This window comes from Eucalyptus grandis, chromosome 6 (genome assembly GCF_016545825.1).
Source record: "Eucalyptus grandis isolate ANBG69807.140 chromosome 6, ASM1654582v1, whole genome shotgun sequence".
NCBI lineage: Eukaryota > Viridiplantae > Streptophyta > Magnoliopsida > Myrtales > Myrtaceae > Eucalyptus > Eucalyptus grandis.
In genome coordinates, this window is record NC_052617.1 from 24,864,893 (window position 1) to 24,936,981 (window position 72,089).

The 72,089-nt window shown below is 39.6% G+C and overlaps 3 protein-coding genes across 3 annotated transcripts; 2 read left to right on the forward strand and 1 right to left on the reverse strand.

Annotated features, from left to right (window-relative positions):
• The first annotated feature begins 32,605 nt into the window (after nt 1-32,605).
• LOC104451756 (wall-associated receptor kinase 2-like) lies at nt 32,606-37,522 on the forward strand. The gene is made up of 3 exons (XM_010066349.3): nt 32,606-33,449; nt 33,645-33,794; nt 36,345-37,522. Exons 1-3 carry the CDS (start codon nt 32,606-32,608, stop codon nt 37,520-37,522), a joined length of 2,172 nt encoding a protein of 723 aa, XP_010064651.3.
• Nucleotides 37,523-39,119: 1,597 nt separating this feature from the next.
• LOC104449040 lies at nt 39,120-40,895 on the reverse strand. The gene is made up of 2 exons (XM_010063037.3): nt 40,449-40,895; nt 39,120-39,836 (listed from the first exon to the last, which is right to left on the reverse strand). The coding sequence occupies exons 1-2, from the start codon at nt 40,828-40,830 to the stop codon at nt 39,346-39,348; spliced, it is 873 nt and encodes a 290-aa protein (XP_010061339.2). The 5' UTR covers nt 40,831-40,895; the 3' UTR covers nt 39,120-39,345.
• Nucleotides 40,896-52,705: 11,810 nt separating this feature from the next.
• LOC104449041 (hypothetical protein) lies at nt 52,706-54,791 on the forward strand. The gene is made up of 4 exons (XM_010063038.3): nt 52,706-53,003; nt 53,134-53,334; nt 53,447-53,662; nt 54,087-54,791. Exons 1-4 carry the CDS (start codon nt 53,001-53,003, stop codon nt 54,396-54,398), a joined length of 732 nt encoding a protein of 243 aa, XP_010061340.1. The 5' UTR covers nt 52,706-53,000; the 3' UTR covers nt 54,399-54,791.
• Nucleotides 54,792-72,089: the final 17,298 nt, after the last annotated feature.

The window sequence follows — 72,089 nt, forward strand, 5'->3', positions numbered from 1 at the left end:
GCGACTCCCCGATAAAATCAATTTGCATGTTCAGAAATTCAAACCTAAATCGCGAATTGGTAAAGGCTTGGGAGAGTCCGAGCTAGGCTTAAAGACTTAGTAATCCATTAACCTAGTTTTAGGTGGTGAACCCGCGAAAAAATTAGGTCGCGACACTCTCCAATTTCTTCGACAAATTTCCAGATTGACATCCAATTTGAATGAAGACAAAGCCCATAGAATTTCTACAAGTGCTCATCGTCAAATAGCTTGGCTTGCAAGTTCAAAATTTCCTTCAAACGAGCTAAATCGAATTTCCGCTATTTTTCCGCGATGTCCGAATCCATTTTCCGTAAAATCTCGGAGTCTCGAAAAATCTTCGAGACCGAGTCGACGTTCCTAGAATTTATTGTGACATGACAGAATCTTCAATTTCTGAAATCGGGCTTGAATTCACGGTTAATTTTTATTGACGCATTTTTAGTGTAACCTAGACTATCGGGTAACTTTCAGAAAATTTTAGTGCAAATGACCCATGGTCGATTTTCTTCGAGCCACTATGAACCCACTCGACTGATTGGTGACTCTCGGTTGTCGTGAAAATCTCGAGAATTCAAATACAAACACGGGATACCAAAACAATAAGAAAATCAGTCTAGTGCTAGTCGATGAGAATTTTTCAATTTAGTGGTGTCACCCACGATTAGTCACACATCTCTATTGAACCAGCCTATATTTGATTTCAAATCGATTTTATACTGTGCCGCAATGGTCTCTGAAGATAGACACAGTCGAGAAACCGATTCCTAGTCGAATTCTCAAGTCTATCTGCCTTAAAATCCTTATTGGTTTCCCCAGATAATCTAGTTATCTCGAGAGTAATCAACTCTGAGAATAGCCCTATAGGCACGTCAATGAAATGCCCAATTTATTCAGTAGAAAACATAGTTGAAAATTTAGGATATCACAATTTGGAATATGTATAAAGTAAATAAATTTTTGGGGAGACTAATCCATTCATTACTCAAATTTGTGTGGCGGTCATTGTAGCGGCAACCTTATGCATAGTTGTTAGTGGCCTAGTCTTGTTCATAAGCAGGAGTAGAGCTAAAGAGAGATATTTTAGGCAAAATGGGGGAGAGATCTTGAAGCACCAGAGAGTGAAAATCTTCACTATCAATTGGCTAAAGCCACCAACAATTATGATGCTAGCAAAAGGTCGGTGAGGGTGGTTTTGCTTCAGTTTACAGAGGCAAAATTGATGGCCGCATTCTAGTCGTGGTCAAGAAGCCTAGAGATGTCCCTTTCAAGAAGCCTAAAAAAATGAACAATGATGTATCTCCAAGTACTCATGATGTATTGTTGCACGAAATCAGCATTGTATCACAAGTGAATCACAAGAATTTGGTCAAGTTGCTAGGCATATGTTTGGAGACAAAAGTCCAATTGTTGATCTATGAATTTATCCCAAATGGAAAACTCTATCACCACCTTCATGACAAGAGATCGACTATCTTGCGATCATGCAAGAATCACCATAGGATCGCCTTGGAAGTTGCCTTGGCTCTAGAGTACTTGCATTCCGACACCGACCTACCAAGTCTCTGAATATACTTTTGGACAAGAAGTACACTGCAAAAGTATTTGATTTTGGAGTTTCGGTTTTGATTTCACATGGAGAGACTCATGTAGCCAAAAGAATACAAGGCACAATACGTTACCTCGACCTTGAGTATCTCTACACCGGTGAATTAACCACAAAGAGTAACGTTTGTAGCTTCAGGGTTGTCCTTGTGGAGCTCCTCGCCAGAGAGACATCGACTTAGCATGCAAAATCTGGGGAAAATATCAACATCATCCAATCTTTCATTTCAGCCATAGAGAACCGGACACTCCTCCAGATGATAAATTTCGAAGCATCCAATGAAGTTGAACTGCAGGAAATAGAGGTGGGCGGTTCGCTTGCTAGAAGGTGCTTGAATTATAATGGCATGAATAGGCCAATGACGAGGGAAGTGGCCGAGCAACTAGCTAGGATCAACAATAACTTGTGGGGTGATCATCGGAACGGCAAAGAGACTAGATTTTTCTTGGATGAGACGAGATGTGATCCTCTCTGGACTTCAATCAGTGAGATTAACAAACCGGAGTCGACTGATCTTATGGTATTTGACATCGAAGCAAGCAGCTACTCCCAGCATCTAATTCGAGGTGTCTAGCGTGCGGCTATGCACAAAAAACAAGTCCAATTGTCGTATCTTTATCCTGATCTTTTGATTAAGGTTCTCTTTTTTTCTTACAGCCGATTAATTTGCGATTTTGAAGTTATAATAAGGGATGATTCTGCGGAAAGACACCTTAGAATATGTATTCGAACAATTCCATGGGAAATTACACTTTTATAATTTAACAATGAAGTTTCACATAGAACTTCTTTCCCAAAATAAAGCACGAATTCTTTGTCATTATATTGGCATTTTTTTTTTTTTATCTTCATGGAAAGGAAGAGCTGCAGGAGTGCGAGAATGACAGACTCTACTCACAAAATAAAATATCCGCTTTTGAGAATTTCCGGCCCGACCAATTGCACGATAACGTTACAACTTTTCGAGGTCGTTTGAGACCATGACAAGAAATACACAGAGAGATTCTCACCATATATGTAATACAATCTCATTCCTTGGGAAGATATCTTTAATTATATGGATTGCAAAAAGTTTTGGTCATAAAATAAAGAATACTTCTCACCTGTGGCAGTGGAGACGGATGTCTGGTGGCGACTGGTGGCAACCGGTGATAGTGACCGAGGGCGGCAACGGGCAGTGAGCAGTGGTGGCGGCAATAGTCATTGAGTTGAGTGTTCGATAGTTTTGTGGGGTTAAGAATGTGAAACAGGAATCTAAACACTAGCAATCGCTAGGTAAATCCAATTCCACACTTTCCGAGAAACCTATTCCATATAAAATCTAAGGCCATATTTGATAGCCATCATATTTCTCTATTTTTTTGTTCTTTTATTTTTCGGAAAAAAAGAAAGAAGAGACTTCTATTTTGTAACATTAGTTAATTTTTTTATTCTCTAGAACAGATTAATAGTCATGGAATAAATTTGGAACAATAACAAGAAGTAGAAAAAATTACTTTTTTGTTCCTAAGAATAAAAAGAGAAATAAGGTCATCTTAGAAAAACAAGCTCAACGTAATCTAATACTCATCTTTACACAATCAACACAAGGTCTGGTCTTATGACTCGATTCAACTTTGCTTTTGGAATAAAATAAATAGAAATTGAGGAAAAAAAATAGAAATTAGTAGTTTTACTAGATTTTAATGTTAATTCTAGTTTAGAATTAGTTGAGCATAAAAAGGTGAAAATCTTTTGATAAAATTAGATTCAAAATTGAATAACCCTTTACTATATGGATTTTTTAATACTATTTTCTCTTAGAGATAATGTTAGGTCACAAAAACTTCACAACTCATGTCATATTCCCTTAAGATTCTATTGGAGACATCTTTTAAGATCATTCACAAATCCATTTTAATAGAAAATTAGATGGCTTTGAAATGGTTTTGCATTACCATTTGTCTTGTGTTCATAGCAGTCGAATAAGATTGTGCTCCATGAATTCCCAATGTCATTTGCTTGAAGGTTTGATGAGTTTGTGCAAATAAGCACACCAAAGATTGCCTCCATGCTCAATTGTTCCATCATTGCCCATTCTACCAAGCAACATTTGCTCTTCTTCTTGCAGCTAAAAAAGCTCAAAAGGCCTATGCACTGTTTATTATCACATACGTTCTATTGGAATGTTCATTTTAAGTTATGACTATTGTCACTATGAGTAAGTCCATCGCCGCCTCCTATCACGTTACTGGTGGGAGTAAACCTTACCCTATTAGGCCAACTACTGGGGTGATGAGCCCAATTCCACATTCATTTCTCTCCAAACATGATCCAAACATGAAAATTGTTGGAATTGGGATTCCACTCTAGGAGGAATCCAGTTCCGCATTGAACCGAACAAAACAAGTTTAGCCAGATTTTTGATAAACTCATCCCAATTATAGATTTGAGTTATCCAAACACTCAAATCTGCAAGCCTCTTGTGGAACCTACTAGATCTACTGTAGTGGCTCAAATCTCTTGATCGATAAAAGACTAAACCTTTAAATAAAGATGTTCACGAAGTTAATTCGACTCCGTTGTTTCCTAGCATCACTTAGATTAGATGTACTCCATGGTCATCCTGCTTAACTTCTGTGTGAATCACCATAGCTCGATTGATGACCCTCAACATGATTGTGAGATATTATAGGATCACTGCCATTTGTTCTAAAAACTTAAGCTTTTAAAATCGTCGTCAATTCTTCTATATCGGCATCATGTCAACTGTATATAATTGTGGTCATTGACAAACTTTTTTCCCATTTACAACTTGTTGATAGCATAATTGCTTAACACCGAGCTCCGTATTTGCGCCATGTCGATTGAAAAGACTTAGTCACTTTTAGGTGTCAACAAGGTGAGAAAAATATTGTAGCGCTGAATGGATCTTTGAAGTTGTGGAGGTCGTCGTAGAGTTCGTCAGCCCGCAGATCTGTGGGCCTCGGGCGATGCTAGCAACCGCGTGGGGTCGCAGTGGAATCCGACCGTGTCTTCAAGCGTGCAAAGGTGAGGAGCGATCAACAGGTTGAAGATGACGAATAGTGGGACGATCCAAAGGTTGAAGACATCCGCAGAAAAGAAGCAAAGAAGAGAAAGAGTAAAAAAAAAAAAAAAAAAATAAAAAGGAAAAGGAAGAATCAGAAAAATCATTAGAAAATAAAGTCATTTCATCCACATCACGCTGTCACCATTACACATAAGATGGCCAGCAATAACTAGACCGGTATCTCAAACAAATACACGAGGCTTGGCTAAAGGAACTTCATTGCATTTTTCCTCCAAAGTTTAGGACTACATTAGTTCAATTGAATTGTTTATAACTAAAATTAAATTCATACAATAAGTATAGAACTAATCATACAATTCTACCTCTTAAAATATATTTAAAAATGAGTGAGTATGGAATATTGAATTAATAATTTTTCATAATTATGTTACGCAGATCATCCGATAGACTTCTTTTCAATTATAAAATTTACATTCCTATTACTAGGAGAACAGTGGGAATCCCTCCTCCCTGCGATAGTGTGCAATATTTATACATTCAAATTTCCTGAAGGTCAAAAGAGGAAAAAGAGAAGTATATATATATAGAAAGACATTACAATCAAGACGGTAGAGCGGAAGAGGTATTGGGTAAACTTTGTACAAGAACACTCATGTGTACGTGTCGTTGACTGGCTCTAGTGTGAAGAGTCACTTGGCTGCAGCTCAAGCATCGGCATCGACGAAACTAGATTTGCCAAAAACCGGTAAGAGGAGAGCAAGAGGAAGCCCAGATTGGAGAACAAGCTGCGATGAATGCTGACTAACTTGGCTGTTGCTGAGGCATTGCATCAACGAAATTATGTATACGAAAACCGGCAAGAAGAGAGCCAGTAGAAGAGCAGATTGAGAAAAAGGATAAGATGAAGGCCGCTGCGTTGCGTTTTCTTCCAATGGCCTTGGCCACTACTGCCAGGAAGGACAGCTGCAACCGAATGTGCGGCAACATGAGCGCGCCTTTCCCATCCTGGCTGGAGGAGATTTGCGCGTGGAGCTCCAGCCTGGTCCTCAATTTGCAACCACACTCTGGATTACCCGAAGCTGACCCTTTTCAGCGACATTCCTATGTCCGACATATCCTTGGAAAAGGGGACGATGACCGTTGGCAAGTACAGAGCTTTTGAATGTTATGACAAGAGTGGCCGTCTGCTTGATGACTCTTACTCGTATGGGTCGATCACAGTGGGCAAAGACAGGCACTATACATTCTCGGACACCTGGAACAAGCTTGTGGCGTTCGGTTGGGACACCTTAGCTCTTATCTCGGACACGATCAGGACTTCTGGGGATGGATGCTTTTCCCATTGCAGCGGACAACGACTTCATGCCTGAGAGCACTTGCTCCAGCTTAGGGTGCTGTCAGGCATCGATCCTAATGGCCTCAGGAGCCTTATTATAGGCATAGACAGCTTAACGAATTACACGCCAGTTTACAACTTCAGCTCTTTTGGATCAGCGTTCCTCAGGGACAGGAGTCATTTAATGTCTCGCATTGCGCATAGACAATGACTTGAAGGTTGTGCTGGATTGGGTAGTTCAACGGGATTTGACCTGCAAGGAAGTGAAATCGAACCAATCGAGCTATGCCTAGGGCACAACAAATCTGCTCCAACTTCAAGAACGGGCAGGGTTATCGTTGCTTCTGTGAGGCTGCATACATGGGAATCCATATGCCTCCCCCCTGTCTCCAGGATGTCTAGGTATTTTTTTTTTTTTTTGATGCCGAGGATCTAGCCTAGCTCACCTTATGGGAGCATAGCACCGACTATATCTTGGGGGAGACTGGCTCAACAATCCACCATCGAGACCCCCGCTTAAATCACGGAACTACTCTGAGAGTTGTGAACGACTCAGGAAGTTGAACCCATGACCTGATGGCCAAATCAGGGGGTATGCCTCAACCAGTGCAACCATGTGTGGGTGGGTATGTCTAGTTATTGTTTTGTTCTCTTTCCGAGTAAAAAAACGTATACATTTGGATCGGGCCGGAATTTCCACGATCCAACTTCCTCAAACCATGTTTTCATTGAGTTTGAGTTAGATGCCTCAATCCGACCAGTATGCAATCTTAGGAAGCAAAAAGGACGTGAACGTACATTTATAGTTCACCATCGATTCTGCTTGATATAGACATTGATAAGTGCAAGGATCCAAGATGATATCCATGTCAAGGAAAATGCAAGACTAAGCCTGGGAACTACACATGCAGCTGCCCATTCGGCATGACTGGTGATGGCAAAGTCGATTGCCAACTTTCTCGTCTTACCATAATAGCTGCAGGTACTTTTATTCCCTTGTAATGCCGTTCAATAATCTAAAACTCTGTTTGTTTTATGGAAAATAACTTCTAGGAAAACATTTTTCGGATTTTCTAACATTCGTATCACGGAAAATAAATTACTTAAGGAAAATATTTTCCATGAAGGGAAAAAAAGTCTTCTATATCAGGAAAAGTTGAAAACATTTTCCTCACTTAGTTTCTCTTATTTCACATTTCTACAGGCCATCACTTCCTCCTCATCCTCCTCCTCCTTCCTTTTTTTTTTTATTATTTTAAAAAGAATATTATCTGTTTATTTATTTTAATTTGAATTATTTTTATTTGTCTTCTTCTTCTTCTTCTTTTCTTTTTCTTTCCTTTGTTTCCCCACTTCTTCTTTATTGGCTGGTCGCTGTCCGACAATCGGGGATAGGCTAGCCTCGAGCTCACCCATCTCTAACGAGCTCAAGCTCGCTGCTCTCCGAATTGGCGAGCATGAGCATCGAGCTCGAGGCTCGAGGCCGGCGAGCTCGAGGCTCGCTAGATCGACAAGCGCGAGCTCGATGGCTATTGATCTGGCTTATGTTGAGATGTTCAGAAATTGTTATCTGATTCTACTTTGCAACCGAGTGATTATTGGTCACCACTCAGTGACCATCGCATTAAAAAAAGAGGGAGTAAGTCTCGCCCGTTGTGCCTTATGATTTTATAGGAATTATGAAAACTTGTGAGGAGTTACGATCAGTTACGGTTCGAGAATCCATTCCAGGCACCGCAGAACTGCCCCCCATCTGAGGTTTTTTCTTTTTTTCTTTTTTTTTTTCTTAGTAGTATTCACCGAGAGACGCACAACTGCCCCACTCTGTTTTTCTTTGTTTTGGTGGTATATTCACTGTTCACGCCACACTTCTGTTTTCTTTTACTTCAAAAGGGTCCAACCTCTATCTAAAAACTGCAAGTTTAGCCACATGATCAAAAGTACAAAAACGAACTCGATCGATTTTAAAGAAGAAGATACAAACAGGCCTCCGATCTAAGAGTTGAAGAACAATGAGATCCAAGGTCGTCGACCCTTGAAACGTGACCACTGGAGAGGAAGCATGTCGTTATATGGTCATGCGGAAAATATGAGTCGGGCATTCTCTGGATCCTCCATTTGGTAGCGTTTCTTGCTTGCACTGACTGCTCATCTGTTCGCCAACCTTAAGTTCAATCAATCGGATAAAACTCTCCAATTTGCAACATTGGCAGGCACACGTAAGGATCTCGATCAAATAAAGGGCCTCACAGAACACAGTTACCAGTTGAAAGAATTAATTGAGTTCTCGATCAAATAAAGGAATGGTGGACTACACTCCGTTTCTTTCTCAGAAAATTTATTACTTCTAGAAAAAATATTTCAGATTGTCATTTTTTTGACAATATTTTTCAATATTTGATTGAAACTTGAAGATGAACTAAAAAATATTTTCCACTATTTGGTATAGAAAATCTAATTTTGGGGAGAATTATAAAAAATATTCAAAATTTTAATTATATTTTTTATTCTTCTTTTCTTTTTCTTTTTCTTTTTCATTTTCTTTTTGCTTCTTACTTGGCCAGTGCTAGCCACAAGGGAGCTCAAACTCACCAAACTTTGGCAAGCTAAGAGTTGTTAGATTAGCAAGAGTTGTTGGCTTTGAGCTCACCATAGGCTGACAAGGCACAAGGCCTTGCCAGATCGATGAGCTCAAGCCACGCCACAGGCATCTAGTGACGCTCGAGCTCACTTGTGGCTAGTCATCAATTGTCATGATAGCGGATGACCAACTGAGCAAGAAGCCAAATGAAAAAAGAGAAAAGAAAGAAAAATGAAAAGAAAATTTATTAAAAAAATTGTTCTTGATAAAAGAAAATAAAAATTATTAAAATGAATGTGGAGGAGGAGAGTATGCTTGGTCTAGGTGAAAGAAAGAGGAGGGAAAATGATTTCCTCCTTCAAAAAAAAAAAAGAAAAATAAAATCATTTTCTATACTTTTGAAGGTGTTTTTTCATTAACAAAAATATTTTCCTTGACTAGTTTATTTTCAATAAACCAAACATCGGAAAATCTAGCAATTTTTTTTAAGCTGTTTTTTGTGAAATAAATGGAACCTTAATTTTCCAATAATTTCACCATTTTTTTTTTATTAGCTAGAATCAGGTGTCACATGCGTTGCATGTGGTTTGGGGATATTAACATTTTCATACAAAAATCATTATGGATGGCAACCATGTTCTTCATTTTTGGATGATCGTTGAGTTTTTGGGTAATCCCGTACTGAATGTTTAATCTTCACAATAACTGTCCGCACCAAAACATTAACAAGTCGTCAACATGAGTAAACACGTGGCTAGAGTTTATCCATATTAGAAATGTGGATCATTATCGGCCACCATGGAAATTATTATCGATATTAATATACATCAATAATCATTATTTGAGCTATCGACACAAAATAGTGAATCAAGCTCATGGTTGACAATTATCATAAGGATATAGATTAAAAGGGAATTGAAAGATCACCGATTGAGACACCAAGTGAAGAGCAAAAACCTGGAGAGCGCTAAGACTGAGTCACGATATTTAAAATCACTGGTAAGTAAAACGATGAAGTCCAGTGACTCGTGGGAGAAGGAATAAGGTTAACTTAGCAGCAAAGTGCAAGAGATCAAGGCACGAGTTTTAGGGAACAACCACCTAGAGATGAGATCATGGCGATGTATAAGCATGGCAACAAGATTCTCAAAGACATGGAAGCATGGCTAAAACTTATTAAAAAAAAAAAACTGCTCATTGGCGGTTACATGAGAGAACCATAAATACTTGGGTTCGTCCACTAGAGCTCCCTCCGATGAGCACAAACAAACAAATATGTTATATTTCAATCCCACACTATAATTATAATTTCCATATTTGCATCATCGATTAAATTCAGGACAAAACATTATGAGCCGTCAAGTGGTGGTAAAACAAGATCAAGGTGGAGATGTTGATATCTTAAGGAAAATTACTGATAAGCAGAGAAGGGAGCTAGAGCCAAGCCTTGTATTCCTAGCCACGATGATAAGGATCTTTGAGGAACAACAAACCGACTTGACTAATCACATAATGAATTATCTTATTGATAATGTTAGGCCCATGGTTACCAACGTCCTCCATGATGTTTTTATAAATCTGGATGCCAAGCTAGTCAATCTAGATACAAAGTAGATCCTACACCTATCGCCCAATTTCCTTCATCGACACCTGGTCAAGTTACTTTCAGCATAATAGGTCAGGTAATTCCACCTCCACCCCCGGTCAATCTGGAACAAAGCTACGTTGGGCATCGTTGAAGAAGAGATGAACCTTTAATGACGAAGATGTTGAGCGTCGATGAAGAAGAGCTAAACAAGGGAAGAGGAGCAAAAGGAAGAGCTCACCTCAACAATGGATGAAAAACAACATAGACTCGTGAAGAATAGTGAAAGGTGAAGAAGTAAGGGTTGCTCCAAGGAGTGTTTTCTCCAGTTTAGATTAGAAAATTCACTTTCCTATTGGTATATATTAATTGTTTTGTTGACCGTGAACAATTTTTGGGTCACTCTCCTTAGTCGAAGCAGCAAAACTGACGCCTCTCCTAGGCGGCTCTGAGCATCAAAGTCCTTTGCCCTACTTCGGAAGCAAAAGACAAGACGGGAGAAATATCAGTCGAACGTAGATCAAGCGAGAACTCTTTATTTTCTCCGCGTTTGCATGGATACGAAGACAAGCTGTGAGGAATTGGAGGAACTTCATCATGGCTTCAACAATGGCGTAGGTGATTCTCGGCGCAGGGGCTCAAGCTTGAACCCTCGCATCCAGAGCCGGATAAAGAGTTCCTCTTGCTCCCTCAAAATCAAAGGCCTAGGGAGCTCGATTCTATCGCAGCAGATTTGCTTAGGGGGGAGAGACGAGGGAGTACTGAGATGAGAGTGGAGCGCGTGAGCTCTAATTTGTTTTGGGCCGAATAAAGGTTTCTTGTGGGGTTTTAGGACGGGCCGAACCGAAGAGGAATGTGTACTTCTGGATTGGATTTGAAATCCGGACAAAAATATTGTGACCACCATGGAGGCCGTGGCGACGACGTGTTTTTGAGGACGGGTTTCAGTAACCGTCCTATATGCCGGGATAGCTTTTTGGAAGTCCAAAGCTTGTTTATTAGAGCAAACGAATTTCCACGAGTTCTTCCCCTTCCAAAAGCGTATTTATAAAGCCCGTGAAACGATTAAATTCAAACTTTGAAATTGAATATGTATCAATGACTCAAAGCAATTTGCACTACGATATAAAATCCTTAAGTGGAAATCTCCTGACCCCCTAATTAGTTACGCTAACATGAGAGTTTATTAGTTGTTACTTCTTTTATAGAACATGAGTTAACCTTTTTTCTGTCCTTTCCTGATTCCCCTAGCCCTTTCATAGAAAAGCTTAATATGAACTACTATATTTAACCCAGATAACAACACAGGAAAGATATTCATCGATATAGTTGATCTTCAAAGTACATATAGACGAAGGCAAATAATGACTCCCCTCTCTCTCCAAGAACATGTCTAAGAGTTTTTTTTTTTTTTCATTTTTTTAAGTGCAGTGGTCTTTCTCTCCAATGTAGGGCCAGCAAAATGGGTTCCTGACTCAAATTTAATGAGTCTAGTTCGATATGGATTTTTTTTTCTTCACGAGTGGCCCATATTTTAACCCATTTTTCCATAGCTCAAAAAAAGGTCACAAGCGGACTTTTTTTTTACCTCATAAACGGACTTCAGTGACCCATATTTTTACCCATTTTTCCGAAGCCCACCGCACACCCTACACCAACTATGTTTACCCAATTAAGAGCGTGAAGTAATTCGACGGAGCTCAGTAGGGGTGAGCATGATCCGGGTTGGTCTGGGCCACCCCCTAACCCTAGGACCAACCCGTACAGTGTCGGTCCTCAATTTTTAGGACCGAGGACCGACCCTATTGAGCACGGGACCAAGGACCGGACCGACCCAATGGGTTCGGTCCGGTTCCTGTCAACCCGGGACCAATCGATAATTTTTTTCGTCTTATTTTTATACTCTCTAAAAAAGCAAACCTACAAATTCAAATTACACATCCATCGACAATACAACATTGTGCAACTAAACTATAAATACCAATACATATTTAGCAAATTTAAGATGACACAATAATAGAAATTTCGTACCTGCTAACCGCTCATCGAAATATGGGACAAAATGGAATGTTCTTGTAATCATCTATCTTTAATATTCATAACACCATATGCAAAAGCGTTTTCCTGCATTTGATCAAGTAGAGTCCATTCAACCAAAAAATGAGCTTCACTCCACTTGACTAGCAAATTACCGTAGTAACTGCAGTACTACTTTACTCTTCAAAAACTTTTATCATTTGACACAAATTGAAAAGCAAAATGCAGCTGAAATTCATTAGTAAAATACAATTAAACCATAAAAAGTTCAAAATACTTAATATAAACCATGAATATATAACTTCACATCTTGTTAATTCACTTGAACTTCTAAACACCTTAAAACAAAACAAACGACACTTAATTAATACTCAACAAAAGTTTTAAATTGAAATTACTATTAGTGCTATTGATAGAACATCTCAATATAATATAATATAACATACATTTTACTTAGGTTTGAATATATAAAATAATTATAAATAATATAATATAATATAATATACGGGGTTGGTCCAGGGTTTGACCGACCCAAAACTCTTAGGATCGAGGACCAACCCGCACAGTGTTGGTCCTGGAATTTCAGGACCAAGGACCGACCCAGTCCCCTTAGGAACCGGACCAAGACCAGCAGGGTTGGGCCGGTCCAGGGTCGGTCCAGGGTCAACCCTAGACCGCTGCTCACCCCTAGAGCTCGCACCCGGACTTTCACCGCTTCCCATGGCCAGCAGCTAATCAACACATTCGAGCTCCCAATCAACGTCGTCCTCTCTCCTTTCATTCTCAGCCTTCAACATCGCTGGCCCTGCTCTGCGCGGCTTCGGCATTCTCAAGTTCAACACCAAGCTCTCTCCATCTTCATGAATTTCTCCCTTCCTAATCAAACTATTTACGCTATTTTGTTCTAGTTCTCTCTATAGTTGAATTATTGTGTTGAGAAGCCATCTTTTAGGTTCTTCCAAGGTCTAGAGCATTAGTTATGTCGTAGGTGATGAAATGAGAGTATAGGCAAGGTAATTTTCAGTGTAAGCTTATTTAAATAACAAACCACACATTTATTTAACAACTTAAATTTTTAAAACAGTTGGCCCGACCAAAATCTTAGATGATATTAGAGCTAGATATACTAAGTTCGAATTTTTTTAGGCTCCTATTTACCTCCCCAATCGAATATTTTTATGCTTACACATGAAAGGAAGTGTTAGAATATTTAACATACACCATTTGAACCTTACATGTCATTGCGGTAGTTTCTCTTGATCCGCACGAGTGTCTCGCTACTTGTGCAAGTTTTTGCTTTCATGTTGCCCATGGGCGTTGGGTTCGTGTAAAAGTCTGCCCGGAATTTCAATAGCCCCAATGTGTTTGACAAAATGCTTCTTAGAGCACGCTTCATGGGGTTATATTATCGTGGGACCGAGCGAGCTTTGAGGCAAGAAACTTGTTGGAATCTTTTAAGCTCTACAGCTTTTGCATCATGAGGTGATCTTGGAGATGATTGCGGGGTGATTATTTAATGTGTACAAGGGAATGTGTCCAACGGCGACATGGGTGCCGGCCTCCTTTTTTTTCTTTCGTTCATTGGGTGCCGGCCCATTTGAATTGTGTGGAATTTGACGAATTCTGTGAAATAGCTAGTACGAGTACTTAGAGGGGGGTGAATAGGTATACAAAAAATTTCTCGAAGCTTGCACGATATTTAAATAATTAGAGAATTTGCAACAGTTAAAAATTCAATCGCAAGACTGAGTAAGGGAAAGAGAGAATTGAACACTCGGTTTATAGTGGTTCGGCTTGATTCAAGCCTACGTCCACTCTTTCGCGACCGACAGCCGATTGGCTGGATTCCACTATGATCAAAGAGTTGTTACGGTGTTGATCTTCCTTGATTTCTAGGTGTAGATGATCTACCACACTCACTCAAGGCGTCACCAAGTATAAACACTCTCTGTATACAATTTCGCTCGGTCTCAACTAACAATCAAGGATCTTCAGACTCTGGAATTTTTCTCTCGATCACACACTTAAGACAACTAGAACGTCTTCCTTTTATACTCCTTCATGCCATCATAGCCGTTGGCACTTACCAAAGGAATTCCTCCAATCTACCCGTTGGACGGAATCAATCAAGAAGATCATCCGAGCTATTTAAGGAATTCGATGATAGCCCATCAATCCTATTCGCCCATACAATCGGGATCTCGGTTTCCAAGAATAGAATAATCCAAGATTATTTCGTCGACCATCGGATCTTCAATCGATCTTAGATAAGAATTAAAGAATCCGAAATGATTATCCAACCAAAGAATCTATTCCGGAGGATAGGATCGAATCCTCAACCATAAACCTCGGCTTTGGATTTCCTTCAACACCGGATTAGAAAGACTGTCGAGTGAGAATAATTTTGAGTCTTGAGTCTTGAGTCTTGAGATTACAAAGTCTTGAGACTATAAAGTCTTGAGACTTTAACTATCGATATACTGAGACTTAGGGATCGATAGAAATGTTTTGTCGACTTCAAAATATTCGGAAAGATTTCTCCAACAATCTCCCCCTTTTGATGGTGACAAAACTTTCTTGAAGATTTGAACAACTTTGACCTGCAAAAACATTTCTCAAGCAATATGGCTAACTCATAAAGATTAATAAACAACCAGACTCTGCATCCACAAAGAAATTGGTTAGTCTTTCATGAGTAATACCATGTAACAATACTTGATATAAATGCAACCAGTCAAGCATCAAAATCCACAGCCAATTCAGTCTAACACTCAAGTTCAAGTTCTCAAGTCATACTAAAAATAAACATAAACACAAAAGTCAAATAAAGTTTTAAAATAATGTTTGTTCAAATTGGTTCTCCCCTTTTTGTCATCATTAAAAAGAGGGTGAGAAAGGAGTCATGTCGCTTGGGAATGCGCACGATCTGGAAATCCCCAATGGACTGGACTACTCCTTCGAGCTTCTTCGGATCTTCTCGCGATGAGCTACCTCTTCTCTCTTGGCATTGGCTTGAAGTTGCAGAGCGAGGTCTTTGAATTTATCTTCCAGAGAGATCGAAGATGCTTGTCCAAAGATGCTTCAAAGCTTGGATTTCACAAATCCGAATATATATCTGGTTACGCATTTCTAGAAGAATATTCATGATACTACGAAGATCCGCGAATCATCCGTCCGTACCGGCATTGGCTTTCTCGGATGGTGTGTATGCGGACGATGGCGCTTCGAACGGTCCGGCAGATTTGGAATCGACGTATCACCTTCTTCGAGCAATTGAGAGACCTAAACTTCTTCCGGGTCTTCTGGAGATTGTCTTGGATCTTCAGAAGCATGAGGTGGAGACCTCTCTTGCTCGCTAACTCCCCCTGTCTCTAGGACATCGAAAGAGGAAGAGTGATGATCATGCTCTTGATTTCCCTTCTCTCAGTTATCAGCGGTGTTCTTTTTCTTCTTCTCCTTCTTCCTCAACTTCTTTCTCCTTCTCTCTCTGTTCTTCTTCTTCTCTCCCGCTCTTCTGAAGTTCTCGGATAAGACACGAACGTCTTGTTCTTGTCGATCTGGAATAGTGGGATCTTCATCATCTTCATCCTCATCCTCATCCTCCGGGATAAAAGTTCTTTTCCTCTTTTTCGATGAAGCACCAATGGCCTTCTTTCCTTTCCTTTTGAAGCGGATTGGACTAGAGATTTCACTTTGAATTTCTCCATTGCCTTAGAGAGTTCTTGCAGACGCATCTTCATTAACATTTTCAACCCTACCACCATCTTATCACACGTTCGAACACAAAAAGTATGTGGCGCTCAATATTCAGATGTCGAAGATCTTGGTCACTGACCGGGATAAGGCAATTGTCCTTTGTCTTTTGACACCGCTCTGTACATATGGAAAAGAATAGTGTGCGGGAGAGAAAACTTCCATCCTGAGTTGATCGCATACATCAATTTTGCTTCAAAAAGAGACACAGAAGTCTTTGAAGTAGACTTAGGTCTGAGACAATTGATCACAATCTTGTGAAGCACAATGTTGATGGCATTCATCCTGGAATAGATAATTTTCTTATCTACATCCCTATCTTTGACAAGATCCCGAGTAGTTCGAGCAGTGAGACTTTGATTGGGAGATAGCGTCCCCGTTCAACTCCAACTATGTCCGCCAACATATTCACATCTACCACATAGACTTTGTCTCGAACACCGAATGAAATTCTATTCGCATCCAAAAGCTAAGATTTGAATAGAAATAAGCGGTCGATGATCATACCCGTCTGTAGAGTCGAGCGAGGAAAGTCTCAAGTTGAAGCAAATTCAACTTCTCTCTTAGGTTCAAGTTGATGGAATCCAGGAAGTCAAAATCGACACTTCTAGGGTTGATTACCCCTCTTTTCAACAGACTGAAATACACTTTTTCCTGATCCTTGGATTTAAACAAATCCATCCGATTTCCTTTCACCTTTGCTGCCACACCCATTTTAGGTTTAAATTCAAGGAACATTTTGTCATCATCGTTCCCGTCAATCGATTTTGTCCTGGCATACGAGGATCTCTTGGAATGTTCGCAAGTGCTTCCTCTGCTTTTCCTTTCGGGGCAATTCCCCATTCCTCCATTTTCTTCGAAAAAGATACTCATTCCCATAATTTTTGTCCTTAAGGAAGTCATCTATATAGTTCAATGGAGTACCAGTGCTTTTCAATGCACGATAAAGTTTATACAAAAAGGAGGGCTTTTGAACTTTTACTTGGGTCGGCATCCTCGATTATCTCTTCTTCCAGTTATGACTTGCACTTTGTGGGGCGGGAGATGCTGAATGACGTGGAGGAGAGCGGGTGGACTTTGTCGCCGACTTGGTAAGTCTTCTTCCTCGGTGAGATCGAAATGAGTTGGTCCCTTCTTCATTCTTTGTGGTCCCCTCGTTTGCGATTCTTGATGATTTCCTCGAAGACGACATCTTTCTTTGTCTATTGGAGGATTCCTTCACTTGCTTTCCCAAGAAAAATGACCACTTTCTCGACGATGAACAAAGAGTAGAAACAGTATCGAGAGGAGAGTGCCTTTTAGGGTTTTGAAGATTGGGGAAAGGAAAAAAAACTGTATATATATAACTCAGTTTTGAAAAAGGAAGTTCAATCGGTGCAAGGAAAGTGAACGATCACTTCTTTTCAAAATCAATAACTGCCAAAATTATTAAACAAAAGATCGTACCTTTTCGAGTTAATATAACTAAATGACAATTAGTACCTTTTAGATGAAATACAACTTACGGTCTATAGCCATGATTGAGTCTCGGGATTTAGAGTCTAAGAGATCGAGTCTTAGAGTTGGTGAGTCTCTAGACTTTAACTTCTTCAAGCTTCAAAATGTTGAGTCTCGAGCGGATAAAGTCGAACGATTCTTCTCCAAAGGCTTTGTGAATATGTCCGCTAGTTGACTTTTTGAATCAACAAATTGAATCGAGATTTCTCCATTTTGAATAAGATCTCTAATAAAGTGATGTCGAATCTCAATATGCTTTGCTCTTGAATGAAGGATTGGATTTTTGGTGAGATTGATAGCGCCGGGTGTTGTCACATCTGATTTACGTGCATGAGTCTTCAATGCCAAAGTCTTGTAGCTGTTGTTTTATCCATAGAATTTGCGAACGGCGGCTCCAAGAGCTACATACTCGCTTCGTCATTGAAAGAGCTACGGTGCTTTGCTTCCTTGAAAACCAAGACACCGTTCGTTTCCAAGTAGTTGACAAGTTCCGAGGTGCTTTTTCTATCGATTCCGCAACCGGCCATATCTGCATCTCGAGTATCCTAGAAGATTAAAGTCTCCCCTCTTTGGATACCAAAGACCGATGCTTGAAGATGAAGCAACGTATTTGATAATTCGTTTCACGGCAATGAGATGTGATTCTCTAGGATCCGATTGAAACCTAGCACGATACAAACACTAAACAAAATATCGGGTCTAGAAGCAAAGATAAAGAAGTGAACCGATCATGCTCTGTACATGCTTTTGATCTACTTTCTTCCCTTCTTCATCCTTGTCTATCTTCCGAGAACATGACATTGGTATGTCGATCTTTTTGCACTTTTCCAATCCAAACCTTTTGACAAGATCATTCGCATATTTTTCTTGATGGATGAAAGTTCCTTCCTTCATTTGTTTCACTTGGAGTCCAAGAAAGAATGTTAACTCTCCCATCATACTCATTTCAAATTCATCCCGCATAGACTTAGAAAATTTCTTGCAAAGACTTTCATTAGAGGATCCAAAAATAATGTCATCAACATATATTTGAACAAGTAAAAAGTTTTTGTTTTCCTTTTTGATAAACAAAGTAGTATCTACTTTACCTTTGACAAAACCATTTTGTAATAAAAACTTACTTAGTCTCGTCGTACCAAGCTCGAGGTGCTTGCTTTAGACCATACAGCCTTTTCAGTCCAAGACCGAGTCCGGCTTCTTTGGGTCTTCAAATCCGGCGGTTGTTCCACATAAACTTCCTCATGGATAAATCCATTTAGGAAAGCACTTTTGACGTCCATTTGGAATAACCTGAAATTTTTGTAACAAGCAAACGCAAGTAATAGACGAATAGCTTCTAACCTTGCAACGGGTGCGTAAGTCTCGTCATAGTCTATTCCTTCTTCTTGCGTATACCCTTTGGCCACGAGTCTTGCTTTGTTTCGTACGACTTTTCCTTTTTCGTTCATTTTGTTCCTGAATACTCATTTGGTTCCAATAACAGTTTTACCTTTTGGTTTAGATGTCAATTCCCAGACATCATTGATGTTGAACTGTCGAGCTCTTCTTGCATAGCTTCGATCCAGCTTTAGCTTTCATCGATAAAGCTTCTTCTATGCTTTTTGGTTCAATTTCGGAGATGAGAGCCACAAAGACTAGATTCTTCATGCCTTTTTGATCTGGTGCGGATTCCTTCATTAAGTTCGCCAATAATAAGATCTTTGGGATGACTGGATTTGTGCTTCCAGGTTACCGGGTTGATGATCTTTTTCTTTATTTGATTCTCCATGAGCGTCTTGATGATGGACTTCCAGAATCGAGATGCTTCTTGAGATGTAGACATTTGAAGATCTAGAGCGGATTCGGTCTCTTCGTCGAGTCTGGCTGGATTCATCTTGCACTGAGTCTTGGAATTTGACATTCATTGATTCTTCCACAGACCGGCTTTTTTTGTTGTAGACTCTGTAGGCTTTGCTTGATGTAGAATATCCAAGGAAGATGCCTTCATCGATCTTTCTTCAAACTTACCAACTCGATCATTTGCATTTTTCAAAATAAAGCATTTGCAACCGAACACATGAAAGTATGAAACAATAGGCTTCTTACCTTTGAACAATTCATAGGGGTTTTATCAAGAATAGGTCTTAGAAAACTCTATTTATAATATAGCAAGCGGTTGAAACGACTTCAGCCCAAAATCGTGAAGAAATTTTACTTTCAATTAAAAGTGTTCTAGCCATTTCTTGAAGAGATCTATTCTTTCTTTCCACAACTCCATTTTGCTCGGAGTATACGGAGAGGAAAACATGTGATTAACACCAGATTTATCACGAGAATCTCGTAAAATCTTGATTTTCAAATTCACTTCCATGATCTGTTCTTATACTAGAAATAGCACATCCTTTTTCATTTTGAACCTTTTTAGCAAACTTTTCAAAGTACGAAAAGGTTTCGATTTATTTGCAAGAAAATATACCCAGGTAAAACGAGAGTAATCATCTACAATTACTAGACAATATTTCTTACCTCCAATGCTCTGGGTTCTTGTTGGTCCGAAGAGATCCATATGAAGCAACTGCAGTACATGATTAGTAGATACATGATTTATTTGCTTAAATGAATTTCTTACCCTTTCCCGAATGCATGGAGTGCATAAGTCGACTTTTGGTATGGCAATTTAGGTAGACCTCGAACAAGCTGCTTTGAAGAGATTTTGGCTAATTGCTTCTTGTTGATATGGCCAAGTTTTCTGTGCCATAGAATTTCTTCATCTTGAATTGAGATTAAGCATTGTTCTTCATTTGGCTTTACATCAAGGAGGTAGATGTTTCCATGCCTTCGACCCATGAAAGACTGAGTCGAATCTTTGCTAATTCCAGAACATATGCCTTCTTGAAAGAAGATCTTGTAACCGTATCACACAATTGGCTAATCTTTGAGTAGATTGTAGTTGAGTCCTTCCACTAGAGAGACATTGCTTATTGTGAGATTTCCAATTTTCACAGTTCCGAATCCCACAATACTTCCTTTGCTATTTCCTCCGAATGAAACTTTTCCACCATTTACTTTAATAAGCTTTATGAAACATTTTGAGTCTCCTGTCATGTGTCTTGAGCATCCGCTGTCAAGATACCACTTTACCTTCTTTTGACAGAGACTGCATTCAAAAGAGAGTCTCAAGCTTTCTTTGGTACCCAAATTTTCTTGGGTCCTTTGGTGTTAGTAGGATGAGCATTATTAGGCCATGCTCTCTTAACAGGCTTCCAAACCATAGGACACTCTTTTTCAAAATGATCCCGATGTTACACTTAGAACACCTTAAAGCATTTCGACCTACGGGCTTTACAAAAACTCTTTTGAAATGATTTTTATAAGCCTCTCTCGATGGTCTTTTCTTAATTCTTTCTTTTACTTTCGGAAAATCAATCAAAGGGATTGTTTCAGCTGTCATACCTAGACCCGACTTATTGAAGTAAGGTCTTTGGATTGAAAGGACTTTTTCAAGTTTTTCGGACCCTATTGAAAATTTCTTTGAAATATTTGATAAATCAGTTTTTAAGAAAGCATTTTCTTTTGAAAGATTGTCTTCACTCTCTTTAAGAGTAGAGACATTCAAGTCTAAATTTTTTACCTTTTCTTCTAAAATGTTTTCCTTTTGTTTTAAAATTGAGTTTTCCTTTTTGAGTTCGGAAATCTTTTTAAGAGAAGTCTTAAGACTAAAACATAACTCATCAATATATTTAGAGACTTTGACAGGGATTTTATAATCACTTACCTCAAATTCACCGTATGAGTCGATCCAGTCCGAGTCCGATTGCGCCATTAGACACGGGTTGGCATATTCCTCATCACTCTCTTCACACTCTGTATCGCTCCTCCAGTTTCGGCTTTAAGAGCTTTTCGAGATTTCTCAGCTTTTCCTCTTTTCTTTTTCGAAGAGGACAGGTTGGGTCCGATGTGTCCCTTCTTTTTACATTCGAAGCAAACTACATCTTTGTTTGGTTCCTCATCATCAACGACTTGGTCTGCTGTCTCTGAAAACTTTGTTTCTTTGGGATGAACCTTCTGCCTTTTCTATTTAGTTTTCTGAATCTTCTTATCATGAGGGCGAGCTCCTCATCATCCATATCATCTTCGAAATCTGCATCATCGAATCATCATTTGATTTTAGTGCAATAGATTTCTTACCTCTTGGATCTTCGTCTTCATTAATTCGTTCCACTTCGTAAGATCGAAGAGTTCCAATCGGTTCGTCTACGAGATAATGGCATGATTCTTTGCGTCTCTCTTATTGAAGTCTTTATATGATTCCAATCCTTGGAGAGTCCACGTAGAAGCTTGTTCACCTTCATGGGATCAGAAATTTTTTGTCCTTGGTTCTCAAGACCATTGACAATATCTAAAAAACGACTAAACATGTCGGTTATAGATTCTCTGGTTTCATTTTGAAGGATTCATATTGACCAAGAAGAATGTTAATTCGGTCTCCTTCACTCGATCTGTCCCTTCATAAGTGATATGTAACTGTCCCAGACTTCTTTTGCTGTAACACAAGAAGATATTCTGTTATATTCAGTTGGTGACAAAGCACAATATAAAGAATAAATTGCTTTAGCATCGAGTGCTTGTCTCTTGTTTATTTCTTCTTGAGACATTCCGCTGGTTTCAACGGTTTCTTTCCCTCTTTCGGAGATTGATGCAGCAGCGGAGTGATTCCTTTTTCCACAACGTCCCATTCCGGAGGATCCTTTGATCGTAGGAAAGCTTTCATCTTGTTCTTCCGGATGTTGTAATCCTTTCCATCAAGTAGGGAGGTCTGGTATTGCTTTGCCCCTCCATCAGCCCCGGTGCTAGCATACTAGCCATGGATCTTTTACTCTAAAGTAAAACACTTCAAACAAAGTAAGAACACGAGCTCTGATACCAATTGAAATAGCTAGTACGAGTACCTAGAGGGGGGGTGAATAGGTATACAAAAAATTTCTCGAAGCTTGCACGATATTTAAATAATTAGAGAATTTGCAACAGTTAAAAATTCAATCGCAAGACTGAGTAAGGGAAAGAGAGAATTGAACACTCGGTTTATAGTGGTTCGGCTTGATTCAAGCCTACGTCCACTCTTCGCACCGACAATAGATTGGCTGGATTCCACTATGATCAAAGAGTTGTTACGGTGTTGATCTTCCTTGATTTCTAGGTGTAGATGATCTACCACACTCACTCAAGGCGTCACCAAGTATAAACACTCTCGTATACAATTTCGCTCGCCTCAACTAACAATCAAGGATCTTCGACTCTGGAATTTTTCTCTCGATCACACACTTAAGACAACTAGAACGTCTTCCTTTTATACTCCTTCATGCCATCATAGCCGTTGGCACTTACCAAAGGAATTCCTCCAATCTACCCGTTGGACGGAATCAATCAAGAAGATCATCCGAGCTATTTAAGGAATCTGATGATAGCCCATCAATCCTATTCGCCCATACAATCAGGATCTCGGTTTCCAAGAATAGAATAATCCAAGATTATTTCGTCGACCATCGGATCTTCAATCGATCTTAGATAAGAATTAAAGAATCCGAAATGATTATCCAACCAAAGAATCTATTCCGAGAGGATAGGATCGAATCCTCAACCATAAACCTCGGCTTTGGATTTCCTTCAACACTGGATTAGAAAGACTGTCAGTGAGAATAATTTTGAGTCTTGAGTCTTGAGTCTTGAGATTACAAAGTCTTGAGACTATAAAGTCTTGAGACTTTAACTATCGATATCCAGACTTAGACTAATAGAAATGTTTTGTCAGCTTCAAAATATTCTGGAAAGATTTCTCCAACATTCTGCTAATATATGATAACTACATAGCTGCATGCGTTGCAAACGTCACTGAAGGTGAGTAAATTGACATTTTGTATGATGCTCAGAAGATGCGTTTGTTGGGGTTTTCTAAGCTCTACAGCCTTTTGCATCGTGAGTTGACCTTGGAGTATGATTCTTGGAGTATGATTGGGGGTTGATTATCCAATTAAAAGTGGCAAAATGGGTCCTAGACCCATATATGACCCATTTAGATTATAAATGGGTCATATATAAATCACTTATTTTTTGACAAAAAGTAGTTAAATGGGTTTAACAATCAAAGACTTAGGTGGGTCTTAAATGAGTTAGATTTAGAATCCACTTTTAACCAAAACCTCACAATCTCTCTCTTTCCTCTTTAACTTTACAAAAATATTTTTTTTATAAAAATCGAAATTATAATTATTTTTTTTTTTTTTTTCTTTTTTTCTTTTTTTCTTTTTTTCTTTCATTTTTTTTTTTTCTTCCTCTCCCTTCCGATGGCCAGCACGGTGATGGCCGACGACCGGCTAGGCGAGCCTCGAGCTTGCCGGCGTCGGGTGAGCTTGAGCTTGCCGGATCTGGCGAGGCGAAGCTCGCCAATGTCCAACGAGGCTCAAGCCTCACCGATTTGGCGAGACTCGAACTCATCGGGCTCGGGCGAGCTTGAGGCTCACCGGGGTCGGGCGAGCTCAAGGCTCACCGGAGCCTCGCTAGGCATCGGCCATCAAGTGAGCTCCAACTCGCCGGCGTTGGGTGAAGCTCATTGGGCGAGGCTTGAGCCTTGAGCTCGCCGATGCTTTGGGCGAGCTTGAGCCTCGCTTGTGGCCAGTCGCCGGCTGTCGTCATGGCCAGCAACCGGCCAAAGAAGAAAAAGAACAAAAAGAAAAAGAAAAGAGAAAAAGAAAATTAAAAATTATATTCTTAAAAAAAAAAATAATTAAAATTCGATTTTTTAGAATAATTATTTTAAAAATTATAAAAATTGTCAATTGAATTTGTGTTGTATAAAACTATTTTAGCAATATCATTTTTAAAAATATAATATATATATGTGCTTTTTTAAGTTTAATTAAGTGGGTCGAGTATTGATCAAGTATAGGTCAAGTTGAGCATGGGTTAAAAATTTTACATTGCAATAAATAAGTTATAAACGAGTTAAACGAGTCGATTTGGGTAGATCATTTATGATTCAACCCACCTGTTTAACGAGTCTATATCTAATGTCTAATAGAGAACGTGCCCAATGGTGACGTGGGTGTATGCCCGTTTGAATTGTGTGGAATTTGACGAATTCTACTGGTACATGATAATTAATAGCTGCATGCGTTGCAAACGTCACTGAGGGTAGTAAATTGACAGCTCGTACTTGTCCGAAAAAAAAAAAAAAAAAAAAAATTGATTGCTCGTACGATGCACAGAAGATGTGCGTGTATATACTAGTTTCTCTAACTAATGATTCTCCGAATTTCTTATTTAATAGCTCAGATCAACGACGGGCCTTCTATCATGACAGCAAAGGGTCCTACTTCGACTAAAGAAGCATAGAGCAAGAAGTGCCTACTGAGATATGAAAAGGACACAAGAAGATCAATCAGATTTACGGCAACTGTCTCGATGATTTGCCCCTGGTGCAAAATTTGCCGAACAAAGTCGAGAGTTGATACTACTTCACCAGGATCTCAGTGCCGTCAAAATCTCTCTGCAAACACTTGTGTCAGCTAGTGTGTAGAAATGAAGGATGCGATCTGTATATCACATATTCTGTTTAGGAATTTAATCTGGTGAATGGTCTGTAGTTTTTCCATTTCAAACTGTCTTCCGTCTGTCGGTGACCATTGTATGATGTGATATAGTTCTTGCAATACAGACGATATCTTCTTTCGTTGTGTTGATTGGTTGTCAGCTTATTTACTGGACTTCTAAATGGTAAAGCTCAGATTTCATATTTTATCTTTTCTTGTGCGAGAGGGTTAAACAGGCTCTACCTGCTCTTGTCCTGTTTCGGACTTGAGTTTTCTACTGGTAATGCAAGCACATAGCGGATGACCTCTTCCTAATTTATTGATATGCATATAATTGAGCAAAGCAATGTTGGAATTTCGAACTTTATCCATTAATTTGGTAAATTCGTAGAATCTTATGATTCTCAAGTTGATCATTGAAGACGTATGAACTATTCGCAGGATCAAACCCACATAACTTGCATGAGTGGGTGTGGCTTTTCGAAAATAGGCTAAAATATGGTTCACTTTATGATCTATTTTTTTATATTTATTTTTTCTCAAATCGTTTATAATACCTTTAGGAAAAAAAAAAAAGGAAAATGATACAAATAGTCCCTAAATTTTGACTTAATGTACAATTTGATATATGAACTTTTAATTTATTCAATGCGATACCTAAACTTTAGCATAATGTGTAATGTGGTCCTAAACTTTTAATTTGTTTAATGTAATTCATGAATTTTTTATAGTGCGTGAACTATATGAAAATGTTAAATGTAATACGTTCATATAGTTCGGGCACTATATTGAACATTACTAAAAGTCTAAATATTATGGGTGATTGGGTCCAGGGTAAGTAGGGTCTAGACCTGGATCTTATATCCAACACTATTATAAACGGTTCCATCTTTTTGGACCTTATACCCAACCTTGTTTGTATTGGATTCTGTACCTAACCCACCCTGTTTTTTCAGTCTAGTTCTAGAGTCAACCCTGTTTCCATTGGAACATGTTTTGCAATCTCTCAACATTCTATACGACTTCGAATTTTATATTAATACACGAGAAAATAACGTAATCCTCCTAATTTGTATCGAAATATTAAGCACTTGAAATAAATAAAAACATGAATTTTTTTACTAAACAAAAAATTAATGATCCACAAGACTAATTATAATAAATAAAATCATAAGGCAAAGAATTAGTAACAAACATGGGTCTGATATTAATCTTATTCCAGAACTACTACATGAAGCTACTCATTTATGCGAGCATAAATCCTCCTACAAAAGAGAAATTAAGCGAGTCAATCCACGTGGTAGACAAGAATTTGGCAGTGACGAACACCGTCCCTTTGTCGAACGGTGTGAGAGAGAGAGCCAATGAGGGAGGGAAGCAAGTGAGGAAGAGGAACGAAGAAGGAGGAGTGCCATGCGTGTTTGAGAGAAGCAAGAAGAAAAACGTTGTGTGATTGTGGGAGTAAAAATATAAATAAAGGGAAAAAATAGGGTTTTTGACCAATACTTACAAAACCGGTTCCTGGGTGGGTAATTAATCGGACCCGGTTCCCGAACCTGTTTAAACCGATTTTGAATTTTGGGAACCAGTTTCAATGAGAACCGGTTCCCAACCCTATTTTCCGGGTGGGCCAATCTGGTTTCCAGGTATACCCGGTCTAGTTGCACACCCCTACTAAAGATTACATTGAATAAATTAAAAATTCATAAACCACATTAAGCTAAAGTTCATGGATCATATTGAATAAATTAAATATTCATGGACCAAATTATACATTTGGGTAAAGTTTAGGAGCTGTTTGTGTTATTATCTCCCAAAAAAAAAAAAAAAAACTAGTTATCCATACAAAAATAGGCTCATTCAATTTGAGTCACACCCATTTTGCCAACCCTAAACTCTCTTTAAGTATATCAATTTCTAGTTTTTTTTTTTAATTTTTTTATTTACCTTATTGATTAATTTGGTTTTTAAATTTTATATGAAGTTTTTATCCAAATAACATATAAATGTAAAGAATTAAATGGGGTTAAATGGTTAAATTGATCAATATGCATCGAATTATTTTTGACCCAACCCGAGCCACCCATTTGACAACCCCATCCCACACAAGTCATTGTCGTGCTATGCAAATACATCCGGTAGACTAATTTTTTTTTTTTTTTAATTAGAAAGTTTATATTGACTTCTTCTTTTTCAATTATAAAATTTAGAAGTCTTTCTATCAAGAGTCGAGGGCTTTTGAGAAAGAACAAAGAAAAGCCGTTACTTTAAAGTGGAAACGCCTCCCCCCTGTATAAAAGTCTGTTTTCATGTATTAAAGATTCCTGAAGGTCAAAAAAGGAAAAAAAAAATAGAAATACATGTACTGGAAGACTTCTAAATTTTATAAGATGGTGAAGGGGAAGAGGTATTAAATAAACTTTGTACAGGAACACCAGTGCGCACGCATTTATAGTGGCTCTCGCCACTTATACTGTAGAAAGAATGGCTCTAGCATAAGAGCACCGTTAGCTAGTATTTCTAGCGGTGCTGTTGTGATCACAAACTTTAGTTTCTGGTTTATTCAAAGAAACATATCCAAAGTTCTAATAATCCGGTAATAAAAAATTCATAAGAAATTGAAGTGCAACTTTCAAACGATGGCCATTGCTCAGTCAAATAGCAACAACATCTAGTTTGGATTATTTTAGCAGTTGAAATCCATTGAAAATACAAAGACGAGCAAAATTTTTGGTTTATGAATGAAAATACAAGTCAGTCTCTATTTTTTAAACAAGAATGATTTATCGATTAGTGTTGGTGATTCTCATTGTGAGAAAAAAAGGTATTTAACATCAATTTCTGTTTAGATATACAAATCTTAATCCTTTTAAAAAAAATCCCTTTTAGATAGATGAAGCTCATATTAAAAGTAAAGTGATTGATGAAATAACATCAATGCGACAAAAATGAGACCAATAATATGATAATGAAGAAGGAATCATGACATAAAAATAAAAATAAAAAAGTTAAGCTAGTGTTACATTGAATAAGTATGAAATATCTCTTTCTCTTCTTCTTCTTTTTTACTAATACCAAGCAAACAGGAGAAACAAAACACCCAACACGGGCATGGGTATGGCGTTTTAACTCTGATGAGGAGGTTTATGAATTACTAAACAAATATGCCACAGAAGTAGGATTTTGCATTAGAGTCTCAAAATCTTAGAAAAGGAAAAGTAGAGAGGAATAGGGAGGAGTAGATTTTTGTAGGCACAAGATCAAAAAGAGGTCAGTAAAGTCAATTCCATTGTTTTACATGAATAGGTATTTAAAAGGCTGAAGGAAAAAAAAAGTAGGCGAGAAATACGCTTTAGGATGAGAAATCCCATGTTACTCTTGCATTCCCCCTCAATTAGAAAGATAAAAATAAACTGGGAATTAGAGGGTCTTCGGTGATGAAGATTGATACCACAATAAAGTTTTTCAATTCTAATTATCATCAAGTAAGCATGGGGATAAGAGTCTCGCCGGAAGTGTAGGTGAAAACCCCACTATGATATAGGCTATCTTATAGCAAGTCACTCAACCAACTCCCTGTACTCATACCTCCAGTATTAACTCCACAGTTACCATCCATAATAGTCTCCCCCTATCAATACTTCTTACCAAAAAGAAAAATGTCTACCAATACATTTTTTGCATAGAGAGGGTTTTGTTGACGACTCTATCGAACCAAATCATCATATCCGGAGGTTGCATTTGCAGGTGGGGAGAAGTGAACGGGCCTTTTCCATTCTGCTCGAGGAAAAGTGCACATGGAACAAGCTCATCCGACTGTGGGTGCAAATACAAATTTTTCCAGCTCCATAAATGCAAACAAGTGAAAACAATCTCTACACCTGCAGGTGTAAAAATCTATGTTTACATCATGGATTTTTAAGTGGCCCCTGAGAGATTATTGGGATATTATGGTGGCGGTCAATCAAACGAGATCTCCCGTTATGGAAGTGAAGGACTTTCAGATTTCTATTGAGAATGTCCTTGTCGTCGATTTTATTTTGTGTTAGAGATTGAAGCAGATAAATTTCAGAAAGTTAAGGTGCTCCTCAGCAATATTGGTTACTATCTTTACCCAAAAACAAACAATATTGGTTACTCAATTATGAAATTTGTAGATTCAAAGGACTGATTATTCTTGTGCTAAATGCAAGTAGTTCTTTGAGAATTGAAAATTTTCATATCTTGTGAAACAATCAAATTTTTAGAATGTTTAAATTTTGAGTGAAAATAAAAGCGAATATACACCACTCAGGACTTGCCCTAGTGGTCACTATTCCTACTGGAAAATGGGCAACCTCCTCTAAACAGGGGATTTATGGATTTATGGGATTTCCTCGAGTAGACCTGTTAAGAGTCCGCCCCCAAAAAAAAAAAAAACGAACATGAAGGTCACTCACGTTTACATTTAGATTAGTTTCCTTATAGCCATTGACAATAACTTGCGTGCGAAACGAAAACACGGTCTCCTGAAAAGGCGGCAATCGCTCACCACAGGTCAGTATCGATGCCCAAGTCTTCAAATGTGATGAGAGACTTGGCTGCCGCCGAAGCATCGGCATCAAAACTAGACTTATAAAAACAGGTAAAGAGGAGCCAGAGGCAGCACAGATTGGGAAAAGATAAAGATGAGAGCGGCTGTGTCGTGGTTTCTGCCAATGGCCTTGGCCACTTTTACCGAGAAGGACAACTGCGATCTAACTGAAAATTACCACCAAATGGATTTGGATCATAGAGTCCTTTCGAACAGTCATTTTTTACTTTATTTTTTTAATATTAGCTGCAAAACACACTAGGCCTCTCTCTTGACCAAACTAAAGTAACTATGTGTTACACGACATAAATTAAATATAGAAAAGCAACTTGGATTAAAGTGTGTCAGACCTTCACCGTTTTGCGCTGGCTTCGGACCCAGTTGGCCCGGCTCTGGACCCAATGAAAAAAAAATCCAACAACGTGCTTCGTAAGTAAATGAGCCTAACTAGCCAAAAAAAAAAAAAAAAAAAAAAAAAGTAAATGAGCCTAGTCAATCTCCGGCGTTAATTTATACGGGCCTCATATAAGACCGACCTCATCTAATGATTGCAATTCATCAGGATCTTGTGCATCCGGTTCATGCAAGTGCACCGTGGATCCACACGATCCAGGCGGGCCCCCTAAAGCCCACGAAGGGGCTGTGGCCAGGGTGACCCATGGGGCCAGAATCTTTTTCGAGGTCCGGATCCCAACCTCTATCCAGACTTTCCTGGTGGTCAGAGCAGTTTAAGGACTTGCTCAGGTCTAAGTGTGGTGTAGAAAATAATGTCGCATTTCCTTGCCTTTTCAAATTCACATGCAACGAGCACGAGAAATGCTTCAGGGGAACCGCTACCTTACTCCTGTTGCTCGTCCACGGCTAATAGTCAATGGACTGAGCAACGATCAGCTCAGGTGACACACGGTTCGGGGCTGGGAATCTCCAGTCGGACGTCCTCGATTCGCGTAAGACGCATTTCGCCAATGAGAAAGATCACAGTGAACCCAACGGCGTCTCAATCTCTTTTAAATGCATTTTTCTCTAGCGTGTTGTCTTGTTCTTCGAAAGATTTCGAGACGACTTGAAGTCTTCATGCACTGAGTCTACCCTGACCCGTTTCGAGGCTGGGAATCTCCGGTCGGACGTCCTCGATTCGCGTAAGACGCATTTCGCCAATGAGAAAGATCACAGTGAACCCAACGGCGTCTCAGTCTCTTTTAAATGCATTTTTCTCTAGCGTGTTGTCTTGTTCTTCGAAAGATTTCGAGACAACTTGAAGTCTTCATGCACTGAGTCTACCCTGACCCATTTCGGGGCTGAGAATCTCCGTCGGACGTCCTCGATTCGCATAAGACGCATTTCGCCAATGAGAAAGATCACAGTGAACCCAACGGCGTTTCGGTCTCTTTTAAATGCATTTTTCTCTGGCGTGTTGTCTTGTTCTTCGAAAGATTTCGAGACGACTTGAAGTCTTCATGCACCGAGTGAGACTTCAAGTCGTCTCGAAATCTTTTGAAGAACAAGACAACACGCCAGAGAAAAATGCATTTAAAAGAGACCGAGACGCCGTGGGGTTCACTGTGATCTTTCTCATTGGCGAAATGCGTCTTACGCGAATCGAGGACGTCCGACTGGAGATTCCCAGCCCCGAAACGTGTGTCACCTGAGCTGGTCGTCGCTCAGTCCATTGACTATTAGCCGTGGACGAGCAGCAGGAGTAAGGTAGCGGTTCCCCCGAAGCAGGATGACAGCGGTTCCCCCGAAGCATTTCTCGTGCTCGTTGCATGTGAATTTGAAAAGGCAAGGAAATGCCACATTATTTTCTACGCCACACTAAATGGAAAAATGACAACACACGTGTTTAGAGCAAATTTGTCTTCTCCACCTATCTTATAGCAAGTCACTCAACCAACTCCCTGTACTCATACCTCCAGTATTAACTCCACAGTTACCATCCATAATAATCTACCACTATCAATACTTCTTACCAAAAAGAAAAATGTCTACCAATACATTTTTTGCGTAGAGAGAGTTTTGTTGACGACTCTATCGAACCAAATCATCATATCCGGAGGTTGCATTTGCAGGTGGGGAGAAGTGAACGGGCCTTTTCCATTCTGCTCGAGGAAAAGTGCACATGGAACAAGCTCATCCGACTGTGGGTGCAAATACAAATTTTTCCAGCTCCATAAATGCAAACAAGTGAAAACAATCTCTACACCTGCAGGTGTAAAAATCTATGTTTACATCACGGATTTTTAAGTGGCCCACGAGAGATTATTGGGATATTATGGTGACGGTCAATCAAACGAGATCTCTCGTTATGGAAGCGAAGGACTTTCGGATTTCTATTGAGAATGTCCTTGTCATCGATTTTATTTTGTGTTAGAGATTGAAGCAGACAAATTTCAGAAAGTTTGTTAAGGTGCTCCTCAACAATACTGGTTACTATCTTTACCCAAAAACAAACAATATTGGTTACTCAATTATGAAATTTGTAGATTCAAAGGACTGATTATTCTTGTGCTAAATGCAAGTAGTTCTTTGAGAATTGAAAACTTTCATATCTTGTGAAACAATCAAATTTTTAGAATGCTTAAATTTTGAGTGAAAATTAAAGCGAATATACACCACTCCGGACTTGCCCTAGTGGTCACTATTCCTGCAGGAAAATGGGCAACCTCCTCTAAACAGGGGATTTATGGATTTATGGGATTTCTTCGAATAACCCCATTAAGAGCCCGCAAAAAAAAAAAAAAAAAACGATCAAGAAAGTCACTCACGTTTACATTTAGATTAGTTTCCTTATAGCCAATGGCAATAACTTACGTGCGAATCGAAAACACGGTCTCCTGAAAAGGCGGCAATTGCTCTCCACAAGTCAGTATCGATGACTAAGTCTTCAAATGTGATGACAGACTTGGCTGCCGCCGAAGCATCGGCATCAAAACTAGACTTATAAAAACAGGTAAAGAGGAGCCAGAGGCAGCACAGATTGGGAAAAGATAAAGATGAGAGCGGCTGTGTTGTGGTTTCTGCCAATGGCCTTGGCCACTTTTACCGAGAAGGACAACTGCGACCGAACGTGCGGGAACATGAGCGTGCCTTTCCCATTCGGTCTCGACGAAAATTGCGCGTGGAACTCCGGCCTTGTCCTCAACTGCAGCCACACTTTGGCATCCCCGAAGCTGTTCCTTGGCAGCAGCATTCCGGTGTTGAACATATCTGTGGAGAATGGGACGATGACCATTGGCGAGTACATAGCATTCGACTGTTATGACCAGAGTCGCCGTCGGCTTAACGGCTCTGACCATCAACCATCGATCACAGTGGGCCAAGACGGGCCCTATACATTCTCGGACACCCGGAACAAGCTCACGGTCTTCGGTTGCGACACCTTGGCTCTCATCTCAGACGCTGCTGGGACTTTTGGCACCGGATGCTTCTCCTCTTGCCTCAAGGACATTGACTTCAAGGCCGAGAGCACTTGCTCCGGCCTCGGGTGCTGTCAGTTGTCGATCCCGAAGAGCCTCAGGAGCCTCAATATATCATTGACCAGCGTAACGAATTACAGCTCAGTTTGGAACTTCAGCTCTTGTGGATCAGCGTTCGTAGTGGACCAGGAGTCATTTAATGTCTCCGATTACAAGCTTCCTGTCCCGGATGATATGCGCAACGACGTTTTCTCAAGGGTTGTCCTGGACTGGGTAGTTCAACCTAATTTGACCTGCAAGCAAGCGCAAGCGAACCGGTCAAACTATGCCTGCAGCGCCAACAGTGACTGCTCTGACTTCGCTAACGGAAACGGTTATCGTTGCTCCTGTAAGCCTGGGTACAGAGGGAATCCCTATGCCTCCCCACTTTTCGCACTCCCAGGTTGTCAAGGTATTCTTCTGTTCTCTTTGCGAGCCAAAAGTTACATGTTTGGATTGGGCCATATTTTCCACGATCCAACCTCCTCAAACAAGTTCTTCATTTAGTTGAGTTAGATTCTTCAATACAACCAATACATAATTTTAAGAATAAAAGAAAAAACACAAACGTACAATTACAGTTCTTGACTGATTCTGTTTAATATAGACATCGATGAGTGCAAGGATCCACAACAATATCCATGTTACGGGAATTGCAAGAATACGCCTGGGAACTACACGTGCAACTGCTCATTTGGCTTGACTGGTGATGGCAAAGTTGGTTGCCAAACTTCTCATCTTGTCATAATCGCTGCAGGTAATTCTACATCCCTTCTTATCGTTGCTCAGTAATCTAAGCTGTCCTTACGTTAGACTACACTCCCATTTGCCACTCATTCGGCTTATGTTGATGTGGAAATTGTTAGTCACACCCCAACTCTAAAAAATAATAATAATAATAATAATAATAATAATAATAATAATAATAATAATAATAATAATAATAATAATAATAATAATAATAATAATAATAATAATAATAATAATAATAATAATAATAATAATAATAATAATAATAATAATAATAATAATAATAATAATAATAATAATAATAATAATAATAATAATAATAATAATAATAATAATAATAATAATAATAATAATAATAATAATAATAATAATAATAATAATAATAATAATAATAAGAGAAATGACAGCCATTCTCCTATTCAAAAGACAAAGTCTCAAATAACATTAACATGTTACCAAAATATATACATCCATCAATATATCGTAAAACAAGTTATTTATAGGATTGGAGTTCTAAATTCCACACCAAAAAGAATACATATACATCATAAAAGACCATCAAACTAATCTTATCAAACACCATTTCCAATGCATACAACTATCTCAAATTATACCAACATTCAACTCCCCAAAATTCCCCTACTGATCTTGCTCTCATCCTACAAGCTGGTAACTATAGAATCTAAAAAAGAATTGAGATGAACGGTAGGTATAAACCATCCCCTAGTGAGTAGTATAAATCTCTTCTAAGCGAATCGAGCCTTCACTATACATATATATAAATGGTACCAAACACATTTATGCTAATCCAATATTAATATACCTACAGGATCAAAGACAAGTTATATCACTTTAACAACAAAATTTTATACATATCAAAAGTAGTCATTTGATCACTAATAACAAAGCAAATAGTAATAGTCCACTCCATTAATCAATCTTGTGTTTCATATCAAATAATGACCAGGCTTAACGTCCCATGACAAGACCTATCAAGATTCCCTTATGGCATAGTCTTCCCCTCTATTAGCCGATGGCTTGGCCCGAATAGGACATCATGAGACAATATGCATACACAACCACTCAATAGGTTCCAGAAGGTAGCAACATTGAGCATAAAACTACTAACTCATCTTCTAACAACCCATAAAAAGAATCTAGAATCCATTTCATAAGTCAAGTTCACAAACCAAAAAATATAGCTTTTCTTAATTCTAACCATCAAGAAGAATTCATTTTAAATAGCATTTTTCAATCGATAGGCCAGCTGAGGGGGAGCCTCACGAGCCTAGCACAAGGCCATCCTTTTGGTCTCTAGCCAAAGGTTAGGTGAGGAACAACCTCACCGGATCTAGCGAGGTCAAGCATCACTCAACCATGGCAAGACTAGCTGGTTGCTAAGGTCCGGCAACCGACTACAGAAAGAGAAATGTAAAAAAAAAAAGGGGGGGAGAGAGGAGAGAGAGAAAGAAGAGAGAAATAAAATCAAAAATTTGAAAAAATATTAAAATTTGTCTATGTCACCACCAGCCTTTAACATCAACTATGCCACGTAGACCAATCCGCGTCTACATCAATAATATCGGCTCAAAATTAGCAAAAATGAGTAAATTAACATTATGTCAAAAGGTTTAATACTAAATTGATACCGGTAAAAAGATTTATGACTTAATTTGCACAAATGCGATAGGTCTAGGACTTTTTTGACACTTTTCCTAACAAAACGTGAAGAGGTTTAGTACTGAATCACAACAATTAAAAGATTTAAGATTGAATTGACATAAATATAATATATTAATGACTTTTTTAGTAATTTTCTCATTATTTTCTATGGGAGTTATGGAAAATTACGACGACTTACGATATGTTACGATTCAACAATCCGTCCTTCTCTGAGTTTATTGTGACACATACCCACACTCACACTCTGTCTCTTTCATTTGGTCGTTTATCCACCGCACACTCCCCACTTCCGTTCTCTTTCACTTTAAAAACACCCAATCCCCTTTCGGCCCTTCGGCTAAAAGACTAAATTGTCCAACCTTAACGATGAATTACAAGTTTTCCCACGTGACCAAAAGTACTTGAATGACTCAACTGAATTTAAGAACAAAAAACTAATAAACCTCTGTTCTAAGTGTCAAAGGTTGAAGACCATTGTGAAGAGAGAGAGAGAGAGAGAGAACAAGGGGTTTGTGGGGATTCGATGATCGCGGTGGCCTGCATGGCCGCTTCGAGAGGCATTTGACAGCCGATGCCTCAGGTGATGGTGGACTACGGCTGTCCAATGCGCAGAGAGGGAGAGGAAAAGTAGTGATTGGGAATTCGATTGGTGTGGCCGCATGTCCAAGCGAATGTGATTTTTCGGAAAATGTGAGTATATTTTGATAAAGTTGGGGCATTTTTTGTGGTGTAAATTAATCCGGATAATCGATTTAGTGGCTGGTATTTGAGGGGATAAATTTAAGAAGAAGGTCCAAATTCATTGTTTGTCAAGGTAAACCGATCACTCGTTCGGGAGAGAAACTAATCCATGCATTCCGCAATTGTGTTGCAGTGCTTGTATCGGTGACATTATGCATAATTACTAGTGGCCTAGTCTTGTTCATATGCAAGAGGAGGGCCAGAGAGAGATACTTCAGGCAAAATGGAGGCGAGATGTTGAAGCACCAGAGAGTGAAAATTTTCACTGAGGCAGAGTTGGCTAAAGCCACCAACAACTACGATGCTAGCAACAAGCTTGGTGAGGGTGGTTTTGCTTCAGTTTACAAGGGAAGAATTGACGGCAATGCTTTGATTGCAGTCAAAAAGCCTAAAGATATCTCTGCCAAGAACCTGAAAGACATGACCAAGGACGGGTCTTTGAACACTCAAAATGAAATTAGAATCATTTCACAGGTGAATCACAAGAACTTGGTCAAGCTCCTAGGTATTTGTTTGGAGACAAAAGTGTCATTGTTGGTCTATGAATTCATCCCGAATGGGACCCTCTATCATCACATTCATAACAAGCAATCAACCATCATGAGATCTTGGAAGAATCGCCTCAAGATTGCTTCCGAATCCGCATTGGCCCTTGAGTACATGCATTCCTTCGCCAACCCACCAGTCATTCACGGTGATATCAAGTCCATGAATATACTTTTGGATGAGAAGTACTCTGCAAAAGTATCTGATTTCGGAGCCTCAGTTTTGATTTCGTCCGGAAAGGCTCATATAGCCGAAAGAGTACAAGGCACGATGGGTTACCTTGATCCACAATATTTAAGCACCGGTGAATTAACCCCAAAGAGTGATGTTTATAGCTTTGGGGTTGTCCTCTTCGAGCTCCTGACCGGAGAGACACCAACTCGGCAGACAAAATCTGGGGAGAGAGTCAGCCTTGTCATATCTTTCATGTCTGCTGTAAAGAATCGAACACTCCTCCATATGATAGATTTTGAGGCGTCCAGTGAAGGTGAAATGCGGGAGATCGAGGAGGTAGGTTTGCTTGCTAGAAAGTGCTTAAACTTTAACAGTGTGAATAGGCCAACAATGAGAGAAGTGGCCGAGCAACTTGCCAAGATCAACAAGAACTTGTGGGCCAATCCGCAAAACGATGAAGAGACTCAAAGTTTACTTCGCGAGCTGAGATCTGATTCTCTCTTGAGTTCAATCACTGGAATGAACGAATCCGACTCTGCTTTCCTTTCGGCATTTGACATCGAAGCAGCCACTACTAGTTCCAGCGTCTGAATCATAGTTTCTAGTGCGCGGCCATAGACAAGAAATAAATCCAATGGTCGTATGTTCATCCTGATCTTTTGATTGAGGGTCTGTTTATTTTACAGCTGATTAATTGTGGATTTCGAAGTTTTATAAGGGATGATTTTATTTTCAGTAAGTAGGGGGCACTGTACATGATTATTCTCACTTCTGTTCTAGCTATAGTTTTCAAAGCTACACGAAAAAGTCAACGGGCAACTACTTTATTGTAGTGCAGATTCACATAGACCACCTTTCGCAAATAAGGCACGAAGAAATTTCCTTCTCTTTGGTATTGCATCGAAGTTTTTTCTTTCTTTCTTTTTTATTTTTTTTAAAGACTTTTTTGCCACTATAGCAAAAAGTGCCGCCTCAAAGAAAAGCCAGAGGTGCAAGAGTGCAAGAGGGACAAACTCTATTCACTAAATAAATTATCCGCTTTCGAGAATTTCCATCCTGACCAATTGCAAAATAATGCTAAAATTTGTAGAAGTTTGATTCCATGACATGGAATTCACAAATAGATTCTCATTCTATGATCTAATTCATTCTTTAATTATTTGGATTCCTAAAAGTTTTGGCATTATAAAAAAGAATACTTCTCACCTAAGGCAGCAGAGATCAGCGTTAGCGACAATGGTTGGCAACCGGCAGCAGCTTTCTCTTCGTATGGCTTGAGAGAAATGATGGAACAGCAAGCTTAGAACCAAGCTGCTGCCTTTATCGCCGCCGTTGTAGCGGTTAGCGACCAACGGCGCTAAAAAAAATTTATTAACTAGTATCCAAGTCACTTGCGTTTGTCATAGGCCTAGGCCAAAACTTTCCTAGCTGAGCTTCTAAATTTTCAAGGATGTTGGAATCATTTATTTGGATGTTAGTAAACCCTTATAATGTTCTTAATTTACTCACCAAACATGTAAAATGTGAATCTAGTAATTTACTTGGATGTTTAGTGAATTTCAAAGGAGTTTGAAACTTACTAACTTATTGGCCCATTGGTAAATTTCTTGTAGGGTGAATATTTTATTAACTACACTTGTGACAATTCAAAGAAGTTGATTAGTTACAAATTCGGAATGTATATATATAACACTGATAACATTTCAGAGGAGTAGGTAATATAGTTTTTCATTTGAACGTTGGTAAATCCTTGATGGTGTTGGTTATTTCTAAATGTGTTATCCGATATTGGAATTACCAATCATGTATCTTTTGACCACCTATATTAAAAATTCACGGATGAAAAAGAAAAACTCTCCAGCTCTTTGATCGCTGGAGCTTAGAATGGTCTCTGGATTTGACATGGAAGCAACTAGTATTTCCAGCATCTAATTTACTTGGTTTTAGTACATTAATTGGCCATATATGTTTAGGCCAAGTTCGTGGTTATGTTTGGATTATGTTTTCTTTTTCTTACCTTTTATTTCTAATCTAAATTGGAAATACCCGAATTGTGCTTGTTAATTCCACCTCCTGGGGGACTGTGGTGGCGTGTCCTGCATCTAAACCCTAGCCATCAAATGCTCCACAAGTCATAAAAAGAAAAATTAATAATAACAAGCATAACCATTCAGAAAATGGACACATGTTATAGAAAGCTCCAAAATATGCACTTCAAACATATACCACACTATCCAATATAGCATTTATTGTTCACTGGCTGAGTTTTGGCAATTCATTCACTTCACAACATGCCGTACCTCTGCCCTTAGGAAATTTCAAGCAACAACCATATTTTACATTGACAAACACCGAGATCCAAATAACAAATAATATAAATGATGGACATTATCATGTTGCAACCATAGCTTGCTTCATTTACCAGCGATTCCTCTGCTAACGAAAGCATTCCCGGCCCCACCTAAGACAGTCTGAAATATATCTTCCCCGACGGTCTGTCCAATCCCTTCGATCAAACCCCCAAAGAATCCGGTGACCACCTGCGTTGCAATCCGGGTCGCCGCCTCAAGCACAGGGCCCGACTTGCTTGTCGGTTCCGTGATGCCGCTGTCCTTGAGGCCATTGAATATGATCTTGGCGCATATTGCATGGAGATGGTAGTCACAGACCGCGCAACGGTATATCCGCCCCGTCCGCTTCCTCTTGCACTCGCCGCATTGAAAGCTGGTCTCACCGCCGTTCGGGGACGCCATTAGAAATTTGAGGGTATGTGGGTGCGGTGCGAAGACGATTTCGAGGGGCAACATGGCACAGCAAGGGTGGATCTGAAAGTTGCACGGGTTGCACCGGAATGAAAAGCCCTTGATGGATTTCCCGCAGACGTCGCACTTCGACTTCGCTTTTCCTAATTTCACAATTAATGATAGATTTAGCAACAGTCAAGAAGTTACTAGTTGTACAGTGAGGACTGATGAATTGGGATACAATTTCGCCTGGCTTTGCTCGAGGGTTTATGACTCTGGATTTCTAAATTATTTCTTGAAACAAAAAAGCAAACAATGCTATGTCGGAAAAGGCGGAGTGGGGGCGATAATGGTGTACCTTGAATTCTTTCTCCACATAAAGAGCGTGAGCGAAAAAGTGTTAGATAAGATAATTTTACAAATAAGAGCGATTAGCAAATAGTTCACCTTAGATTCTTTCCCGATATTGGGAGTCAAGGACATGGTAAGGTATTAAATTGGTTTGTAGTTTCAAGTCAATCCCAGCCCACGAGATATGTTAAACTCTTGTCTCTCTGTTCTTCTAGCATGTATCATACTATTAACCGACGTGAGATCGTTTCGATGTAACAGGACAAGTCTATCCAACTTCTAGCTGACAGACATGTATTTCGCCCTCGAGAAGAGATGGTAAAAAACGCAGTTCACCATTCAAGAAAGGCCATGAATTTCTTGATTAAAAAGAAAGGCGGATGCAGAAATGATACACTGAACTTCGATGAACATCTCGTTACCTGGTTTAGAATAAAAGACGAGCTCGTGTTGGTAGTGCAGTGGATGGCTCCTGAGAGCCTGAGGGGCCAGAGCGCAGAACTCATGGAGCTGATAGTTGCAGTGCTGGCACGCGTATCGCTTGCCCGCGCCAAGTTCTTGGCAGCCCGAGCAAGTGAAGAGCTCAGGGAGATTCATGTGGAACAGATGGTGATGGGGGTGGCTAAAGTGAAGAATTTCCGCTCCCACTATTCTCTCGGGAGAGGTTGGGAATTCGATCACGGGGAGGGGCTTGTTAGGGACGAATTGTGTTGTAGGAGGGAGTGATAATGGAAGTTGCATGGAGTGCTGCTTCTTTAGGGTTGGAGATTTTCTGATGGGCAGGGCTGTATTGTCCCTCATCATCTTTTCTTTCTTCTTTTCGGCTTGATGTGGTTACGCGCTCGAATTGGTTCTCTCTTTAGGCCGGAATGGACTTGGTGGGGAGTGGTGACTTGGGGTGGAGAACATTTATGCTGGACAGAAAAGGTGTTTACTGTTTGCATGTGGAAAAATTGGAGAAAAAAAAAAGTGATGCTGGCTGCTTAGAAATTCTCTGCAATTCATTGCTTGTGTTAGTACCATATCAATCCCTTTATCCTGGTCAAATTCTTGGGGACAACTTTTTTTCTTAGACACACGTTATATAACGTAGACCATGCGTTATAAATGCGTCCAGTATTACATTTTCAATATTCAAATTTGTCGTTTCCAGCTTTACCTAATTAAATTTCTTTTTGTAGTTAAAGGTGGGGACAGAGAAGCACGGAGGTTTTGTATAATTAAGTTGGTGTTTCATTCAGAGCATGTTGGTCTGAATTTGGCATCAAATATATATCGTTTTTGGGACATTTCATCATCAAAGTAATTTACTTGGTAATTACAATGTTTCGCGCATTACAAGAAGAGGGATTTTTATTATTCTAAATGAATATCAAAGCCAAAAAAGGTAATTAATAATTGAGGAAACCATGAGTATAGAAGAATTTCGAGTTGAAGTTCGCGTTAACATATCAAACTAAAAGAGCCTCAAACATCCCGTTGGTATCAAATATTGAACCCAGAAAATCTGGTGCAGCAAATTATTAAAGCAAATATTCTGGGGTTTTGCCGTATTTCTTAAAGTCGATAGGGCGACCAGCGACGAGTAATCTTTTTAGGGCTACTACTAAATGGAAGGGACTAAACGGTGGCGATTTGCCAAAAGTGCTGGTTATAACATATAAACTCGTAAGCTTATGGGTGAAGAGGACCACATGCATCATGCATGTAATAACATATAAACTCGTAAACAAGGGATGTACCATACTTTAATATCCTCTCTCACATGCAAGCCAAATTAAAAGTGATGCAAACGATTTGACAAAGGAAGAGCCCCACATGTGAAATAAGCTGGGTAATACCTAACCGTAAAACTATTGGGATGTGTAGCAAAAGTCAAATACCTGGAAGTCCAAGCTAGAGCTCACAAACACAATAGTTAGACTCGCTCAAAGGTTTAGATCAATTAGTTACAAGACAATTAGGATTATTAACTACCCATCATCATACCAATTCTTTAATATGAAATTTTTATGACACAATTGACACTCTTAATTTAGTATCATTTCACATCAAGATGTCTCAACTTGAGTCTCTTCTTTTTTGCATGTGAGGGGACTCCAACAGCATCATTTGAACTGTGTTTACCATGAGAGTTCTTCCTTAACCAATCATTGGAACGATTTGGGGGACACAACCAATCAACCAATGGCTTTGTTATCACTTTCTTAGGTCGACACGATAGAATCCTGATACACTCACTCAAGAAGATCTCACCAAGGAGAAATCCAAGTCTGACCCCATAAATATATTTAGTTGTACCTACATTTGCTCACAAGTTTAAGTCAATGAATTATGATCAATTAGGATTATTAACTGCTCCGCATTCCATTAATTTTTCGATGTGCGATTTTACAAACACAATTCACACGCATATCTGAACTACTACCAACCATGCTAAGAAGTCCAATCCAAAATATTAGAAAGTCAAGGAGACTACATGCTTAAAGTATATCGACTCATTAGGAGCGATGTGGATAATTTAACGTGGCTGAGCTGGTTCGGTTGCTGGAGGTAATTGGCTTCGCATGTCGTGTTTAACAACGGACTTATACATTTGTTATGTCCGGAAGCAAACAAGCGAATAACAGAATATAAGTATTTTCGGGATATAGGGGCCCCAAGAGTACTGTCTATTCCTGGTGAACGATGTTGTAAGACTTAGGTTGGAAGCAAAAGATTTATAATTAGACATTTGATACCCAATTGCACCAAAAGTCAAGTCTCTCTCTTTCATCTTTATAGCTTTTCGTAGGGGGACTTTCTTCACCTGGCACCTCCCCAATAATACATGTATATCTCCCAATAACTGTTCAAGATATGCCTTTTCTTTTTCTTACAAGTGCCAACTATTGAAATTGAGGTACAAAAGATTAGGAGAAAATAAACTTTATGCCTCCATTTTCCAAAGCGATTTTTTCAATCATTCAAGAAAAGAGAAAAGGGGTGTGCATCTTAAAGTCATATACTCATTTCGTAGTTTCTTTTCTTGGGTGAGTTGTGGGGGAATCTTTGGACTTTATGCCCACAAATTATTAGTTTGTGTCTTCCAAGCGATTCCTTGTGGTTGTACTACTTCTTTCTTCACCACAGAGCAGAAGACACAGCAGAAGCCTCATTTCCGAGAAAGAGGGTGAGATTCCCCATTAACACATGTTACTCTAAATCGTATCATTACAATAATAGCTTCACATGTGTCTAGTAATCAAGCCCCCACAAAAGAAAGTTGAGAAAAACGTACATCATAAGAATCTGGATATCTATCGTTGGCTAGACGCTATCATTTTAAGAAAAATAATATAAATAATTTTTAAACTTTGATTCAATTTATAACATCATTTCTAAATTGTTAGTGAATGTTTAATTTAGTCATTCGACTATACGGAAATATTCAATATTGTCTCTAAATTTGAATTGATGGAAGGATTACATTGGATATTTCCATATAATTCGAAGTTTAAATTGAATATTTACCAAAAAATTCAATGATCATGTTAAATAAGTTAAAAATTATAGGACGACGTCCTACATTGAGTTAAAGTTTGCACATTGAGCCAAAATTTAAGTATTATTCTTGTCATTATTATATTATTTTATTAGTATGATAATTGTTTTTTGGAGGACTATGAATAGAAGCAGAGAAATTTGTTTTAAAAGAAAAGGTAAATGAAATAGGGCAATGTGTATCAATAATACTTTCTTACAAACAATGATTTCCGCAAATAAATGCATAATCCGACGTAGTCCACCACAATGGAAACAAGATGCCCCTCCTACTCGGTAGTTGGCAAAGTAGATAAACAAAACATGAAATGACTTAAAGGTAATCAAAGAATATCGGCAACCAATAAAGAATGTCCTCCTCAAAGCACAAAACTCATACGTGGTCAGGAGGCGTATCCTTGAAGAACCGTGTAGTTGGAAATTGTCATCGATTGAATAAAGCTCTTCCGCTTGTGGCCTTCTCTATCACTTATCGTACAAGTTATTAGAGTTCAAAACAGAAATTTAATCAATTTGAGATTTAGAGAATAATTAACACTGAGGGCACATCTCCGGTGCATGTGATCTTGTTTCAAAGAAGAAAATTTCATTTTGGCTAATGCAATGACTTGTTCACAGCAAAAATTAAGGTTGATGTGAATCATTCTTAACAAACTACGGAAGTTTGGAAGTTGAGGTCGCTTCTTATTGGTCCCGGTAAAACTCCGAAGCGATTTCCCAGACATGGATAAGTGCACGAACTATTAACATGCCGCCTTGAATGAGCTAGTGAAGTTTGTTCCTTCCGTATCGATAATTTTTCAAGTTGATTTGTTCAAGCACAAGGTTCAACGACGTCCAACTTATGTTATATGCACTGTACATATAGCCAAGGGTTTTCTTCCTCTATCATTCGGTAAGTCCAATACTTCCAAGAACTTCGATGCTTGATCTTGTTTAGAGAGTATTATTATATTTATTATATAGAGTGAGACTGTTGGAAAAAAAAAACTTTAAGTATAATAGCAAATTTATTATTCATTTATCCATCTATTTATTTATTGTCGTTGTTATGATTACCTCTTGTGGTGGAGGTTCTCGTCCCTTCACAAGGCCATGTCTTTTGACCATTTATATTCGAGTTTTGCGTTTTAAAGAGATTTGACCGTGGCTCTTTCGTCTCCTTCTTCGATTCTTCCTTCCTTTTCCATTGTTCAATCAAATCAAGTTCCAACTGATTTATCTTCTCTTGGTAAGTAGACTAAGAAAAGAACATTTGAATACTCCTTACTCCCCCTCAACTTTATTTCTCTGCCTTTTTTTTTTTTTCTGATTTGCACCACTTCTATCCTTATTCCCCCGACATTTGGATTATCGTGAGGTAGCATTCGTACCCATCATTTATGGATATGAGGACTCGAATCCCACCTCAAAATACGATTAGTTTTACTTTCTCATTTCAACTAATTGAATAAACATATTAGGTCAAAAACAAATAACATAATTAGGAAAAACTTTTTCAATTAATTCCTAATTTATTGTACAAATATCAATTCAATTATAAACTTTTCATTTTTACTAAGGTAATCCTAAACCCTTAATATGAAATTCCAATTGTGTCATTCCGGCCAATTTTCGCTTAAAAACACAGGCATAGCAATTTAGGTATCGTTGACCATCTTATATGTCATTATTGGCATTTGAAATTGACAATTTTTTTTATTTATTTTCTTTATCTTTTCTTCCTTTTTCATTGTACAATTTTCCCAAATACCATCGTCCAAACGCTGTCTCCTCTCTCCTTCATCGCTATGAGCTTACGGAGTTGGTCGCTCCTCTCCAACATCTCGTCCATCGAACCATCAGCAACAACTTGAACAAGATCTAAGCCTGGAGCTCCAAGCTCTTGAGCTCAATGCTGCGACAAAGCTCGAGCCCTCCAACTCTAGGAACTCAAGCTTGACACCACGGCGGAGCTCGAGGTCATCGAGGTCAATAACAAACAGATAGAGTTAACAGAGTGTGACATTCGGGATAGAGTCTACGACCGAGATCTCTATGCCACCGACCGTCTAGGTCGTCAACAAATAGAGCAAGCGCCATCGCGTATTCTATGGAGGCCAATGTACTGTACATCTCGACATCAGCGAGTTTTGCAATGTTAACTCGTAAAATTCAGTACAATAGCTTTATCCACAACAAAAGACTTAATTCGTGTCACTTGTACTGTATCCAAAAGAGAATTTGCTAGAGCAACTAAAGGCTTAATTTTAAAGAGCTGCAGGCTTAGAGATCGTGGATCCCGGTGACGTCGGCCAAGGCCATTTTGCCGTAGCTAGGGCCAATTTGCGTGGCGCAAGATACGGAGGTAAACAGCCACTCCTCCATGGCTGTCGAGCTAGTAGCGGTTAGAATATATAAATATTAAATCACGTTTTCATTCAACAGCTTAAAATTTTAGACTATTTGGTAGTAATCTTAAAAATTCTCACATAGTACCAAAGCCGGAGAACCTGAATTCGAATCTTTCTAGACCTCATTTGCCTTTTTAATTAAATTTTTACACTTAGTACTAGATAAAAGACCAGACTAAGTGTGAGGGGGTATTAGAATATTTAAATAATAAATCACGTCTTCATCTAACAGATTAAGTTTTTAGAACAATTAATAGTAATCCCATAAAATCTCACACTAGCCATCGAAATCTCAACAAACTTGATGGCCATGGGCCAAGCCTCCATACTTGGAGCCACCATGGACATGAATAGGAACCTCTAAGGAAGATGATGAATAGTAGCATTGAAAACAAATAAATAAATAAAAAGAACATTGATATTTTCACACATAGATTTAGGACTACATTGGCAAAATTGGAAAACTTAGAACTGAATTAAGATCTGGACAATTAGTTTATGATTAATGGGGTAATTTCCCACATAATTACATAAATATAGTTATAGTTGATTGTAGTTGAAATTTTAATGTGCTCGCTAACCATATTTAAAACCATTCAATCCTTTGAGAGAAATGCAACAAAAGGAAAGAATATCCCTAGACTAACTTCATCGTTTCCATCTTGTAAGAACTACGAGATCATTCGAAAGATGCCTTCGGCATTTAGGGGTTGTAGACCAATCATAGAATCCTATCCAATATGTAAAACACATTAGCTATCCATTCTTAGGTTAAGCGGTAAGGGTCAAAAATGGCAATAAGTTACTCTTAAAACTAGCATTCTTGAGGTTAAAAAGTAAGGCGAAAAGAGAGAGAAAGCCCTTTGTTTCCAATTATCCTATAGCTCAATCCGGAACCACGAGAATCCTTAGTTAGAATATAATCCAATTCATCATCTTTTGAAATTTTGAGAAGAGTTGCACTTTGGAGAGAATAGTACAATAAAGATGTAGACTATGTTTGGTGGGGGGAGTCATTTCTTTCATTGGTCTTGGCAGAATTAGTCATGGGCCGAAGAGGCGATGGTTTACCCTATGATGAATGTCAATAATTCAAGTATGACCATCTTCAACTTATGAGCCTAGCCAATACAAAACTCTATAATAATTCCCAATTTTCCTGATTCAGCAATTCAATCAACGATTTCTCAATAATGGATATTGATAAGATCCCTCCATTTAACAACACCTTATGATGGAAAGGCCTTAAAGTGATTTCTCATTCATGGACGGTGATAAAATCCTTCCACTTAACAACATCCCGTGATGAAAAAGCCTTAAAGTGAAGAGCAAGGTTCAAATAAGCAAAGAATTGCAGTGGATACATGGGCATTTAGAGACGAGAAAGGGCATAGTAAGCAACAAAATGCTTCGAGGAATAGAAAATAAGTGTAGATCCAAAAGTAACCAAATTGATCAACCTTTGAATTGCTATCGGATCCACCAGTAGGCAAGAGACGACTTAACAAACTGAAACATCTTAGTAGTCAGAGGAAAAGAAAGCAAAAATGATTCCTATTGTAACAGCAAGTGAAAGCCTAAACTGTGAAAGCGGAGTTGTAGAGGAGCAATACAAGTGTTGTGTCGCTAGGCAAAGCAATGGAATGTTGCACCCTACATGATAAGTAGCCGAAAGCATCGATAGCTTACACTCAGAACTTAGTAGAATGGTACATGTGAAATCCCATGTGAATTAGCAAGGACCACCTTACAATGGTAAATATTCTTGGGTGATTAATATCAAAGCAGTACCATGAGAGAAAGGTGAAAAGAACCCTCATTGAGGAGTAAAATAAAACATGAAACCTAAGCTCTTAAGTAATGGGAGTTGACTACTAAGACTCTAAATGCTTGCCTCTTGATAAATGAGCCCGCAACTCCTCGACAATGGCTTGATTAAGCAAACCCACCAGAGCCATTGTGAAAGCAAGTCTTCGTAGGGTAATTGTCATTACTTATGGAACCGAGCTTGAGTGATTTATATATGACCAAGATGAAGCTCTAGTGAAACTAAGTGGTGGTATACCAACTAATGTTGAAGAATTAGTCAATTAATTGTGATTAGGGGGAAAATGCCACTTGAACATAATTCTTCTCGAAATGTGGTGGGGCGCAACAATTGGTAGACATCTTGGGAGAAAAGCACTACTTCGATGCGTGCTGCGAGAGCGTTACCCAATTGACACAAACTCTTAATATTTGATATGATCTCCAAATAATAGTGGTCAAGACAATCAGGAATAAGCTTCATCATGGAGATGGAAAAGTCTAGATCACAAATTAAGGCCCTGAATGAATGATGATAGGAACTTAAGTATGTCCCGCATCTGAAACCTGATTATATAACCAAACAGGGCCTGAGCACCTCGAGAAAACGATTTAATTCGAGACCATGGCATCCCGATGCCGATTACGACAAATATTCATATTTTTAGAGCTAGCATGGGCTTGGGTTTCACGAGGTGCATTTCCAAAGTTGACTTAATCGGGCCTAGGCAGGACGATTGCCAGCTAACAGGGCCATGATCATACTCAGTCGAACCATAAGTACCTTTGGGCGGTCATCTGGGCCAATCCTTAAGTGGCCCACCCCAATGGAGTTCTCCTTCACTTATTCTGTCTTTGGGAAACGTTCTTTATTTCACTTCTTTGGTCGGAGTCGGGCCTTGCCATGTCCGTGGGCTTAGTGGTTTTATGATAGTTCGGGCTTGGCCGGCCGAAGACGCGCTTTGAATCCTTTGATCATATTAGGATCGTGACAACAATTTCTTCCTGTGAACGTCAGATATCATTCCATCAAGAGGCGATCGCATCGTTCTTGTGTTACATCAACCGTCGAGGCAGGTACCTCAGCAGTACCCTTCAAACCAGGGACAACCAAAAAGACACTGGACTGATTTTCTTGCGCTTACCCCGGGTTTGCCAATGCATCGGCCCATCCGGTAGCTTCCTGGAACATGGCCTTGAGTCGATACACCTGCAGCATTCTTGGCAACCTTCCGCAATTATCCAAAGGCAATGTCGTATGCTCAGAAATCTAGTGTCCTCTCTACAGATATAATGGTTCAAGCCCTTCAATCTTTTATGTACTGACAAATAGTCGCAACTTCTAGCAGTGAAGATGTTTAAAATCAATCAACTAATCTCTTGAATACTCGTAAGGATATCACAGTTCGCCAGAAAAAGAGAGCATTTTCGTGGACATCCTTTTTCTGCCAGTTTTCAGGGTCAGGTAACAAAATTCAATTACACGGTACCAGATCTCGACCAAGACATTCTATATAGCACATGTTCGACGATGATGATTGCAATTGAGGTTCCATAACGGAATGCACCATGTCCTGATCATCGACTCTGCCGCAGGCCGAAGAGGACCAAAGATACTCAAGCTGACAAAAATAGAAGAAACCTGAAGCTTTCATATATTTTTTACACAAAAGGAAGATCCCACCTTTTCTTTGGAGGAGAAAGACAATACCTTTGTCAAAAGCATGGTTATGGTGTGCAATTTCTCACACTTCAATCTCTCTCTCTCTCTCTCTCACTAAAAAGCTAAAAGAAGTGAGAGACACGGCAAGATGATAGGGAAAAAAATGGCACATTAATCCAAAGGGATCGGCCCGTTCGATAAGAGATAGGTTTGGGCGTACGTCGCAATCTTGGCTTTCGTTTCACACTACTACGGATACAAAAGTAGTGCATCGATCCCGATCCTGATCCCATCCGTCTTAGAGTGCTACTAATTCCTCATGAGCCACCTGATCACAACTTGACTGGATCATGGACTGATAGAGAGCTCATGAATCCCAAGGGATTATTTGGGCAAAGCCCGGAGCACCTTTTCATAAAGGCAAAAGGATAAGACATCAGATACGGCCAAAGACAGCGTTGTCCCATGTTTTAAAAGTACACAGGTCGCCCTTGAACTGTCAACAAAAAATTCCAAATAACCTTCAAAAGTCAGAAAACGTGTAAGTTGGCCGTTACATTAAAAACTTTTTTTTTAGTAAAGTGAAGTTATCTTCATTCGCTTATGGGCTTACGTAAGCATCACCTGTTTGTTTACACTTAAATAACAGTAAAAATTACTTTTTACCCTCCGCCAAACTTATAAAATCATAGAGAAATTGTTCTTTGAGTATTGTTAAAATTTCAAGAAATTTTAATTTTAAAAATGTCAAAATACATGAGCTACAATATTTAGATTAGACAAATAACTGAAAGTAAAATTGATCCAGATAAATAGATATTATTGCCATATAATATGTGTACACAATCCATCCGGGCACTAGCACAATATTATCCGCTTTGTTCGTAGTATACCCACATCCTTACCGTTTTTATACATATCATGCTCGTTTAAGTTTGCGCGAGACTTGTCTACCAGCGCAATAGCCCAAACCTTAGTGATGTACAATCAGAGACATATCAGGAACCCAACGATATAGCTTTATCAAGATCTGAAAATCACAAATATGAAATGGCTTCGATACCCCTTATGCCTTTGTACCCATGTTTAATCCCACGAATGATTATTCCTAACATACCATGAACAAGTTGAACATCAAACCATTGCTACTCACCAAAAGCAAGAAAGGATCCGAACACGAATGATGCAAACCCTAGTCTAATTAGCGACAGAAACATCTCCAGCATAGACATGAATCGCATTTACGACGCTTTATTAAAGAGAATGTCGAACCTGGTATTGGGACCGAGTGGCAGGTTTAGGTTCTCAGCAGACCAAATGATTTTCCTGTCCAAACTGATATATCTTCTAGGGTTTCATGGTAAATGAGCGGGAACACAGACGCCAAACGCAGTTTATCGAACCGAGTTCTCAGTTCTCCATCGACGCGAAAGCGAAGGACGATATTTATAAGACGAGCCCGAGGACAGGAACCGGGATTTTCGAGTGCAGTGTTTTTCCATATTTGTGGAAACAGCGCTGATATTTATTCCTCCTGATGACATAAAATCCCTAAGCAGAGGAGATATTTCGAAGAGGTCAAGATGCGTCTGCGTGCACGTAGGCCTTGAATATGCCGTGTTTTCTTAGCACGGACAAGAGCGCAGCCCTGAAACTTTTCCTTGGAAGTGTGGTCTAAAACGATGCAGATTTTTCACTAGGAAAAGGAAAATGCAGAGAGAGAGAGAGAAAAAGTAAGGAAAAAAAATGAATATTTTCGTGAGGTTTTTGGACTGCTACTGGACCGACTATTATTGGCGGTCCAGATTGTCTGGCGCCCACCTCCATCGTCCGAAATAGTCATAATAAATTCGTAAAGAAAGATAAGAAAAATAAAGAGAAAATAATTGGTTCGATTGACCTGGTCAAAGTGATAATGTTTGTTTCGCGGTGTATGCTTATCCGGCGCTCAAGTCTGTTCCAGTGCACAAGGTCACATATTGCATCACTGTAAATGGCGTACTGCATTTTAATTTATTTTTAATTTTTAATTTGTGGATCTAATCAATGTGCTCTATCACCAGCATAGAAAAATTACAAGTCCCACGCATGCTAATATATTCCTATCTAGAGTAATGTCGATGACTACACATTTGTTATTCGGCGATCTGAGTCTAACTTGATTTATGTGAAAAGAAGGTCACAATCGGATTTGATTTCGAGCTGGAAATCCCTAAAGTGTGAATTGGGGAAAAAGAGAAAGGAAGTGAGAAAAAAAGAAGTTTAATTTGCATCATTTAGGGGTTCTATTTGAGATAATGACACAAATGATAATATAGTCGCTCTACTTTAGCCCAATTTTTTGTATTATCCTTTAACTTTTAATTTATTCAATAAGATCGATTTATAAACTTTTTGGTACACCTCTTATTTAATCGCTAGACTATATGAAAATGTTCCATGTTATCCATGGACTATTAATATATGTTGTTTTTTGTTATGGTACCATAATAATACTAAACAGTTTTATACAACTCATGGATTAAAGTAAACATGTAACAAAAGTCCACGAAATCATGTTGAACAATGATAATATTACATATTGGACTAAAATTCAAAAATTATTTTGTATAAATGTAAAATCTATGGACTACATTACCTGTTAAAACAAAGGTCATGGATTACTGGTGTGATTTACCCCACTGCTTCGATTGAAATGGCTTTTTTTCCCAAAGGAGAAGCGAGCTCGCACGTGTGCCCCCCCGTGTCGGACGTGGGGGAAATCACGAAACGGCACCAAAGGCGGCGTCGCCTCTGTCTGATCTGATCGATCATGCGCACAGCGCCCCCCACAAAACCTGGGGGGCCCACATCCAGCCCTTTCGATCACAGGGTCCGTACCCTCAGCCACACGCTTCTACGGTCAACGGTGGCCGCATTTGCACCCCAACTCCATCCCTGCCCTCGTAAATAAAATTCCTTCACCAAAAAAATTAAAAATTTAAAAAAAAAAAACAAGAAAGAGAAAAACCGGAAAGAGGAAATATACGATGAAAGTGGGGGCGAATTCGATCGGACGGGCGATAAAACGTGAGAATCTTTTCATCGACTTGCTGTCGCCATTCGAGCCCCGTCGATGAGCTCGGCTTGTACGAAAACATGGCACGTTTCCTTACCTCCTTTGCCCAACACCCCAAAAAAAAAAAAAAAAAAAAAAAGATAAAATAAATTTGGGGAAAAAATTAAAGAATAATTCGAAAAAAACACCCACACAAAAAACCCAGGAATGAATTATTGATTGACCGCCTTATAGATTCGTCTCTTCCCCCTGGTATATGATCCTCCCTCCCCATCTCTCTGTCTCTCTCTAGTCCCTTCCTCTGCCAAACTATCAGTCCTGGCTGCTGGCGTCGATCGGGTAGAGCCTGGTGCATTTGCAGAGGCGAAAAGCTCCGATCTTTCTCGAGGTGGGTCGATAGAAAAAGGGACAAACTTGGGTTGATTTTTCCTTGGAGCCGGACGAGGTGGCTCTCGAAATCCGTCGCCACTTGCAGAGCATCGGAGTCTTCAAGACCAACCACGAGCAAGTCATGGTAACCGCTGCCGCTGCCTTTCTTTCTGTGCCCTCTGTTTTTCGGTGCTTCCATTTCGACTGCGTGATGAAGAAGAAAGTGAAAGGGTCGGTTTTGATTTTCGTTGTTCCGGTCGGTTTTGCTTGTTCAGGTGAGCCCGGTGATAAGAATGGGAAACGACGATTTGGGTCCGCCGTGGCTGAAGCCAATGCTCCGGGCGAGCTACTTCGTGCCCTGTCCCGTCCACGGAGACTCCAACAAGAGCGAGTGCAACATGTTCTGCTTGGACTGCGTCGGAAATGCTCTCTGTTCTTACTGCCTCGTCCACCACAGAGACCATCGCGTCGTTCAGGCACGTCATCGTTCAAAATCACCCCTTTTCCCGGATTGCCTGTGAAAAAATCCATCTTTTCGATCGAACGGGATTGTAAGTCCTCTGTTTCGGGGGGGTTTTGTTTTTGCAGATACGACGATCCTCGTACCACAACGTGGTGAGGGTGAATGAGATTCAGAGGTACATAGACACATCGTGCGTTCAGACATACATAATCAACAGCGCGAAGATTGTGTTCCTCAATGAGAGGCCGCAGCCCAGGCCTGGGAAGGGGGTCACCAACACTTGCGAGATTTGTTGCAGAAGCCTCCTTGATTCCTTCAGGTTCTGTTCTCTGGGTTGCAAGGTAAATTCGTCTGATTCTCATCCTCCTTTCTTGCGATTGAAGTACATTTTTGGGGGGGGGTCGTATGATTGATCGATTCATGGACAAGTTCTTCTCATTCATTCGTTGTTGAATTTGAGTGTTTCTGATCGATTTTGTTTTAGTTTGACTAATGAATGATTGATGGATCACCTCAAAATTTGTGGCGTATATTGGATTAACCGCCCAGGTTTTCTGGTTCTTATTAATTTAATTGAGTGCAAGTTCCTTTTTGACTGATATTTTGTCTCTGTGGCAATGTTTCTTCACCTACTCTGCTGATCGAATCTACTGAATTTTGCTTGCTTTCAAGTCATTCACATTGGCATGGCGTCTGTTTCTGAGCAAGCGTGTGTTGACCAAAGTTTCGACATTTCATCTGAATCCGTCCTTTCTTCTTCTGCAGCTCAATGCAATGAAGAGGGGCGATGATCCTGACCTCACATTCACTCTGAAACCCAAGCACGGCAGGGATGCGCTCAGCGGCGACTTCGAGTCAGACGAGTCCTCGACTCCGAAGAAGCCTCGGAAGTCCCCGTTCTTCAGCCGCCTGATGGATGGGACGGCGTTTTTTACCGATAGTAAGATTGACAGGGGAGAGAGGCTGACTTGGTCTGGCGATGACGCCCCCGCAAGCATTTCTCCCGGCACTCCGCCAATATACAACCACAGCAATGCCAGGCGAAGAAAGGGCATTCCTCATCGCGCTCCTTTCTGAAAAAATGAAAAGAAAGAAAAAGAAAGACAGAAGAAGAAGAAAGAAGATCAAGTCTTTTTCTTAGTGTACAGTTGTATAGTGAGTCAATGGGGACGAATACAGAAAGATAAATTATTAATGACAAGAATGCAAAGTGAAATGCGGTATATAGGGGGGGTCGAAATTGCCAAAAACTTTAGCTGTAAAAATATTATATATGGTGAACGATTGGACATAGTTTGTGCCTTTTCTCGTTGTATATATGTGGACCAAGGATTTGGCTTCTACCTCTTTTAGCTGCTACATAGGATTTAGTTTTATGAGGTAGAAAAATCTATAGAAATATGAAGTGTACATATGTCCCATGTACTACTGATCATATGGCTCCCTGATATGTTCAAACATGATTTGCAATAACGGAGTGGCATATTGATAGTGTACAGAAAAACCTATGTTCGGCGGTTTTGCATTGCTCAACTTTGGACTGGGGAATGCTAGTTCTCTTGCAAGTGTTTTTGTCGATAGGTGTGAAGAACACTTAATGTGACTCAATGGTTCGATGTGGAAACTGATTGATGTCTAGGATTATGAAGTGGGATTTTCCTTTTCTTGAATCGGCCCCCATGTTTCTTTTGCCTTGTTCTTGAGATGGTAGTTGGTCTTTGGTGGATCCCTCGTCTTTTTTTAGGTCCCACTTCAATCATGGGTCAGCTCACTGTACTCGAACGGCATCCTTGTTCTTTCTATCTACAGCTGATATTCGCTTGATAGGTTGGCGAGTCCAGGGCTGTCAGATTCTCTCCTTGCCGATCGCTTTCTGCCTTCTAAAATGACAACCCCCGTCCAGATTTGAATTAGCTTTGCACCTAATCCTGATCACGAGCTACTAAAAAAAAAAAAAAAAGAAACCTAAGTGGTCACACGGCCTTTCCCAGCTTCGATCGATGAAGCATGATTGCATTCGGTGGGGGCGACTGAATGATTTATCGAATTCGACTTTATGGGGAAAGACGGGAGGGTCGAGGCCTCGCTAAATCCGTCGATATTGCGGAGAGAAAAGAAAAGCTCGGAAAGGTCTGAGGGGACACGTGACGGGGACGTGCCCTCTCCTTGTGGCCGTCTCCCTCCTTCGGTAGATGATTGGATTAGTGCAATAAACAAGTGGATTAGGGAGAGAGCCGTGAGGAATCTGAAAAGGCTGCGTGCGTGCTGCCGCCTCTTTCCTCTTTCCACCCCGTTTTCTCTCTGGCTTTTCTTTTTATATTCTTTTGGGTTCATTTGGTTCGCCGGTGGCTGGACAGCACCTCGCAAGGTTTTTAGATTTAGAAATTATATGTAATTCGCATTTGGAGATTGAAAATTATCTCCTGTATCTTTGATAACTTCACGTGCGAAGAGAATAGCGGTTAATGCTAAATGAGATTATTTGCCTATTTCGTGTATAATTTGAAGGGCCGAGCGTGAAAATTCGATTTATCTGGAAGCCCCAGGTTGAATTGACCCTTGCAATGGCTAGATGTTCAACTCCTTCGAGAAACTTACAAGTTAAGAGCCCAAGCTAATTAAGTGTATAGGGACACCGCCAGGAAAAAGGTGAAAAAAAAAACGAAGGGTAGAGAGAGAGAGAGATGCTTACAAGTTAGAGCTAAGTCCGAAATGCCACCAAGAGGTACCACGTCCACGCTGATGTCTCTTCTGCGTATGCCACGTCGGATCTGTTTGAAGCGTTTCATCAAATTCCCCCATGTCGTCTCCCTGATGAAAAGGAACGGTCGATTATTTTCCTTGCCGCCGAGCCATTCTAGAAGAAAATCACATCGATTTTTAGGGAATCTCGAATTGTCTTTTCTCATTTTGTATTACACTAATCGTATGCACGTATAAATATACGATGGGTTATGTCATGCACAACGTTATCTCATCGGAGGTACGTCGATATCATCAAGAACGAGTGAGTTAGAAGACTTACCCTTAGGACTACCATAAACAGATAATGTCCCCGTTTAGGGCCCCTTGAAGGCGTCTAATAAGAGCCACAAGCCTCCCCTTTGTTACTTTTAAGTAGGTCTTTAGAAAGATTAAACATAGTAATATGTCAATGTCTGACATCTCGAAAGTACAATATTTACAGATTAAGTAAATAATATGTAGTAGTGACTTGTGATAAGCTGAACGATCAAAGATGAGGTCACTACACGAATAGTATCGAATGAAATGAGATTCATAACATGCATACAATGGCGATTGATTGGTCATACTACGTCACCACTATCGGTTGCATATTTTTCATTCTTTAATGTCGGAGCTCATTGGGGTTTCAATTATTGCAAAGACTAGATAGCTTCCTATCAAAGCGAAGACAAATAGTTCAAGTGAAGCTAAGGGTCATCCACTCTTCATGAACATCTAGAATTAGACGTGGACAAAAGTGTCCATGTTAATCTGGCCACCCTTTTCCCTAAATTTTGTGTGCGTAGAGAGAGAGAGAGAGAGAGAGAGAGTTTTGGCATGTAGTGAGAGAGGGAGGTGGTGGTGGCGGCATAATGTGTGGTGTGGATAATGGAGTCTTTATTCTCCTCCATTTGAGTATATCTTATTACCTTGAATAGCACCTTTCAATTATTAATGAGGCAGGGGAGATAATAGGATTTTAAAAAAAGGAGAGCACAACCGAATAAACTAATGGTGGTTGAGACGGTGTGAACTTGATAAGGCGCCCTCGTGGCGGTCGCCCTCACACATCAGAAGAGTCATTATATCGCCCTGAGATTTTAAAATCTGTCGAGGTCTTTTGAATTCAGCTCTTCTCAATTCTTAAATTATATGGATCTCATGTGGAGTCTATCAATATCGACGATGCAAGTACAAAAGCGTGAATTCTGCAAAAATTCAAGTGAAGAATTAAGAGGGTAAGTTCAGCACTTGCTCAAATCCTAATGGGTCTTAGTTACATTACGACAAGGAGGAGAGGATAGTGCGTTTCCAGGCTTTTGGCAGCATGTGTTGGCAATGTGGGTTTTGATGTGCTTCGTTTTGACAAAAGGCTTGACCGAAAATAAGGGGAGTAGGAAGAAACTAAGAGAGACGTGCACTCAAGAAGCTCGTTCATGTGGACCTCGTGCGCCACTGCTTCGATTCCAAGTCCTCCCCTCACTTGCGCCTTTACCAAAGCATAGATCTCTCTTTTTACGAAAATTTCGGGGAAAGAAAAGAAATTTCTACATTATCTAACAATTCCTTTTTTTTTCTTCTGGGTTATTTAGCAATACTTGTAGAAAATGTAATGGTTGGTGTTGAATTTTTAGGCAGTCAAGTGGGTTAGTCGTTCGACATCGAGATATAATATGCATGGAGATCATAATAATAAAATCGCTTAACTTATTTGGTGAGATTGTATCAGTATGTCATATAATGTCACCTTTGTGTGATATACTTCCTCTCTATTTTGGATCGGGCTCTATAATCTCTCTTTCGACCGCTCAAATGAGTCCGATTTAGTCATATTTGCAGACATATATATTTGAGTTAAGATTGAACATTGTACAAAGTAGCTTGATAGCGCATAGTTATTTTTAAATAAAAAAACCACTTTTAAAGCAAATAAATGTGTTGTGTATATTTACGGGCATGGATAAGCTTAAGTTAACTAGATGCATGGTACAAAAGACAATTTTCATCAGTTGATACATCTTGACGACATTTTGTTTTGGACCCCAAATTATTTAAAATCATTTCCAATTTCTAGGAAATGTTGGTGTGTTTTTTTATAAGAATTTTCGAAAGCAGCACACCATTATTGCTTCTGACGTACTTCTTGATCTAGTTTTTCTGTACTTTGGTTGACTTCTTATAGTTGGGACAGCTCACAAGCTCGACCAACTATAACCTAACTCCACCGACCATATGATTAAACCCTAAAATATGCAGCTGGGCAAACCAGACCCAGACCGTCAACCTGAAGTTTTCGTTATAGAGGAGGTAAACGATGGTGTACTTAAAATAAGTGTGCTACGCCATTTATAGTCCTAATCATGCTTAGGTGTTATACTAATCCGGAATAGGACAATAGGGAGAACTCTCATTGAGGATGGAATAATGTTAGGTGTCGACATTCGCATCTAGCCCCGCTGCGAAAGAGGGAACAGGAATGTAGTCCTAACAAAGCGACGAAACCCTAGAACCAAGAATCCGGTTCCTATAAGCATATAGGCAAGCTTATTTTTAAGAGGGAAAAAGGTTAAAAATCAATCACCTTTCCGACTCAGTCAGGTTAAAAAAAAAAAAAAGATTAGATCATCTCGAGATTATGGGCTTGAACCATGTGAGATTCGCCGAGTCGAGTGAAGCCCACGTGAGGTTACTGAGACAACCCATGACGTTTTTCTCCCGAGAGTTAAATTTGAGCAATGACTACGTTATAGTTTTTTTCAGCCTGAAATGTGTACCGTTTAGCAACAAAATGTGAAGTGATGCAAACGGAATGAGCTGTACCTTTACATTAAACGGAAGGTAAGTAAAACAGTTGAAATTCAGTCCTGAAGAAGATGAATTAAGTTTTTGGACGGTTTCCTTCCATAATTAGGGTGCGTTTGGGAACCACTTTGGGGTAAAGCCTTTAGGAAAATGCAAAGATCTTTGACTTAAAGATGTTTTTCAAAATGCAAACTGTGTTTGGCAAATTGTACTTTAAAAGCTCTTTGTGAAGTGTTTTGAGCAAAATAGCGTTTGGGGAATTTACACATTTACAAATGAGTTTTGTGATAAAAAATTATTAAAAAAAAAAAAAAAAAAGACCGGCGAGGGCAAATGGCCGTCGAACCTCCGGCGACCGCCGGCGACCTCCGGCGACCCCAGATCCGGGGCGGCGAGGTCGCGCGACGCCGTCGCGACCTCCGGCGACCCCGGATGGGGCGGCGAGGTCGCGCGCGCGCGCGACGCGGCCTCGACCTCCGGCGACGCCGGATCTCGGGCGGCGAGGCCGCGCGCGTCGAGCGACGCCGCCTCGACCTCCGGCGACCTAGATCCGAGGCGTCGAGGTCGCGGAGGACCTCGCCGCCCGGATCCGGGTCGCGACGGGTCGCGCGACCTCGCCGCCCCCGATCCGGGGCGGCAAGGTCGCGGAGGTCGCGCGACGCCGCCGCGACCCGATCCGGGCGGCAAGGTCGCGCGACCCGATCCGGTCGCGCCGAGCCTCCGCACCGATCTAGTCGCGACCACTGCACCCGCGACCATGGGTCGCGCGGCCTCGCGAGCTCCCCGCGGAGGTCACACGGTGCGGCAAGCGACGGTCGCCGCAACGCCGCGACTCGCGGAGGTCGTCCGACTCTCCGACGACGATCGCTAGGTCGCGGCGTCCTCAGTAGCTTGGCGGCCCGGAGAAGATGAACAAGTGTTTCATCCAAGGGCACGAACCGGAAAAACAAAAATTCATGAGGACAATTTTGGAAACAAAAAGAGTGAACAAGAACGCGTGGGATGCCGAGAAAGCTGAAAGCCCAAGGCAGGTCCCCCGCCTTGGGCCAGCCTTAAAATGCTAAAGATTTTGTCCAGGTGCCTTCCAAAGTTTTTCCCAAACGCCTTTTTTTTTTTGCCCAAAGGACTTTGGACCCCGAAGGGGCTTTGGGAAGTGGTTCCCAAACGCACCCTTAGTGGTTTATCTGTTGATGTCGATGCCTATTCTGAGTCTCAATTCCACATTTGGCTTGGGTTAAAAAGACAAAAAAGGCACTCCCGAAGCTTTTTCATGGTGAAAAGCTTGTTTAGACCGATTTATTTGTGGTGGAGGGAGGGACGTGAACCTTCGTAATATCTAATGAGCACCGGATATGATGCGCTCATATATACCCATCCAACTCATCAAGTCCATCAATTCTGGGAAAAAGTCCTACGTATTCTGTCAGCCCACTCAATTTTAGTTATTACATCATACATGCCCCATCTCATAATCACATCATTTAATGACTAAGATAAAAGTGAGCTCACTTGATTCGGTTTATGTAAATTGTACTTCGATTATTGGGTCTACAGAATAAAGTGTCTTTATAGGGTTTGTGGGAAAGGCTCGATTCTATATCTCGTGCCACTTGTTCTTAATGGTGGATTTGCACCGGCATATCTCTCTTCAATTTAAGGTTTGCTGATTAACATAATGGATACCGAGCATAGCTAATGATAAAAGGGTCATGTTGTCTTTTAAATGTCACAATTTTGGGCTATGTTGTGAACTAACCTCTAGTCAACTTATGCCTTGGGCATTTGCTACTTCATTTGGAGAGAATTTCCTAACTTTTGAGACGTCGATGGAGCCTATACTGACAAACTCGTGCAACTACGAATGCACTTAATAACCGTAACTCAAATTGGACATTTTATAATGGGCGTGATGTTCCCATGATAACGGTCGGAGGGGTAACTACACTAATTGCCCCTCCCCCACTTAGCAATGGGTGCAGAGGGTGAAATCCGGGCCTCACGTGGGGCATTAGGTAGGGCAAAAATAAAGTAAAGGTACCAAATGATGTATTAATAAAAAAAATATATTAAGAGCGACCTCCACTTAGGCGCCTTGCTTTTTACATAAGAAATGCAAGCTGAAAAAGCTCTCTAGATAAGAAACGTGGGACAGTTCTCTTCTATATTTCCATCTTCTCAATTGTCGCACGTTGGCCTTTTCGTTAAGGTTGGAGCTCGTTCGAATTCCATAAGACCAACCCACGAGGCTTAACCTTTTAGAACCCATTCAAGAGGCCCTTTTTTATTATATATTATAAAAATAACTCAGCAATGAGGCCTTTTTCTATTTCGTGGTTACTGGTTATTGCAATAAAAGGCACTCACAGGGCACCGTAGCTCCTAGGAGGCGTCCCCGCTCTCTTCCCTGACCCCGCCAAGGGGCACGGAGCGGTGGCAATGAAAGTTTTCATTTCGCAGGGCAGCGGACGGGGACGAGGATGGGGACTGGGACGGTAATCCCCATCCTGGCCCAGCCCGCATTATATTGCTGCTTCATTTTCTTGTCGACACTACATATCTTTGGGCCACTCTGAGCCTTCGGTCCCTTACATTCTTGGGCCAACCTGATGCGATTAGTTAAAAGTTACTGGCCCAAACCCAGTATAAGTCACGTGATCCAAGATTCTGAGAAGATATAATGGGGAGTACAAATTTTTATTTTTGGGCGGAACTAGGGAATGTAATTTACATGCTTGAGCTTTGGATAGCTGGAGATAATCAACTTGGGGTAAATTCAAGCATGCAATGATATCTGGGTCTGGCGCGAGATAGTGAAATGACTGAATGGACTCTCTTTGATGTCTTGGGCTTCTTTATTGGGCCGTATCTCCATAAATCAATTACCAAAAGGCTTTCCCAACTTGCATTTGGTTGGTCTTATGAAAATGAGATGGGAGGGCCAATCTTGAATGCGCCCAAGCACAAAGAGAAAGGAGCGTTTCGTTCTCATTTTCCATAAAAAGTTTGCGAACTTGATTCTATTTGTCTATGCTTACTTTCTTGAAAAATGTGTTGTGTTTTTTGAGGAAAATAGATTTTTTTTTCCATCTATCAACAGTATTAGTTGTTCATGCTTGCAATGTTTGCTTCTTCTACTTTTTTCTTTTAACATTACTTTTTTCTTCCAACAGCATCAATGTTTGAATGTAGTAAATCTTGTTTCCAAATCCCTTAATATCTTCTTTTTGTGTTAACTTGGAGGCAAGAGATTGAACTTCTATGGTGACAAGAGAAGATGTATCCGGGAATGCGATCTAGAATCAGTTGACTAAAATGAGGAAATAGAAACACTAAATTTTTTCATGCACAACCATACAAAGAAGAACACGGATCCGAATTTCCATGTTAAAAAATATGGAAAGGGATTGGGTGAGAAACGAGGAGAATCTTAAGAATATGATGGGGAACTACTTTAGAAATATTTACAAGTCAGTGGGATGTAGAAATTTTCAACCTATTTTAGACCAAATCCCAAGCTCGGTTAATGTACTTATGAACCAAAAGCTAATAGAACCTATTACTTTGGAGGAAATTACTACCACAACATATGAAATAGGTGCTACCAAAGTTCTTGGGCCAAATGGATTAAATGGTTTTTTTTTTCAACATCATTGGCAAGACATTAATGCAGAAATTCTTTAATATTGGTTCTTTAAATCCAAATTTGAACAAAATCCTAATTACTCTCATCCCCAAAACCCCGAACCTAGAAAAGCTAGAATAGTTTTGCCCTATAAGCTTATGTAACTTTGTTTATAAGATCATTTCTAAGGTGCTAACAAACAAGCTGAAACCTTTGATACCAAACCTAGTTGCAGCAAAACAAAGCGCATTTGTGGGTGGTAGGCAAATTCAAGACAATATTTTGATTATGCATGAGGTTTTTCATAAATTGAGAACATGAGAGAGGAAAAGGAAGTTCCAAGCTATCTTAAAGCTTGACATGCAAAAGGCATACGATCGAATAGAGTGGAATTTCCTCTAGGAGTGTCTAATCAAGATGGGTTTCTGTGAAAAGTGAGTGCACTGTGTTATGCAATGTGTTTCTATGGTATCATTTAGCATTAAATTCAATGGGAAACCTATGCCATTTTTCAAGCCAACTCGAGGTATTCATCAATGAGACCCATTATTCTCATATCTCTTCATTCTAGTAGCCAATGTCCTCTCTTGTATAATGAAGCAAGCAGTAACAACAGGTACGCTTCACGGAAGTAAACTAAATAGTGATTTTCCTACTCTTTCACATATATTATTCATGGATGGTTCTATTTTCTTCTTGGATGGTACAATAGTGAAATGTCAAAATTTGGCGGCTATCCTACACCAATACTGTTTTGCATCAGGCCAAGCTATAAACCTAAACAAATTAGGAATATACTTGAGCAAAAACTATCTGAAAAGACTAAGAAGGAATATGGCTTCGGAGTTGAGAGTCTCGGAAATTGATAAAATAGGAAAATATCTAGAAATTTCATCGGATTGGGGTGCCTCATAGAAAGAAATGTTTGCTTGGATCCTTAGGGTTAATATGAAATTAGAAAGTTGGAATGAAAACTTATTGTCAAAAGTCGAGAAGGAAATATTACTTAAGTTAGTGGTGCAGGCAATTCCTTAATATGTGATGTCTATTTTTAAAATCCCAGTTTCAATTTGTAAAGCCATTAAAAAGAAAATAGCGAACTTCTAGTGAAGAAGTAGCAACAAAATAGACAGCTTACATTGGAGAAAATGGGAAGTTTTGAAGCTTAAGAAGAATGAAGGGGGTCTTGGCTTCAAGGATCTACTTGCATTTAACAAAGCTATGCTAAAGAAACAAGCATGGCGAATTTTCCAACATCTCAAGACTCTTTAAAGTCAATTTATGAAGAGACTTTACTTTCCCCATTGTGATTTTTGGCAAGCCAAGAAAGGTTATTGTCCGTCACGGGGCTAGCAAAGCCTTATAGAAGCAAGAGATGCCATATCTCCTCAAATTATTTGGGCGGCTGGGAATAGTAAAAAAAAAATTCCATTAGAGAAGATAAATGGCCAAAGAATGGACCTAACGATAACAAGAAATGAGCCACTTAAAGTGGTTGATTTAATAGACATGAAAGCGGCAAAATGGAAAGAATCTCTATTAAGATCCATGTTAAATGATCAGGGAATATAAAAAATTCTTGCTATTCCTAAAGGCCTCCCGACTATAGAAGATAGATTGGTCTAGACAAACAACAAATCAAGATCCTATACAGTGAAAAGTGGATATTTTAGCAATAGAAACACATCAAGCAACCCACACACCTTAACACCAACGTCATCATATCAAGCTAAATCAGGACTTTGGAAGCGTATATGGAAATTAGATACAACCCCTAAAGTTAAAAATTTCCTTTGGAACGCATTAATACTTTGCCTACACTAGAAAACCTTTCAAGAGAAAGATAATACCTAAACCCATATGCTTGATTTGCAGCCAGGAAGTGGAAAAGATCAAGCACACCTTGTTGCTTTGTCCTTGGACTTCTCAAATTTAGAGCGAGCAGCCCTTGCAAATAAAAAAAACAAGAGTGGATTTAACCCGATTCGATGAGTGGATTTATAATGTGAAAGAAGACCCATCGAGCTCACAAAAATTTGACCACAATTCGATCGCCCTATGGTGTATTTAGAATGACAAAAATCACTTCATCTTCAAGATAAAAAAAAAACCCCATAAACCTGCATCATACTCTACTTGAAGCCTCAGCATTACAAGAAAGTTTTGTGACTTGGAATTGAAAATCAAAAGGAAAGCCAAGCTGTGAAGACTCACCTAAAAAATGGTGACCCTTGAACCCCGGAACGCTCGAGATCAACATAGACACCTCCTTCACATGTAATACCAACACACTTCCAACCACCAATTCCAATAAAGGAGCAGTAGCCTGCATTTGTCGGGACTTCTTCGACAAAGTAATTGATGTATACTTCAGACTGGTGGCAATCAACTTGGCGGAACAAGCAAAGGCTTTGGCGCTTGTTGAAACCTAGAGTTCTTCTCCACCAAATTCCTCTCAACCAAATCTAATCTAAAGCTACAAGTACATTTTGACTGCAACAAACTCGTGCAAAGCGTGTTCACTTCAAAAGGTTTCAACTGAGAAGCACATCCTTTGGTGGATCAGGCCAAGACCAAGATGAAAGAATTTTCAGGCCTTACTTTGGTCCATTGTAGCAAAGAGACAAATAAAATAGGGGATTGGCTAGCCACAACCCAACACATGAATTGTCTCGCTAGTACTTGGGTCACAAATCCCCTGCTTGCTCTTTTTAACCTACTATATACTGATGCTCTTGATGTATTTGCAATGAACTTGATTAAGTAATGAATATCAATCATATTTTCGACCAAAAAAAAAAAAAATGGAGGGACCGCATGCAACCTGTAGATAGAGCCTTGCATGATACACGTGGGCAAGGCAATTTGCATGTTTATGTGAACATTAATTGAATCGAAGGGTTTGTACTATCGATTGAACTAGATTTTTTAATACCCGCTATAAAATTGAGATGATTACTAAAATAGAGTTCTAAATATATTGCAATTGTGTTAAGTTAGTTCTTAACTCTTTTTTTTTTATCAATTAAGTTCTAAACATTTTGCATTTATATCAATTTAGTTTACATGGTCAATTTTGATTGGAAATCGCTGATATACATGCTAACGGTCCTAACTAATGCGACCAACACTAACGTTAATATTTGTAAATAATATTTTAATAATTTTGTGAATTTCTATTGCTAACGTCAATCAAAGGTTTTGCTTGTCCTCGTCACGTTGAAATAGCAAGAGGCGAGGGAGACCTTCGCAAGCGACAAAGCCAGCATAGAGACATGACCCGAAGGTCCCATGAGAGCTGTCTGGCCCTTGAGCTTGAGCTTCTTAACATAGAGATATGAGATGGAGGAATGATGCATCTGCATGTAGGCGGTAGTACTGTCGACAACCATATGACAAGGTGGTCAGCCCGTCAACGGCGAGAACTAGGGCAATAGAGCATGATTGAGGGAGAGAGACAAATGACTTTGGTCCTACTTGATTCAGCAATTCAAATGGACTTTGGGACTCTAAAATCATTTTGACAAATGCAAATAGCATTGGGTTCGTATTTTGCTCAACTTTTCAAAAAATGCAATTGCATTTCTAAAGGCCTTTAGGCCTTTGGCCTAAGGCAGGTTTGAAAACCCTCAAAGTAATATTCGCAAAATGCAAGTCTTGGCATTGTTCACTATTCATGTTCACCACTTCATCTTTTTCACGGTTTGCATGGAGGAGCTGGACGAAGGCCATCCATCAATTGCCGCCCGAGGGCTGCACAACCTCAGTGAGTGCCACACGACCTTGGTGACTACCACCTGAGGTTACAAGAACCTAGACGACATTTGCACGACCCAAGTGATGCTTGAGGTCCCCTAACCTCAGGCAAGGCTATCCGGTAGCCAAATTTGGTCACCGACTGAGCAATTAATCTAGGGGCGTCCCAAAAACATATCCCCAAACCCAAACCAAACGGCCCTTTGACTTAAAAGACTTTCACTTCATGCAAATTTTTGTTTGCAATACACATTGGAAAGCAACTTGTAGATTGTAAAATACACTTTAATTAAAGTTCTTGATTTCCCATCAATACTATAGCTGTAGAGAGCGAACATGGCGCGGACTTCTTCACTTCCGGATCTTTCTTCTCCGTCTTCTTCTTCTTAACCTTCTCTTCCTGCAAAACAATTTCAAACCAACGCTGACCTTCTGATTCTTCATCGTAGGAGCAATTAGGTCCGACGTTTGTCTAGTCCTCCTCCCCGCTACTGTCAAGGCAGGCAGGGAGGCCGTCATTTCGATGATGAAGCCCATGACTTCTCCGCTGCGCTTGGCCACGGGCTTGTCGTATTCATCCCCTTCGGCTACGTCAAAGGTTGGATCCTCGACCTTGATTTGCATGGTGAACTCGCCTCTACGGTTGCCAGCGGCGAGGGCCTTGAGGCGTTGCGACCCCTTCACACGCGCGCGTCGCAATGGCTCCTCGGGTTTTGCACTGGCCTCTGACTCTTTCTTGCTCGTTTTCCATCTGTGTGTGTGTGTGTGTGTGTGTGTGTGTGTGTGTGTGTGTAAGGAAGGGTTAAATGAGAAATGATGGAGGCGGGAATAGAGGGGTAAAACATGAATCCTAATATATTAGTGAGGCCAAGACCGAAAGGAAAAAAAAATTGCTAAACCCCTTAAATAGCAACAAAAAATGCTAAAGCCCAAAGCAAGGGGGCTTGCGTTAAGTTTGAGCATTTTCAAAACAAAACTTCGCATCGAAATTTTTCAAATTGTGTTATCAAACACCAAAAACTCTGGCTTTAGAGTTTTAAGATGCTCTCTCAAACAAGTCCAAGCGTGTTCAAAATGTTCTTATTATTTTTATTAGCCTTACTGGCCTTGAACTTTGATCATTTTTCCAATAAACTTATGGCCAAAACAGTCAAGCATCTAGGAATGACTTTAGATCCGCTATATATGCACACCATTTACATCTTAGCACAGGAAAAAAATTACCCAAAAAAAAAATACTAAACATATTATTTTTATGTCAATTCACTCATAAACATGTGTACCTTGGCTAATTTAATTATAAACATTTTGATAATTTGTCAATTTAGTTTTTCTGATCAGTTTGAACTGGAAAGCATTAATATGGATGGCACCCATCCTATGTAATATAATCGACATTGACGTTGATAATTTTTTTATTTTTTTTAGCATTTATGAATTTTTTGTAATTTTTATTTTTCTTGTCTTTTTCCTTTTTCTTTCTTTCTTTTCCTTTTTTCCTTCGAAGCCCAACGAGAGACAAGGTCGCTAATCAATGCGGCCTTCACCCAGTGGCTATTTGGGTAAGGGCCGTGATCGTGACCCTCACCCGCGACCAACAAGGGCTTCACGGCCTTCCTCTAGTGGCCATTGAGGGTCGCCGGCTCTCACTGAACTTTGTAGAAAAAAATAAAGTAAAAGAAAGGAAAAACATAAATTTTAAAATTTTAAAAATTGTCAATGTTAGTGTTAACCATCCTATGTGGCACCACCGGCATTCACGTCAGCGATTTCCAACCAAATTGAAAGGTTTAGGAGTGAATTAGCAAAAATACAATAACTTTATAATTTTTATTTTTTGTATTTTTCCCTCTTAGCTCAATAAATCAAAATTGAATCAACGATTGATCTCTTGGAAGGTTGGATTTTTCCCACCAACCCTCAATATGAATGGGCATGGTGCGGGGAGAATTGTCCAAAAATTTCTAAATTAATGATACAACTATCAATTGAGTGCTACATTTTTCAATATATTCAATATAGTTTTAAACCTTTTCATAATTTCAAGCTAGCAATTGACATGACGCACCTCTACTCAAATGATGTTGTTTTAAGTAAATTTTAAATTCTCTCTTTTCTTCCCTGTTTTTTTCTTTTCTTTTTTTCCGTTTTTCCTTTTCTCTTTTTCCTTTCACCTCTAGGCAAGAACTAGATCATCACGTGGACAATATCCAACCATCATCAATTCAGGCTCGCAATCAACTCAACCTCGTGACTAAACCTCCACCACCACCTCACCGCCTCCGAGCCCTCCATCCATCACCACCTTGCCAGCTTCCACCACGACGATCCTCCAATCCCCCTCTTGCACGAATTTAAATTTGAGGGGTGCGGCCTTAAATCCAAGGCCATGGCCTCCATTAGTATCACCACCCGCAATTGAGGGGCACAACCTCATATTTGAGGTCATGTGACTCAAATCCGAGTTGCGCAATCCAGATTTGAGCTCAAACACCTCCATTAATGGAGGTTCGTCTGCGACTACTCTAGCATCTTTTGCTCCCCCACCCCCAATGATCCCTACATCCGCACCATTGCCGATTGACCTCAACGAAGCCAACATTGCAGAGGCCTCAACAACCTCCACCGAACCTTTCCAACAGAGGGAAGAAGATGAATAGTAAAGAAGAAGAAAAATAGGAAGGAAAAAAAAAAAGAGAAAAAAAAAGAAATTAAAAATATAAACTCAAAACGACATTATTTGTTTTGAGATTGTTCACATTAAGAAAATATTAAGTGTAATTGTGATGCCACATTATTTTTGCAATAACCCATTAAGTGAGCGACACTAGGCTCATCTCTCTCTCTCTCTCAATGCTCCGCTTACTACTCACGTGACCTCTCTCCTTCCGTCTCACGACCTAGCTCTATTGTCTCTTGCTGCCACCTCCACCTCGACCTTGTCCGACGACTCCTCCATAAGTGTCTGACTCTGTCTTAATTGATTCCCTCTTCCCACCCTCTTCTTCAGCCTCTTTCGATGAACATTTCGATCGTCTCAAGGCATCTTCTTGCAATATTCATGATCTCCATCTTCTCCAATGTTGTTGGGGCTTCAGCTTCAACCTAGTGTCTCAGCATTAACTAAAGATCTCTTTCGCTCAAGCTGAGCAACAACCTCGTCTTCAAAACCTCCGCGTCTTCCAAGCTAACCCAAGCACCGATTCACAGAGCGGCGTGATGTGCAAGGAAGGCCTCTTCGCGGGACTTGATATGAGTGACGAGTCAATCTTTGGCGGAATCGACGGTTCATCAAGTCTCTTCAGGCTTGAGTTCCATCGGACCTTGAACTTGGCATTTAACGACTTCCACTCTTGTGAGTAGAGAGCAGAGCGTCCTCCATGAGTGCGTCTAGGAGGGGGAGAGAGAGAGGGTATAGATGGGCCTACTAAGCGACACTTGTCACTTACTGATTGAGCTATTATAAAAGTGATGTGGCATCATAATTACATCCAATATTTTGTTCTCTTTACAATAATACTAGTTGTGCCACATCTGATTGTCAAAATTGACTGGACCGCTACATCAGCGATTTTCCAATCCAAATTAGTCAGATTGGTTACATCAAATAATCGCCAAAAAGTTTAGAATTATAATAGCCAAATTGAAAAATGACTGAATTAGAATCATAAATCTATGACTTGTCGAATAATTTTTCCACGTGAGGGTAGTTTCGAAAATAATTGCAAAGAGATTGTCGATGTTAATTATTGGATGCGCAAGATGCAAAACTCAACGTCTACACGTACTGGCATAAAATTGTCGCCCGAAAACTCATTAATTGCATACATGTCAGAAATTGCCTCTGGCCGACTGGCTAACAATATTTTTCTGTCTTTAATTTTTTATTGCTTATAATAATCAATAAGATTGGAAATGCCAATAATAATGTAGGCAGTTCTTCCAACAGAGAGAATACTGGAATTTCCTGATAAGAGAATATCAAACGCTGTAAACCGACATTATATGCTAAAACGACAGGCAAACGTGATTTTGAGAACCACTTGTCTTTGGATGAGATGCTTCCGTATCTCAATTGGTACAACTGTACTCGCATAGAAGACGCATTGTGTTGTAATTGTACCATAAAATGTAATAATATTATTAGCATAACATGTCAGCCACCAGCATTAATTTAAGCTACTTGATTTAATTTAAGCTATTTAAATTTGACTTGCAAGTTCATCGAAGTTAGTTATACTCAAGTACTTAATTGAGTCGAACTCACAATTGAAATTGCTAGACTTCAAGAAGCTCACGAGTCTAATCGAGTAATTGTGTTTTTATATGTTTTAAATTTACGTAATGCACATTTAACTGTCCATATAAAATATAAAAAAAAATTATTAATCTTTCCATTAGGGTGCATTAAATATACGGCCAAGTATAATTCTACTTTCAAGTAAAAGTTTTTACCCAATTTGTTGAGCTAGAGCTTGAAGATTCAAGTCGGGCCAGTTATGGTATCGAACCAATTCAACTCGACATCGACTCAACTCGAATCCATTATGCTCCTAGCTGCAACCCATTAAAGATTGGCATGGCACCTTTCTAAGTACTACAGCCGTGGAACGTTCGCCGAACATCTTATAAGATCTATAGTCTATACGATAAAAGTCAAATGTAAGTCCCCTGTATTTCTCACATTAGCAAAAAACTTATCGGTATTATTGACGGCAAATTATGAATAATCCTGAGTTGGACCATGAAAAATAACAAGATCGAGAGTCTTCTTCTTCCACCAATTAGCTAGAGAAATCTGTGCTCCAGAAAAGGACGGCGACACGAAAGAACACGACAACGAGGAAAATGAAAAACCGACAAAATATTATTGTTTTTCATTTTTCGGATCTTGGGGCCAATAAACGTAGAGAAAAATCATGTGCTTACTGTCTGCTAGTGCCTGGTCTTCGCAAACATAGGAGGGAGAAAACAGCTAATATCGGGATTTCAATAATCTTTGATCGAGTGCATTTGCTGGGAACATGTCCTAAGAAAATGAATAAATTATTTAATTGATTATACATCTTTGCCCGACCTCTGGCCCTTTGAAGTTTCGTGGTACGAACAGTCTCACGTGGGCGAGTTATGACCTTCCCTTAGATAAAAATATCGGGTGGAGCGAAATCATGGACTGATTTATGATGTGAAGTGATCGAATGCGGTCCGGATAAAACCGCCCTAACGTGTCAAAGTCGAGATCCGTGAATATGATGTTTTAGATGGGGTTGTTTGTTTATCACATCGTTATCGACGTTTGAAAAGGACCCCTCCATATGTAATATCTAATTGATTTACCCTATCATCAAATGATTTTTTTCCCACTTAAAATCGAGCAAATACACGTTGGTTTCTAGTTTGTTCAACATATTTAACTTCCCTTGTGGGTTTTTTTCTATTCAGAAATGTATTCACTCAATTAAATAAAGCAAATGTGAATCTGACATAACAAATGCATTTACCAAAATCTTAGCAAGTTGAAGTAAATTAATCAAATATTTGAAATCACATTAACAATTGTGCGTAAGCCGTAGTCTAAGACCAACACACAAAAGTAACTATAAGTACATTAAAAGTAGAAAATGACTAAATGTATCTTGCTTTTAATATATTTTGCTATCATTTATTCGTTGAAAAACTACAACCATAAACAAGCATGGCCTTAACTCTCTTTCTATATCAATTTTTTTAAGGAGTTAACACTGTGAAAAATCCTTAAATTAATACACTTGTGATAAATTTATTTCAAATTAATTTTAGTTCACAAAAAAACTCTAAACTAATACATTTATAATAAATTTACCTCAAACAAATTTTTGGGT

Bases quoted from the DNA above. Each gene is read 5' to 3' on its own strand.
- LOC104449040 (XM_010063037.3), bottom strand. From the start codon at position 40,830: ATGATGAGGGACAATACAGCCCTGCCCATCAGAAAATCTCCAACCCTA. The intron at 39,837-40,448 runs GTAACGAGATGT...TTGTGAAATTAG, and splicing joins CGTCTTTTATTCTAAACCAG to GAAAAGCGAAGTCGAAGTGC.
- LOC104449041 (XM_010063038.3), top strand. The intron at 53,335-53,446 runs GCACGTCATCGT...TTGTTTTTGCAG, and splicing joins GAGACCATCGCGTCGTTCAG to ATACGACGATCCTCGTACCA. The intron at 53,663-54,086 runs GTAAATTCGTCT...CTTCTTCTGCAG, and splicing joins TCTGTTCTCTGGGTTGCAAG to CTCAATGCAATGAAGAGGGG.
- LOC104451756 (XM_010066349.3), top strand. From the start codon at position 32,606: ATGGCCTTGGCCACTTTTACCGAGAAGGACAACTGCGACCGAACGTGC. The intron at 33,450-33,644 runs GTATTCTTCTGT...TGTTTAATATAG, and splicing joins CGCACTCCCAGGTTGTCAAG to ACATCGATGAGTGCAAGGAT. The intron at 33,795-36,344 runs GTAATTCTACAT...ATTGTGTTGCAG, and splicing joins TCTTGTCATAATCGCTGCAG to TGCTTGTATCGGTGACATTA.